Source organism: Tyto alba, unplaced genomic scaffold, assembly GCF_018691265.1.
Source record: "Tyto alba isolate M040663 unplaced genomic scaffold, T.alba_DEE_v4.0 Super-Scaffold_33, whole genome shotgun sequence".
Taxonomy (NCBI): Eukaryota; Metazoa; Chordata; class Aves; order Strigiformes; family Tytonidae; genus Tyto; species Tyto alba.
In genome coordinates this window covers 16,818,228-16,884,493 of record NW_024881308.1, presented here as the reverse complement: position 1 = coordinate 16,884,493, position 66,266 = coordinate 16,818,228, and the positions used below count along the sequence as shown (strand labels likewise).

The window sequence follows — 66,266 nt, the reverse complement described above, 5'->3', positions numbered from 1 at the left end:
CAGGAGCGTTCTGCTGGGATGGCACACAAGTTTCGGTCACAACTTTCTATCGTTCAGACATTAAATCCGACTGTCCAAAAGACAGTGGCACCTGTGTTGGACTGATGCTTTACCCAAACACTGAAAGAAAAATTCTGCTGCAATGGTCTAAAGATGTTTCCTTGCATTCTTGCAAGGATTTTGTAATCATCTCCACTTCTTTGTCCTTACAATGTGATTTTAGCAAATGTTGTTTTACCATTCTTGAGACTAGTCCAAGTAACTCAAGAGAAATTTACTGCAGATCAAAGACAAATACTCTAACTTCTGAATATTTAAGACAACAGTAACTTACTACAATTTCATACCAAAGCATTGTCCTGCCTAAAGTAAAAGTAGTGCCTCTGCACCTCAAATCTTTCGCCACGAGTGAAAGCTGATACACTTCTAAACATTTAAATACAAGAATCCCTTTGTCAGCTTTCAAAATAACTTAAAAGGAAGGAAGCTGAATTGGAGCATGAAAGAGTATTGTTTGGTGTGTAGCAAATGGCAGGGACTATACAGCCCTGTTTACAGAAAGGTGCTCAATCAATGGGCAACGCTACAATGTAAACGAATATAACGTATTTATTTCCTATGCCAATCTTAGTCCTTCAGAGGAAATGGGCAACTGCCGGACTGCAAGAGGAAGCAATAGCCCCATTAATCAGAAATTTATCAGAAAGACCTAGAAATCTGCTCAGAGCAGTTAGTTTAGGCTATAAGGATACATCACACGAGAAGAAAATTCTAGGAGCGAAATCTATCGGCAGCGTCCCATCATTTCTTTGAGGCCTGCAGTGCCTCAGTCTGCTGCAAGGACCGCGGCAAGAACCCCCGGCTGTGAAGATGGTGGAGGACCTGGGGAACACAGCCCTGCTGCCCTCCGCCCCGTCACACAGCTCCACCAGCAGCTGGTTCCCATTTGGAGGCAGAAACGTCCGCAAGGTCTCTGTGGCTTGGGCTAAAGCCCCCCCGGGGGGAGGGAGCTTGGCAGCACGGGTTATTTTTTGACCTACTGACACACCGAGGGGGTTGAAGGCAGCTCCAGGTAGACAGGGTTGCGGTAATCCAGCCCCAAGGTTAAGAAGGGACACGGCACTGTTTCAAAGTCCACAAGGAAGGTGTGACTGAGGCCTCAGCCCAGTAAAGGAAGGATGGGGCACTTCAGCCAGGTGTTCAGCTAATGGAAGAATATGAAGTATTACTTAAAAGTAATAAAAAAACAGCTTAAAGAAAAAAAAAAAATCTATTCCTGGACAAAATGTTAGTCCTCTAACAAAATACACTTTCAGAAGATTAGGCAGCAACCATCTAAGACCTCAAACCATTTATGTGGTGTGACTCAGACACTCAGAAATTAGATGTACATTCCAAAAATGTATTCAGGCATTAACAGAGCATGCAAGTTTACTAGAACACTTCTAGGACAGTGAAACACATTAGATTTCAAAGTTTAATCACTGTTTTTGTTTCTCCTCATTCCATGTACTTCTGGCAGATGCACTGGCTAATTTCCTCTGTCCAATGCTCCTTGTGTAGGAATTAACTGAACCTATACATACGATGACTTAGCAAATTTAATTTTTAAGCACAGCTGAGTATCAGTAAAGAACATGTGACTGCTCTACCTCATTCAGCCTAGCAACATCAGTTTCAGCATAGACAAAAATAATAAAAAAGAAAAATCAATCACATTATCTAAAGATAGATCAAGTTTCACAGTGGATATTTTTTGTCATGGAGCTCTAGCCTAGCACAAGCTGTATGCTGTAACAGACTGCTCAGAGAAGGGCTTTTTCAGGAAATCATAGACTATAGCTTCTAAGAATGGCACACAATGCCTATTTACGAAGGTAGGTATTATTGTCTACTGCTCTTTATACAGGAAGAGAGAGTCTGCACAGATAATTCAGATTTAAAGCAAAGTTACATACATACAGAAACTTAACCTGCCTGAAAGCTCACTCTCTGCTCAAAACCCCTAAGGAATTTGTATATGTTTTACTTTCACTGCCCCTGGAGAGGGATAATTTTGCAGTGGATCCAAGCTCTTTGACAGAAGGGACCAACACAAATAGGGACAAATATTGGGGACAGGTGTGGTCATGCAAAAGTCAGTTTAGCTTGCAGTTTTAAGGCAGAAAATCTATAGTATGAATGGTGATTACACCTAGACGAGATGATTGTCCTCAACTTGTTATAAAGGGTGAGTTCTACTTCTGCAAAATCCAAACAGAACATGTCATTTATTAATTCCTGCATTAATGCCACATTCATAATTTATATTGGGAGAGACTGCTAAAAGTAATCTAGGCAAAGCAGATCTGATGAGATCAGGTTGCCATGTCCAGTGGTCTTGAGCATTTCCAACTAACACAGTGCATCTGAAAATTTTGATTTCTCTGGTAGGGAAGTGCTTAACTAGGAAACATAACCATGAGCTTTTAGGCAATATCCCAGAGGTCACGGAGAGAAGAAGACAAAGCCTCCAGTTACGGTCTGACACACGCTGTCCAGTGCTAAGGCTTGCCTGTGCAAGGACAGAAAACAGCTCTTCTGTTTTAGCACTTGTGCTGACAGCCCTTGGGAAGACATCACCGAAGAGCACTCATGTGGTAGCTATGGCAAACCAGCACCACGCAAAATTTTTGGTGCCTGCATAGGCTTACCCTTAAAAATGTCATTTAAGTATTAACACACTGATAATTAGCTCATCTCTTACACAGCATCCTTATTAAGAACACCCCACAGGACCCTGCTCATCCCACGTAAGAAAAAAAATCACAAGAACATGGCCAAATACAGCACTGCCTGCACTACTGATAATTACTCCACGGGAGTGCCCAAGAACCCCAGTCAAGAGATAAAAACATTTGTGCTACCACCATATTAAAATTATTAAATTGGAAGGTCTATTAATTAAATGAGAACCGTTCTTAGAAGTCTGAATTATTCTAACAGTAGCCTGTTGTCTGAGCAGCACAGCAAGCTAGCCTTTTTGTGCCTAAAGTTCAATAAAATGGTAAAAAGCTTCTCAATGTTCACTTTGAATTTGACTTTTAAAACATTTTAACTTAAACCACTGTTACAACACCCCTCCTTTTTAAAAAGGGATTTTATCATCCTTACAATGCACTCTAATCCCAATAGCAACCCCCATCCCCACGGAGGACTTGACTTTTTGTACAGCACCTATACCCAATTAGTATAGGAATTTCCTTCGCCCTCTGTCCTTCCAGGTGTATTCACTTAAAGCAAGTAGCAACAAAACATAGCCAAGAAAGCTGTGCAAATTAGTCTGAGAAACACACATACTTAGCCTCTAGTAAAATTCACCTCTTTTTTAGTCACGAATAACTGAGATATTGGAATCTTTTTTGTTTCTTTTTCCCCTCCTTTTAAATGGAAATGTTTTTGGCTCGGAGCTGCACTCAAGCAGTTACTCAGAACCTTAAAAATACGTTCAACCAGTATGACTCAGCACACAGACAGACTCCCAGTGAGCTGGAAGCCAGGAGCTTCCCAGAAGACTGGTGTCCCAAGGAACCTGCAAGGGCTATCCAAGTGATGACCTTTGTGGATAAGGTTTGGAGTATAAATAATGCATCCAAGAACACGAGCACCACCTGACACTGGCCTGCCTGTGGATTGCTGCTAACAGCACAACTCTCCCCCAGCGTGAGCGGTGTACTGCTGGGCAGTTCCAAGTCCAGCCAGAGCAGAGTGAGCAGTGAACTACGTTCAACACCACATAGTTATTACCAACGACCCACCTGAACTCAGGTTCAGTTAGCAGAGGGCAGTCCCAAAGGAGTAAGATAGGCTCCAAATTGCATCAAACTCAAAGAGCCAATAAAATATTTCTGTCACTCTGTGAGTTCTACATACTGTCCCAGACAACCTCATCTTCCTCTCAAGGAGAAAGCGAGATGCAGGTTGCTCAAGCAGCTCTAGAGACTTTCCTCTCACTTCTGCTTTCCCCATGTAAGCTCATTACCAGCAGTGATTGTGCTAGACGAAGACTGTGAACAGGCTAAGACTCACAGCAGCCGGTTCATTTTGAAAAAAGAAAAGCTCCCTGTCAGCTGAGAAGAGCAGAATTACAGTAAGTAGCCTGGAATCAAAAGGTTATTCCTTTCTTTTATCCACGATTGCAAGTGAGACGTTACCTTTCACAGTAAATGGCTCAAACCCAAACTCTGAAATCATGAGTGTTTAATGTGCTTTATTAGTGAAAGGAAGCATTACAATCATCAGATAAAACTGATTATGATTCTCTTCACAAAGCCCATTTATCCCTCACCTGTAAGCCTCCCAGGGAAGGAGCACTTGCTTCTTTAGAGAATATCTAGTATTGGATAGACACCACTGAAATTAAAAGATCAAGACATGCTTAAATACTACGGTACAGCCTGCTAGCAGCCAACATTAACCAAATCCCAGCTTACCTTTAAAAGAAGAAGTAATAGTAACCAACTTTATCAAAAATATGTTCTGTCTCACAAAAGAAATCTGATTTGCGTTATTTTCATGATGCTGGAACTACAGCAGTATGAGTATGGAACAGATGACCTCCAGAAGTCTCTTGCAACCTATATTTTTCTATGATTTTATAGCTGAAATAGAAACAAACCTGGATTAACAAAACTGACATTTTTCATCCTTTCCTGAAGACCATTTACCTACTAAAGGGACAACATCAATACAAAAGCTGATTTTAAAATCTAATTGAGTGAAACAAAAAAGCTTAGGTTTGAAATCAAACTTTTCTCTTGCTGATTTTTGGAACAGCACAGCCTGCTCTCACTACATTTTTCCACCAAAATTATTTTCCAGATTTCTTTTAAATAGCTGGTTGTGTCCAGCTCTGGAGAAATAACAAATCATGATATATAACAACCTTAACATTCTCTTAAAAAAAAACCAAAACCAAAACCAAAACAAAAAACAAAAACAAAAAAAACCCCCACAAACAACCAGAAACAGTTGTGATTAATTCAAAACAAGACACAACCAGTCACTAGGGAAAACAGTTGACAGGTTTAGCTAAACTGGAAGAAACATCTTGGAGTAATTCTGTACTAGCAACGTCCTAAAATTGAGACTAGTTCTTCCTTCATCAGCTTCACTGATTCCTCCCCTGAATTCCTCGCAGTCGCTGCCAATGAAGAAGTCATCCCTTGCTATGAGTATCACAATCCATATGGAAGTTACAGGACAGACCATGAAACGGTTTTACTGTAACTCTGTATTTTATAACCTCCACAGTCTTGGGGAAAACGTAACTCTCCCACTTTGTAAGTGTGGAAAGCAGCATCTACCAGGTGGGATGTTCTCCAGGTTGTCCTGGCAGTACCACTGGTGCCCACATGTTCTCCTAGCAGAGGTTCTGTCAGTCTTTATTTTTGTTCAGACCGGTAATAGCTACATTTTAGTGGAGCTTACATAGACCCTCTACAGGTCTCCAGCACCTCAGGCCTAGCTGGACAACTGTCATCTGCAAAGCTTCAGTGTTGGCAACAGCATGTGTACCCTGGGCAGAACAGCCAGGATTTTCTCCAGCAGCTGGAAGCTGCCAGTGACAGGAACACTCCTCACCCCATCTCCTAAGGGATTTTATACAAAACAGTCAGGCAACTTCAAAAGCTCTTCTCTTCCCACTTCTCCCCAAAAATCACGGACTCTCCTTCATACTTTCAGAGCTAAGCTACTCCACAGCACACAGAGCAAAGGGAAAGCTTTTCCTAACACAAAAACTCAAAGACTCAGCTTGGATGAGGCCGTGTAGCCGCAGTGGGCAGTGACACCAGCAAGACACCCAAGCCCAGCCGCCGAGTGCAGGCCCCGCTGCTTTCCCACGCTTGCGGATTCTCCTGAGCTTCCCACAAATCACAGCGGACATCCTTACTGACAGTCTCGAAGACTCCTGACACCATCATCAAACAAAAATGGCTATAAACGTAACCAGGAATTGCCAAGCTAGCCTGTCCGTACACACACACACAAAAACAGAAATTGGTGACAATACTCTTTGCCGGCACCTTCTCCTTGCCCTGACAGTCCAGGCTGAGCAGGAAGCACAGAAAAGGCAGTGGGGCTTTTTTGGAGGCACATCTCTTTACATCTGACCTAAAGCCAAAGCAGGAGCACTAAAGCTCCTACAACTGGAGCTTTGGACAGTATTTTCCAAGAAATTAATTACCAAAACTACCATTTCCGAGATCCTGGCAACACCACATAACTCTTCCTGAAGGCTCATGAAGGGGAATGTTTCAGCACCACAACAGGCTCTTCACAGCTGACATCAGGTCAACTGGCAGCATCCTCTGGAAAGTTCTACCTTCCTAATTACTGCTTAGTGACACAGTTGTTTTCCTCATTAATTAGTACACCCTGAGTACTGACAGGTCAATCGTTCTGCTGATTTGACTCCTATGGTTCACATACAGAGAGTGATTTAGCTAGAATTCAGACAACTGAACTGTACCTGCCACCTGTAAAAGTTGTATGTTTTTAATTGATCTCGTCATGGAATTCCTAGAGGCAGGAACAGTCACCAGAGCAAACAGATAAACCCGTGTACATTGCATGTAACTATTTCTTCAGGAAATCCCTGTGATCAGCTGTTCCCCTCAAGCAAGCAACGCACTGCAAACCATCTTCACCATTCAGCTGGCATCCAGAAAGCTCAGCAAGAGACCTGCCAGAAAGTATAAGTTCTAACGTAATTCTCTAAAAATTCATCATTATTAGCACAAGACAAACCTAGTTACAACCGTTCTGAAAGTCAAATGGAAAAAAACAGCTATTAAACTCCAGAAATCAGCACTTATTATGCACTGGGTACCCTAACACACAGCGAGTGCTGGGTTTACACAGCTACAGCCAGACGGGCAGCTCTCCCAGACATTGCAGGTGATGTAAATGCAATGATTAAGATTTTAATATTTCACACAAGTGCTCTGGAGATTAACTGAAGCCTGGTGACCACAGCATTCATCACTCAGGGTAACCCACCCACCCCACTGTGGGCCATGTGCAAGGACGAGTTTGTCCATCTCCACAGGATCTTTCTTCACACCCTGCAATCACCCAGTAAAGCCACTGCACAGCATTAAGTCATGACTTAGTATGAGTATACATATATATGCCTGATAAGATGAATATGTTGGACATATGCCTGGATGCCACACATTATAAACATCTAAACTTGTAACTCTATTTGTAAACTCAGTTGAAATAAATCTGGATGCTGCACAACTTCCTCAGTGAGCATAAAGCTCTCCTTTTCCTTCTGGAGTACAGTCAAAGCGCTGCTTAATCTGCAGAAGGCAAGACTGGAATTTAACTGCACACAGGTAACAGAAATCTGTGACAAAACCTGTAAGAGAAGGAACATCACAGGAGGCCTTTCTTTTCTACACTGGAAATTTATTTGTCGTGCACAACCATGCTCATCCATTTTCAGAACACTAAAAATAAAGATTTACTGACAACTCATGCACACGTGTGCAAAGATGGGCTGAGAAACTGCCTTCTCTGAGGGCTTTGGCAAGAACATGGGAGAGGCACCATTTCATCTCCCTGGACACGCAGCAGGACTTCGGGGACACCTCTTCACAACATGGTGAGACCTCTCCCACCCAGCAAAAGCAAGTTCTGGCACGCAATTCTGTGTCAACACTGCAGAACACGCTGGACTCTCCCTACACTTAGCTTGATTAAAAAGATTACTCTACCCTTTGGTTGTTCCAGAAGGTGCAAGGGCAGAGGCCACCTTCTCTGCAAAAACGGACTGAATAACTTCATTTTTTTTAGGCCTGCTGTTAACACTCGTAGACACAGTATCCAACTGGCAACCTGCAGCTAAATTCCACCTTGGCCCCAAATTATTTTCTGTTTCCATCTAGTACACATTTTATTCACCATTCACTTCAAGTAAATTGCCGTAATATAATCCAGCCATTAGATTAAGCAGCTGGACAGCCTGCTTTAGAAAGTGTCTTCCTGCAAATGGTGATATTCCTTAAAAAAATAGGAATCAGTCATAAGAAGGACATAACCTAATTCTCAGAAATAAACTCTGTAGAAAATTTAAATTATTGAAATTGTAACCTTCCAAATGTGAGTCTGTGGTGGTATTGTCTCGAGTCCACAACTCCTAGGCTTCCCCTCTGCTCTTCAGCTTCCCAAAGCAGCAGCATGAAATGGATAATAAAATCATTTGTTTGAATAAAATTGTCCAGAACAGTCTGAACAAAGGAGCATGTACGACTCATGTCAGGCTCACTTTGCTGCTCCTCTACTGCTGATGCCTGAGCAACAGAAGATATCCATGAAACATTGACCCTATGACCACATCAACAATCCCATTTCTTATCAATCTTTCCTACTGACAGATAGGTTTGGCACCTTGATGGCAAGCGGGGTCCAAAAACCAGCTTGTAAATACACTCTGCTTTCAGCAACAGCACTAACACCAGATCAGAAAGCTGCAGTCTCCTCTTCAAAGCAGTTTTTTCTAGCTTCAGAGGAAAACTCTTTTTCTCCAGTTAGGTTCTGTAAATTCCAGGAAAGTCAGCTCTTGGAAGCTCCTGGAAGGAGATATCCAAACTCAGAAAAATTATCCAAGAGTTGTCTTGCAATCAATGCCAGATAATGTTTGTAGCCAGACTGAGTCACAGCAGTCCTTCCTGAACTTAAAATCTGTGGAGTTTATTCTCTCAAGACCTTTATGGGACAATAAAATCTAAAATGGCATCAATCTCGTGCAGATAATTTATAAAACAGATACCTTAATGTAAGCAATTCAATAATGGAGGAACAGTGGAAGTGACAGGTCTGGTAACCCAGAAATAAATCCCTGCCTCTTCAGAAATGTGACATGAAATTAATCACACCACCACAATGTCACCCATTTGCTTCCCCTGTCTTCCTTTCCCTTATTCCTCAGGGGACAGGAGGAAAGACGAAAAGAGAAAATTAGTTCTGTAAGGAGAAAATGCAGAGAAAGAATTCAAGCGGAAGGTATAAGGACACCCGCCATTTAAAATTGGGAAAAGTTACGTCCCCGTCCCTTTTATCACAGTAGAAACACAGTTTCTTTCTCTACAACTCCATAAATCTATAACCAGCTTTTGGCATCCAATATTCCCAAGATTCTTAACTCAAACCCATTTCATGTCTATGCACCTAACCTCCACTACCTGACAATGCCCCAATCTCAAACACTACAGTCTTTCTGTGTCTCACCTTCAGGAAACACTATTTTCCCCAGTAATCCCCACCCACTGGTTTGCATCTTCATTCTCATGTTTCATCAGCTTTTTTTCAAGTAAACAAGTACCATTAACTGCCCCTGCTAAAAACTAAACTCTGCTTAGTGTCATGAAACATTCCATGATCCAGTTTCCTCCGCATTTGCTAGAGCCTACTGCCAATTTTACTACCCCTCTTCCAAAGAGCCACATTCCAAACAGAACCCATGTGCCCTGTCAAACCCTGAGAACCTGTTCTGAATCCCCCGCTTGGAAGTCTCTGCTTTCTCCTCCAGCATCCCACTCTCTCACCACATTTTTCCATACTTTGTGCCTTATACCCACCACAGCACGTTACCTGGCTGCTCTGCTATATTAGCTTTCCCTCCTCTGCTACAGCCAAGGCCGAGACGATGTTACCTTCCTTGTTCCAGGGTTGATGTTACCTTCCTCAACCCCGTTTCAACTCCTCGTGGGCAGCAGCCAACGCGGCAAGCTCCCTGGTCTGAGCTGAAGGACGTGTACACTGAACTCTCTGCTTCCGCCCACACTGGGAACTAGAAGACAGTGAGGTTTCACCAGCAATGCATAAATAATAGAAACCATATTACCAGGTAACAGAGAAAGGTGAAAAAAAAACCAAACCAAAACAAAAGGAAATCTCTCTCCATTGCCAAGATGAAAGGGAAGGATCACTGCCTATCACCAAAGATCTACATACTTCACGCTCAGGCAAAGGTCTGGACTTTTACAGTAAGCCCTTCTCTGTCAGGAGGCATCCCAAGAGCCAGACTTCCAGCTTCAAGACACAGGTGGGTCTTCTCCTGAGGGCGGAGAGCAGACTGCCTTGCACATGGCATCAGACACTCTTCTGCCCATAGGAGCCACATCCTATTCCAGTTTTCTTTTTCCAGTTGCAGACACAGAGTGTGTGTCCACAGTGGACATACCGCTGCCGGTGTGTTTTACCCAGGCACGGCATTGTGCTGTAGGAACCGGAGCATTACTGGAGCTTTAGGACTAGTTAAGGAGCCGACCAAGCTTCACACTTTCCACAAATCCTGCCTAAAGTCTTTCCAAACATGGTCTCCCCTCTCCTAGCACAAGCTTCGCCCTTTTCTACATGATGCTAACATGAACAATGCACAGGATGAGCAACTTCTCTGTAGCTGTGTTACACCCGGAATCCGCGCTGGCAGTCCCATCCAACACACAGGTCAACTGGCAATACAGTGTGAACACCAACTTCAAGTCTGAGCATTCTGAGCAACTACTATGTTTTTGAAAAGAGAGAGCCTTCAAAGACCAAACTCAATTGCTACCTGCCCCCAAGCAGAAACGCTGCTGTCTTTGTGTGCTCCTCTCTAAAAAGATGATGTTGCACAGACGCGGAATGAGCTCCTCTTCCCAAACTGTGCCCGGAGCACGCTGCCGACAGAGCTTACACGAGCCAGGCGAGCACACAGCGCAGCCACCTCCAAAGAGATGTGAGCAGCACCCAGTTTCACAGCCTGGCACCCGTGGTCAGTGCGAGAGCAGCTCTGAGACCCCAAACAGGTGGCAAGTTTGAAAAGCACAACACCCCGCGCCACTGCAGACCTCTCTCTCGGGTACTGAGGCTCACCCCAGGCGCAGAGGACACCACCACTGAACAACACAGGCTCGGGATCCATAAATTTAGCTTGCAGAAGTGAGGTACATGCCCTCCTGAGTCTCTGCACAGATCAACCACTGCTGTCAGCAGAAAATATACCGATGACTGAGTGTTCATAATCCAAACTTTATTGGTTGTACCTAAAGCCCTTAGTAAGAAAGAATAAAGTAATCTGACAAACAACACACATGGGGTTTCATAATCTTATCTGCCCTTTCGTTTACAAAGCATATTTTACCAACAGCCACACAGCCTGTTGCCCCAAGGCACAATTAACTAAATTACAGCAGGGGTGAGACTGACCACCGCTGCTTTCAGAAGAGAAGAGTGACTGGTGTGGAAATCTGTGAAAACCACCTTCCCCTCCACCCGGTAAGGACCAGAGCAGAGTCCCTGCACAGCTGGGGGTGGGAGCAAGAAGAAACAGGCCTCTCCTTGCCCCCTATCCTCCCCCCTCCCCAACATCCCACTGCTTTTTGGGGCAGAGCAAAAAGGCAAAAGAGAGCCTTTTAGGTAAATAACAGCTACACCGCCTGAAAGTGCGAACTGGGCGAGCTGAGGGGGAGGGGAAGGCTACCCTCCTGTGGGGCCCTGCCCTTCCTGTGCGGCCGGGGGGCAGCGGGCGGCTCCGTGGCCGAGCCTAGGCCAGGCTGAAGGCAGCCGAGGCGGCCCCCCCCGCAGCGCCCTGCCCTGCTCCCCCTCCCCGGGGTGGGGGGGGGGCACGGAGGCTTCCCTCCGCGGGCGAGAAGCGGCGGGCCTTGCCCTCACCGCCGCGCAGGGGCCTTCCCGTTCCTCCCCGCACGCCCGTTTTCCCTTCAGCGTCACCGGGCCGAGACCCCCCCCCCCCCCCCCGCTGCGGCCCAGCTCCTCTGAGGGGCGACCCCGGCCCCTCATCCCACACCGTGAGGGGCGGGGAACGGAGAAGCGGGGGGGGGGGGGGGGGGTGCGGCGCGCAGGACACACAGCGGCGCCTCCCTCCCGTCGACCCCTCCGCCCGCCCCCCGCCACGGGGCCCCGGGAGAGGCGCCGGTAGCCGCCGCGGCCCGCCGGTACCTGCCGCGGCCGCCCGCTCGCCGCCCGCCCGCCGGCCGCACACAGACAATATGGCGGAGGCACAAGGCTCGGCCGCCAGCCGCAGGGACCAGAGCGAGGCGCGCCGGAAGCGGAAATCCCGCAGCCCGCTGGCGCGGAGCGCACCGCGGCGGCTGGACGCGCATGCGCGGAAGGGGGGGGGGAGAGAAGGTAAAGCGCGCCGCAAAGCACTATGGGGGCTGTAGTCCGCGGCCGTGGCGGCGCCGGGAAGCCCCAGGAGTGAGGAGGTTCGGGTTTTCTCCGTGTCCCCGGTACCGGTCGCCCGTCTGAGGCGAGGCGGTGGAATCGTAAACCCGGTGCGGCCCGCCCGTGTCGGACCCCCCCCCCCCCCGCGGCCGCGGCGGGGGTGGCCGCCCGGTGATGCGCTCCCGGTGCCGCTCCCGGTGCCCCGAGGAGCCGCCGCCGGCCGCCCCTCCCCGGGGCCGTACGCGGGACCTGCCGCCAGGTGGCAACGGCGGCCCACGGAGACGAGCCGGGCCCGCACACACCCCCCCCACCTCTTCAAGCCCAGCCCGGGCCTGCCGGTCCTCCGGGGCCCAGCAGCCCCGGGGCACCCGCACCGGGGGGTCCCCGCGCCGTGGGGGTGCGGGGGCTGCGGCTGGGTGGGTGGATGGGGCTTCCCCCCCCCCCCCCCCCCCCGAAAATTAACAGCGCTGGGCCCGAAGCTGGGCTGATCCCTGACCCCGCTGACCTTTGCTCACTGCCTTTCACGTTTTTAGCCCCGATTTCCTCTTGCGCAGCCGGGGGAAATTCGCTTCCCACCCCCCCCACCCCCCCACCCCCCCACCGAGGGTTGGTTAAAACACAAACACATCATCCGCCAACCCCTCTATGGCAGCGGCGGGGAGACCCCCGGGGAGGAGAAAACGCACCCAGGCACAGCCCGACCCCTCCGCCGCGGCCGCTGGAACGGCACGGAGCCCCCCCCCCAGCTCCCAGAGCAGGGCAGGATTGTTCCCTCAGCTCCACGCAGGGCTGGCTGGGGACACGCAGCTCTGGGTCGGTCCCTGCCACCGCAGCCGAGCTCTCCCCGGAGCTTCGAGCCAGCCCCGGGGTGGGGTGGGGGGGATTGGGGTTTGCGCTGAGCCATTCCCCACCCTCCCCCAACCATGCCCCCCCTGCCCTTCAGCCCGTGGGTGCGTGGCAAAAGCAAACAGGAGCCCCCCAAGCCTCATGGAAAGCTGAGCACGGCCGCGCTTCCCTCCCGGTGTGGGAGTCTTCCCCCTCGGGAGGCTGCTGGCCCAAATCTCACAGCCCCTCACCCCGGGTCACTCCCATTAGGTAAAGGAGCAGCTCGTCTTGGCGGGGGTATCTCCCTCTCGCGCTTTCCTTGTATTGTACAGGCCTGGGTCATCGAGGAAATCTTACAGGTCCTTCTGCTGCCGAGTGGTCACGGGGGAAGCCCGGCCCCCTTCCCCCCATTGTCAGCGGCCGGGCCGTATCCCCGCTCCGAGCCCCGGCCCCTAAAAATAGCTCTTTGTCAGGCGATTGTTCCGACACCTTCGCGACGGCATTGACGTGGGCCGGAGCGGGAGAGTGGTGGGGTAGGTGGAGGGGAAGGGCTGGAGGTCCCCCCTGGGACCGCTCCGAGTATTCGCCGCTGATAACGGCTCCTGTTTGGGGAGGGGAAATGGGCTCCCGGCGCACGGCTGCGTGCCGAAGACCTTCCCGTGCTGCTGCCCACTCCTGCCTGCTGGTCACCTCTCCCCGACCTGTCCCAGCCCTTCGGACCCCCCACTCTGGGATCCCTAAATGGGGGGAGGCTTCTGCCCAGGGCATACAGGCAGATGAAGCCCTCCCAAACCCCCCAGTTCAGACCCAGTTCACCCCCCAACCAGCACCCTGGAGCTCCCCATGTGCCCCCTCGCCCTGCTCTCCCCAGTGGGGCCAGTGCAGGCTGGGGTCTGCCCCGGGGGGGCAGCGGGGTTGCCGGTGGCTGGGAAGGCAGCCCGGCCCCCTGCCATTTTTTGGAGGGGTTAAACGCAGCCCTGCAAAGCTGTGCTGTGGCAGCACAAGGTTCAGCCCCCCCTTCCCCAGTGCTTGATCCCAAATAGCTCCTGTGACCTGTGGTGCCCACAGCCCCCTGTACCCTCACAGAGGGTCCCCTCTCACCATGCAGCCCTGGCGTGGCCCCACACAGGGGGATACACCCCGGGGAGAGCCCCCTCACTTGTCACCCCCTGCCACCCTGACCGCTCTCAGCTAGAGGTCACCATCCCCCCCGGGGGCCTTCCCCTGCTCGGCCACCCCAGCTGCAGAAACAGGACTTTATTTCCCATCAGTGTGAGCAGGTCTGGATTAAAATAAACTCCTGGCCCAGATCCCTTTTCTGGAGGCGCAGGAGATGCCGTGTTTGCCGTGAGCGCTGCCCGCAGCCCTGCTGAGCGCCCAAGCCTCGACCCTCCAGGCTGTGGGGACATGCCTGATCCCTGCCCAGCCCCTGGGGACATCTCCCTCTCCCAGCCGTGCCCGGGGACACTGGCTCTCGGGGACCTTGGCCCTGCTCAGCAGCCAACCCCAGGCCAAGCTGAGCCCCCCGGGGCCACCGGCCATGGGGCAGGGCACAGGGCCAGCCCCTCTCTGATTACCCCCAGCGCTTTTTCCTTTTTCTTCCTTAATTTACTGAGTGCTAAATCCAAATATTACAACTTCCCCTCCGTGCCGCTAGTTACGCAGGCAGCCCCCGGCCGGGCATTGTCTTATTGTTTGCAGAGGGAAGCTCCAGCGGGAGATTAACCTGGCGTTCACCCCACGCTGCAGCTTCACACCCTGTCCCTGCCGGTAGGGCCCACGTCCCCCGGGACCGCGGCCGGAGTGGGGTCCCGGCAGGGTGGGCAGCTCTGAGGGGTCCAGCGCACGGGGGGGACACGGCGGGATGGTGGCAAGGTGTTGGGGGGCTTGGCAGCCCTGCGCCCCTGGGACGTGTGGGACATCGGGGCGCTCTGGCTGCGTGTCCCTTGAGGGTGCTGGCGAGGAGCTGGGGGCTGTCCTGGGGGTCTGAAGCAGACCTTTTGCCCCGTTCCTTCCCCAGGGACCCCGGCAGCGTGCTGGCGGGGTCACTGCGGTCTGTGTCTGCCGGTATGGGGAGGCAGGGACTGTGTGGCACCCCAGCGTGGGGGCCATTTCACTGACCCATGGTCTGCCTGTCCCATCCCATCGCATCCCATCCCATCCCATCCCAGTGTGACCATCACTGACCCCCAGTCTGCTGATCCCATCCCACCCCATTCCATCCCACCCCATTTCATCCCATCCCATCCCATCCCATCCCATCCCATCCATCCCATCCCATCCCATCCCACCCCATCCCATCTCATCCCATCCCATTCCATCCCATCCCATTCCATCCCATCCCATCCCATCCCATCCCATTCCATCCCATCCCATCCCATCCCATCCATCCCATCCCATCCCATCCCACCCCATCCCATCCCATCCCACCCCATCCCATCCCCATCCCATCCCATTCCATCCCATCCCATCCCATCCCATCCCCATCCCATCCCATCCCATCCCATCCCATCCCATCCCATCCATCCCATCCCATCCCACCCCATCCCACCCCATCCCATCCCAGTGTGTCCATCCCACCATGGTTCATGGTGTGTCCATCCCGTTGCCACCCCTGGCAGCTCATCCCTCCCCAGTCCTTCCCCCTGCCCTGCTCTGGGTACCAGAGCGCTGTCCCCGTGTCCCCTGTCCCCCTGTCCCTTGTCCCCCCCCGCTGCCATCTAGACCCTGGAAGTCTCTTCACAGCTCTTTGTCCCCAGGTCCGACCCGCGACGCTCGGCCGATTCCTGCGGTCGCTGCAAGAGGGAGGATTCCCCGGGCAGCCAGCGGCGGAGCTTTGCCGCGGTGCCGGTGCAGGACACGTTGGGGTCTTTGTCCCACACCTCTGCCCCGGGAGGAGCCCACGAGGGGCCAGGTGGCACCCAAAGGTGTTGGGGAGGGCTGGGTCCCAGGGCTGAAACTTGCCCCTGTGTCTCACATCCCCGGCTGGCTGCGCGCGCTTGGCTGGCACAGGTTCAGGCTCAAACTCAGGCTCAAGCACAAACTCGGGCTCAGGCTCAGGCTCAAACACAGGCTCAAGCTTGGACTTGGGCTCAGGCTCAGACACAGGCTGAGGCACAGACTTGGGCTCAGGCTCAGGCTTGGGTTTAAACACAGGCTCAGGCACAGACTTGGATTCGGGCTTGGGCACAGACTTGGGCTCAGGCTCAAACACAGGCTCAGACACAGACTCAGGCTCAATCTCGGGCTCAGGCTCAGGCTCGGGCTCAGACCTGGGCTCAGACACAGACTCACGCTCAGGCTTGGGCTCAGATTTGGGCTCAGGCGCAGGCTCGGGCTCAGACACAGACTCAGGCACAGACTAGGGCTCAGATTTCGGCTCAGGCTCAGTCACAGGCTCAGACACAGACTCTGGCTCAATCTTGGGCTCAGGCTCAGGCTCGGGCTCAGACCTGGGCTCAGACACAGACTCACGCTCAGGCTTGGGCTCAGATTTGGGCTCAGGCTCAGGCTCGGGCTCAGACACAGACTCAGGCACAGACTAGGGCTCAGATTTCGGCTCAGGCTCAGTCACAGGCTCAGACCCAGGCTCAGGCTCAGGCTCAGACCCAGGCTCAGGCTCAGCCACAGCTTGACCCCGCAGCCCCGTCCGGGGGCCGTGCCTCAGGGGAGCCCTGCTGCCCACCAACCGCAGGCTCCGCCGGGGCAGCTCCATCCTCCCACGCCCCCGTGCCCAGTTGGACCCTCCCGGGTCCCCCGGAGGCCACGAGTCCCTTTCCACCGGCCCTGATGCTGTGGGGGCTGTGGGGTCCAGGGCCCCCCATCACCAGGGAGTGATCCCTGCCCAGCCGGACCCAGCCTCAGCCGTCCCACCATCTCGGCACTGCCGGGTGCAGCCCTGCTGCATTCCAGCCTCGCTGGCCCAGCAAGGTTAAACTGCAGAGAGGCTGAAATATTTGGGAGGGGAATGGAGCAGGGAAAGGGGAAAAAAAAAAAAAAAAAATCTATAAAAAGAAAGTTTAAAAACACAAGTTAAAGAAAAAAATACCAGGCGCGGAGTGCAGCTGCGGTTCTGGTTCCAGTTCCCAGGTGATGTCAGGCCTGGAGCCTCTCCAGCCCCGGCCCCTCGGAGACAGTCTTTGTGGGTTCAGCACTGAGTGTTTTTCCTTCCTGAGACTCGGGGACACCTTCCTGTCTCAGAGAAAGCGGCCAAGAGCCTTTCCAAGGGTGTCCGAGCGCAGGAAGGGGAGAGGATGGGAGGGGAGCGCGGGAGAGGCGGCGCAGCTGGGCTCGGCGCGGGGCCGCGGCGGCCGGCGGCATCCGTGGGCCATTAGCCACGGTGGCCACGATGCTCGCCCTGCGTGGGGCGAGGGCCACCCGGCTCCCCCCCCAGCCCCGCAGCCTCCGGAGCCTCTGAGTCACCGTTTTCCTCTCGCGGTGCTGGGAGGGGCTGGAATGTAACCGGGACCCGCAGGGCTTGGCACCGGGATGTGCCGGGACCCGTGGGCTTGGCTCTGGAGACGTGCGGGGACCCGTGGTCCCAGTGCTGGGACACGCTGGGATCAGCAACCTCAGCACTGGGACATGCTGGAATCCGCAGCCCCAGCACCGGGACTTACTGGGTGCGGAGCTCCTGTGCTGAGAAATACTGGGACCCATGACTGTTGTGTTGGCTGGGGCCCCAGTCCCTGGTGCTGGGACATGCTGGGACCCATGGCCCCAACACTGGAATATGCTGGATTCCACAGCCTCAGCACTGGGACATACTGGAATCCATGGCCTTTACTTTGGAGTTGCTGGGACCCTAATCCCTGGCACCGGGACAGACTGGGTGCGCAGCTCTTGCGCTGGGACTCGCTGGGACCCGTGGCCTTTTTTATTGGAGTTTGCTGGGGCTCTAGTCGCTGGCACTGCGACCCACTGGGACGCTGGTGCTCAGCCCTGGGACGCACTGGGACCCACGCCAGTGTTGTGGCCCGTCAGTGCTCAGTGCCCTCAGTGCTGGGACCTGCTGCTCCCCCAGCGCTGGGACCACCAGCCCTCGCTGCCCCCCCCGGGGGGCTCGGTTCCCTTTCGAGCTTCAAGGGCTCGGTCCCCTTTCATGTGTGGGTTGGGCTGTTTGCAGAGCGCAGCCCCCCTGTTTTCCACCCCACCCCCCCCTCCTCCTTGCCCCCCGATAAACCCGGGGGCAGGGATTCTGTGTCCTGGGCTGTTTGGAGAATCTCACGGCTGTTTATTGGGGTCTGGGACACATTAGCCACGCTGAGAACAAACCTCTCCCACCCACCCCGGTCCCTGCCTGGGACCAGCTCTCACAGCTGCGCCACGCTGTCAGCAAAATAAATCAAACCCTGGGGGGGGGGGGGGGGAGGGAGCCTGAGGCAGGCTCGTCTTGGCTGAGCGGGGGGGCCGAAAGGTGCTGGTGGGTCCCTCCTTCGCCCCCTCCCCAGGGCAGGCTGGGGGGACACTCCTAAGGGACACCCCCCCGGGGTGTTCTCCCTGTTCCTTGCTGGTTCCAGCACCCTGGCGAGACTGGGATGGGTCCAGCCCTGCAGCTCTCTTGGGGGGGGGGGGGGGCCACCCCAGTTGCCCCATCTGCAGCTGCTTCTGCTCCGTGGGACGTGCTGGTCCCTGGGAGCCGCCGGCCCCGGCGTGGCACCTTTCCCAGGCTTGGTGCTCCCCGGCGCCCAGCCCGGCCTGAGCAGGCTCCCAGGAAGGGGGGGGGGGGGGTGTCCAGCCTGGGAACCCCCCGTGTCCCCACTTGACCCCACGCAGGTGATGCTGCCTGCAGCTCCACCGTGCACAGCGCTGGTGGGACGATCACGGCGACGGTGGCAGTTGTGATGTACCGGGCGGAAGGGAAGGAGCAAAACCAGCGACGACAACCCCGGACCCATCACGGTGGGGGCTCCCGCAGCCCTTACGGGGCCAAAGCCATCGGCAGGGCCTGGGGGACGCGGGGACAGCGTGTGCCCGGGGGTCTCACCCCACATGGATCCCACCGGGTACACCCGTGGGACCCCACCGTCCGCCACAGGCAAGCGCCGGCCCATCAGAAAAATAAAGTTTATTTTCCAAGCGGCTGCACGTGCGCAACCAGCGCCCGCGGGGCTGCGACGTCCCCGGAGCGCCTCGACGCCGGCCGCACACGGGCCCCTTTCCAGTCCAGCCCCGGGGCGCGGGGACCCCCCTCCCCGGCCCTGCCCCGCGCCGGGCAGCCTCGGCCGTGGGAGCATCCTCCCGCCCCGCTGCCGGCTCCGGGGCCGGTGTCGGTGCGGTCCCAGCCCGTGTCCCCCCCCCGGGTTCGGCCGCGGGCATCTCCCTCCCTCCCCGCTCCGGTCTCTGGGGCTGGCATGCGCGGGCTCCGGCCGGCTCTGCCGCTGTCTCAGGCGGGTGCTGCCGGACCCCGGCTCATCTCCGCGAAACTCGCAGCGGGGTCACCCCCCGCACCTTCAGGCAGTTGCCCCCAAGGTCCCTCCGGCCGCCCTGCGGATAGAGAAGGGGAGAGCTATAGGCACCTGGCGGTGGGGGGGGTGTGATGTCCCGCTCGGGGGGGAGCCCCGCTTCTGCCCACCGCCACCCCGTGCTGGCTCTGCGCGGAGGATTCACCCCGGTGCCGCGGTCCTGGGGCGTCTCGGTGCTGGTCGGGATGGACAGACAGACGGATGGGGCTGTGCCTGGCGAGCGGCTGGGTAGGCGGCTGTGGGGGTGGCTGCTGTGGGGTGTCACCCGTGGCCCCATCACTGTACGGGGACTCTGCCCCCATGGCTGCTCAGTGCCACCATGCTCAGACCCACGGACAGGGCTGGCATGGCCCCGGGACAGACCCACGGCCCTGGACAGACCCCCAGCCCTGGACAGACCCACGGAACCAGGACAGACCCCCAGCCCTGGACAGACCCACGGACCCAGGACAGACCCCCAGGCTTGGACAGACCCCCGGACCCAGGACAGACCCCCAGCCCTGGACAGACCCCCAGCCCTGGACAGACCCCCGGACCCAGGACAGACCCCCAGCCCCACTGGGGATGAGGAGGCTCAGCCTCACCTCCCAGCCCAACTTCAACCCAGTACCACCCAGTATAACCCAACACAGACCAGCACGGCCCAGGTCTGGCCCAGAACAGCCCAGCATGGCTCAGCAGAGCCCAGTTCTAGCCCAGCCCAGTTCCAGCCCAGCCCAACCCATTTCCAACCTAGCACAGCCCAGCCCATTTCCAGCCCGGCCCAGCCTATTTCCAGCCCAGTACAGCCCAGTACAGCCCAGTACAGCCCCCTTCCAGCCCAGCCCCAGGGCCAGCAGGTGGGTCCCAGCCCAGCTCCTGCCATTCCCCCCAGGGTGCTCCCAGCCCTGGTGCCTCTGTGGGGGTCCCCCGGGGGGTCCAAGGCCATGCCAGCCCCCCAGCCCAAGGACACAGCCGGGGCTGGAGGGTCCCAACTGGGGGTGGCTCTGGCAAGGACCGGGGCTGGGGGTCCCCCGGGGCGGGTGCTGGGGAGGCTGCAGAGTCCGGCTGGCAATGGGGGACACACACATGGGACGGGGACAGGGGGAGCAATTAAAAATGGAGCAGCAGAAACCAAAAGAGCCCTGAGGGCTGGAGTGTCCCCCATGGCCACACTGCTCGGGGTCGCATATGGGATGGCCTGGGCGGGAGGGGGGGGGGTTGTCTCGTGGGGATGGTGGGGGGTCCGGCAGCCCCTGCCCACGGGGTGCCCATGGGGCGGGGAAGCTGCCAGCCCCTCAGCCTGCATCCTGCACGGCCCATCCCGGGGCAGGGGCACCCAGGACCCTGGCGTGGGCAGCGGGATGGGCTTATCACGGGAAAGGTGCCCCCCCTGAGCTGTAGGGTGCTGGGGAGGGGGGTGGGTGTCAGGCAGGCAGGGCAGAGCAGGGGTGCCCAGCTCAGCGCCCCCCCCCCCCCCCCAAGTTGGGAGTTGTGCCAGGACCACCAGCAGACCCTGAGCGGGGCCAGAGGATGGGGAGCCCTGCCTGGCCCCCCACATATGGGGTGTCTGCTGTGCCTTGGCTGTCTCCATCATGGCAGGGCGCTGCCTGGGGCAGACCCCCGGGGGGGGGACAGGATTGGGGACAGGGACGAGCTCTGAATTCCACCCCTGGGGCAGCCAAGTGCCCCCCCCCCCACGCCCCCTCCCCCCGGCACTGGGGTGACTGTTTAACCCCCCGGAGACCTCCCAGCCCGGATGGACGTGGGGGAGCAGCCCGGCCCTCTGACGCGAGCGGGAGCTGTGGGCGTGCGGCTACGAGCAGGATTTGGCCGGGAGCAGCCAAAACCTCCGGCGGGGGCTGGAGCCAGAGCCTGAGCTTCTCCCAGAGCCGTGCCGAGCCGCCTGCCCCGCTCAGCCCAGGGCTGTCCCCCATCCCGCGGGGGGGACCCACTGAGCCTCCCTCCTCCCGGGGACCCCCGTCCCAGCGCCCCGCTCACCCCTTTCCGCTGGTTGCTGAGGCAGAAGGTGCAGATGCTGCGGGGCTGCTTGCTGTCCAGGTCGCCCTTGGCACCGTAGATGGCACTGAAGCAGGGCTGCCCGTCCTCGCAGCCCTCGCCCAGCAGCAGCACGTTGGCCAGGTGGGAGATGTAGCTGGAGGCCAGGCGGAGGGTCTCGATCTTGGACAGCTTCCGATCCACCGGCTCGGTGGGGATGAGGGTCCGCAGGGCGGTGAAGGCCGTGTTGACGCTTTGGGTCCGGTCCCTCTCCCGCGCGTTGGCCGCCTGCCTCTGCTTCACCATCACCATCGGCCCCGGTTTCCGCGGCAGCTTGCGGCGAGCCTCGGCGCCCTCGCAGCACCCGAACGACTGGTCCGACGTGTCGCTCTCGCTCCGGTTCTCCTCGTCCTCCGAGAGGATGCTGAGGTCGGGGTACAGCACGCGGGCGGCCACGGGGCGCAGCATGGTGAAGGCCATGGCGGGGTGCCCGCCCGCGCCCCCAGCCCCGCTGCGGGGGGACCCCCCGGGTTGCGGGGAGCCTTCCCCCACCGGCACGGCTGCGACGGGCCGGCTCCGGATGCTTTCCCGCTGCTGCTCCGCTCCAGCGGCCGAGCGGGGCTGGGATGAGTGTCTGCGGGGGGGAATCGGGATTTATACAGCCGGGGAGGGGCTGGCGCCGGAGCCCACCCCCAGCCGGCCCCCCGAGCTGCCGGCCAGCGGCCAGCATCCTCGCCCCAGCCCGCGGGAGCCAGCGCTGGCTCCGGCCACCGGCCTGGCCCTGCTCCGGCACGCTGGCCTGGCCTCAGGCACCTTGCACCCGGGGCCGGGCTCCAGGTCGTGCCCGTTGGTGGTATCGGATCCCGGCGGTGCCGCAGCCAGGGCCGGGGTCACCACGCAGCGAGCTGCTGCTCCCTGTGTGCCACAGCTCCAGCGCCCGCACGGTGCCCGTGGGCAGGCAGCGTGTCCCCAGTTGTCCCCAGTTGTTGTCCCCAGCCAGCCTTGGGTCCTGCGCGGGGTGCGGGAGCTGGGATGGGACAGGTACCGGGGGACTGGTGTCACTGGTGTGATCCCCGGGGTGTTTATCGGACGGGGGGGGAATGCCAGTGGGGGGACAGGCTGCTGCTGACACCCCGCCGTGCCCCACTGGGACAGGGTCTGTGCTCGGGAGGATGCCTGGGGAGGGCAGGCAGCCCCGGGGGGATGCTCTGCACCCCTCGCCCCTCTGTCCCCAGGGCCTGGCACCCCTCCTGCCCCCCCGCGGGAGGGGATTGGGGGGGGACACGCTCAGGGCAGCCAGGAGCGTTTCCTCCCACCCGGGAGGAAGGTGTGCGCCGGCAGTGGAAACACGGAATCTTTTCCTGCGAGGGGAGAGATGAGCTGGCAGCAGCGGGAGCTGCCGGTGTTCCAGGGGGGGCTGCAGGTGCCCCCCTCAGCCTGCGCTCAGCTCTTGGTCCTTCCTGGGCACCCAATGCCACAGACGATGGCCACCCCTTGCTCCTCCTCACCGAGGAGGTTGGACGGGCCTCCCTCTGCCTTCACCCCTCCAGCTCCAAGCCCGGCACCCCCCGAGAGCAGGGAGCGGGGGGGGGACGGCCAGCTGAGCCAAGCAGGCAGGAGGTTTCCTGCCTGCCCTTCCTCCCAGACCAGCTCCTGTGCAGAGCTCAGCAGCTCGGCGATGCTCCGGGCACGGCGGGTCAAGCAGCAAAGGCAAAGGGAGGGCAGGACCCGACTCTCCGCTGATGGCCCCAGGGCTTCTGGGGACAGGGTCCGGGGGCCTGGCAGCAGCCACAGTGCTGGCCTGGGCTAGCTGCAGTCCTCATCTGGCTAGCAGCCCTGGAGCGAGGATGCTGGGGGAAATCTCCCGTTAATGAGGCAAAAAGAAGCAGCGCCGGGGCTCGCCGGGGGCTGGCATGGTGGCCATGGGGCGCAGTGGGCACGACGCAAACCCCAGAGCGAGGTGGTCAACGGGGGTAGAGCCTGGGAGGAGGGGGGGGGGTCACGGGATGGGGTGGCATCATGCCCCACTACGCCACACAAGCCCAAGCCCCACGGCTGCGGGACTGACGCTCCTGGTGCGGCTCCTGGGCTGGGGGGGGGGGGAGGGGGTCCCATTGTCCCCCCCCCTCCCCACCCCCCCGGGGGCTCTCCCAGTGTATGCCAAGGCTTGTCGATGCTGGGGCCGTGGCGGGGTGGGGGGGCTGCGCTGCCTGACGCCAGCACCGGCTCCGGTTTGCTGCCCACCCGTCCCACCAGCCATGAGCAAACGGCCCCTCTCCCCCCCCCCCCCCGCCCCCCCACGGGGTGCAGGCAGCCCCCCGCCAGCGGGACACCCCCCCACACACCTTGCCCTGTTTTCCTTCACCATTTGCCGCCTGCGCAGAGCCCGTAAATCACGGGGCGGTGGGGAATGGGCCACGCCAGGGGGTCCCGCTGGGGCTGGGGGCACCGGGTGTCCTCCCTGCCACGGGGACGTGTCCCTCGCCACCTCCACCCCCTGCCACCCCTCGCTGCCACCCCAACCCTCTCCTGGCCCTGCAAAAACCCCCCCACCTGGGTGCACCCCGGGGAGGGGGGCTGTTTCTACCCCTGCGGAGGGGCCCGGGGCAGAGCTGGGGGTAGGCAAACCCTGGGGGCGGCAGGCAGGGAGCAGGCAGGTGCCTGGATGGAGAGGGGAGCCCCTGCTCTCACCCCGGCACCCCGCTGGGCTGGGGCTGGGGGGGTCACAGCAGCCCCCCCCAGCCCTGACAGGCAGCAAGACGGATGGCAGGAGCTGTGTGTTCAGCTGCGGCCGCCCCACACATGGCCACCAGCTGACGGGGATGGGCGGGGGGGGGGGGGCACACACCCCTGGTTCAGGGCCCAGCCGAGCTGCCCTGGCGTGTTTTGGGGCAGGAGGGGGGGGCACGGCCATGTGTGGGGTGCTGGTGGCCCGTGGGGCTGTGGTGGAGGGTGGGACACGGAAAGGGGGGGGGGGGCACAGGCGGGGAAGGAGCAGCAGGCTTGGGAGATGGGTCAGTGTGGGGTGGGGGGGTTGTGTGTGTAGGGGGGGGACAGACGGAGCCAGCTTTCCCGGGCTGGGAGCCTGACACGGGAGCCACGGGAAGCAGCGAACGCTGCCGGCTGCCTGCGGATGCTGCGAGGCAGCAGCCAGGTTTTCCTGTGCTGCCCGGCAGGCGCGTGGGACAGGACGTGTGTCCCCATGCCCCGAACCCCCCCCCCCCCCCCGACACCGAGCACTTCGCATCAGGGTGCTGGGCGTCCCTGGGGTCAGGGTGCTGGGCACCTCGAGGGCTGGGTCCTACCTCTGCTGGTGGGGAGCTGCCTCCTGACCCCCGCTCCGGGGAGTGTTTATCTGCGAGGTGATACTTAAGTGTAAGAAAATAAACAGGGAGCAGATGGGCCAGGGGCCAGGGTTGCCCCCAGCCCCCTGGGGCTGCTCTGGCCCTGCTGGGAAAACACCGCTGCCGGCGAGGCAAATGGATTCCAGACCCGCGGCAACGCCGGCACATGTGGCTGCCAGGATAACGGCTCTGACCCTGCTGAGCCCCGGTGAGGCAGCGCTGGACTGCCCCATCCTGCCCCATCCATCCCTTCCATCCCACGCCATCCCATCCCATCCTGCCCCATCCCATCCATCCCATCCTGCCCCATCCCATCCATCCCATCCCACACCATCCCATCCTGCCCCATCCCATCCATCCCATCCCATCCATCTCATCCATCCCACACCATCTCATCCCATCCCATCCCATCCTGCCCCATCCCATCCATCCCATCCCACACCATCCCATCCCATCCCATCCCATCCTGCCCCATCCCATCCATCCCATCCCACACCATCCCATCCCATCCCATCCCATCCTGCCCCATCCCATCCCATCCATCCATCCCATCCCATCCCATCCCACCCCATCCCATCCCATCCCATCCCATCCCATCCTGCCCCATCCCATCCCATCCATCCCATCCCACACCATCCCATCCCATCCCATCCCATCCTGCCCCATCCCATCCCATCCCATCCCATCCCATCCCATCCTGCCCCATCGCATCCCATCCATCTCATCCCATCCCATCCCATCCTGCCCCATCCCATCCCATCCCATCCCATCCTGCCCCATCCCATCCCGCCCCATCCCATACCATCCACCCCATCCCATCCATCCTGTCCCATCCCACCCCACCAAAACCCCCAAGGGTGCTGCCTGTCCCCACTCGCCCGCAGCCCCCCCAGCAGCCCCCCAGCACAGGGGGATGTCAGGAACTGGCCCCTCTGCCAGTGGCTCCCCAATTTCGGGGCAGTTCAGGCCAATGAGGCTGTAGGTGACTTCGGGGAGCTCTGTCCCGGCCAGCTCATCTGCTTCCCACTGGGACACTGGCACGGAGACTGGGGTTGGCAAACTGGGAGCCCCTGGAGACCCCACTGTGTGGGGAGGAACAGCGGGACGTGCTCAAGGGGAGCGGGTGTTGTGAAACCTTTTGGGGAGCAGGAGCATTTCCCCGTAAGAGCTTCCTGCCTGACCCCCCCCGGGGTCGGGGCCGCGGCAGGGTGTCCCGGTGGGTCCCTGGGGCAGTTTGGGGAGCCCCAGGCCCCCTCCACCCGCTGCCGGGCTGTACCTGTGGGCCGGTGCCGCTGGTCTGGAAGGCATTACACGCCTGTCGCACGGGGAAGTCTGTCCCAGTTCCGGAGCTGGGACCACCACCCCCCCCCCAACGCCTCGCCCCCCAGCCCGGGCTGGGGGGGGAGCCCACAAAGCGCCTTTGTTCCTGCCCTGGAACGAATGGATTGGAGGCAGCCGGGATCGGCTGTCAGCCGGCGACACCGGAGACCCTGTGGGTCAGGCAGAGGGAAGGGGGACAGGTGGAGGGACGGACGGACAGACGGACGGATGAAGCCGATGGAGAGATTGCCAGCTCTGGTTAGACCCACTCCTGTGCCAGCCGGGGGGGTTGTGGCACCAGCAGCACCAACTGGGGACCAGCTCACGCCGCCCACACCGTGCCAGACCCAGGGATGTGCCGGTCAGCCCCAGAGATTCCCACAGGGCCCCTTGGACACAGGGGCCGGTCCTGGCTCCCAGTGGGTGCCACCAAGCCCTGGGTGGGGGGATGGGGGGTGTCCCAGGGCACCCGCCGGGCTGGCAGGGATGTCCTATCTCTGCTTGCAGGGGATGGGAAGTTGGAAGAGCGGATCCTGCAGCGGGTCTCCTCACTGGAAGAAGCCCCTGGGCGGGATACAGGGAGAGGGGGGGTTGCAGGATCCAGGTAGCCTCGGTTCATCCCCACTCGTGGGGTCCCAGCTCCCTTTTTAAGGCCCACCGGGGTGAGGGGGGTGAGCAGAGCCCGCGAGAGGTGCCCAGCACTGGGGGCACAGCCCAGGGCCTGGGCAAAAACCAGTCCCCACCATGGCAGCACCCATTTGAGGGTACCCTGGCGATGTCCCACGCTGCTGCAGGAGCTGCCACCTCCTCCCTTTCCCCCCCCATCCTCCCCGCCACCCCCCCCCCCCCCAGCTCTCTAACAAGAGGAAACTTTTTAGCACGCCACAATTCTTCGGCGAAATTTATGGCCCATCAGGGAGCCGCGGGCCAGGGCTGCTCTCTCCGTGAACGCTTGCAGGGCTTCCTCCCGGCGGAGAGCCGCTTTGATGCGGCACATGCAGCTCTGCCGCGCCGGAGCCTCCGGAGGCGAGGGAAGGGGCCGGAGGGAGGCTGTGGCACAGCACCCCCCAGCCCACCCTGCCCTTCCTCCCCAGCAGCTCCTGCGGAAACCCTGGCAGCCAGGGTTTTTTTCACAAAGCGTGCCCCGTCCGGTGGGCAGCACTGCCAGCTCCCTCCGTGCACGCTGCCCCGCAGAGCTGCTGCCCCCGGGGGGGGCCGTGCCCTCCTCCCAGACCCTCTCCCCAGTCCCGTTTCTGCTCCGGGAGGACAGGATCCATCCGGGGAGGAGCGTGGCTGAGGGGGCAGAGCGAGGGCAGAAGTGTCCGGCCGCGGTTCCTGTCCCAGTCCTGCTGCTGACTCACAGCGTGGTGGGGTGAGTCAGTGGCCTTTCCCCTCCCTGGACCGAGGCTCCTGGCTCAGAGGGATGCCGAGATGCCTGGGGGGATGCTTGGGGTGTTTTTTTTTTTTTGTTCCAGCCTGCACAGGGGGTGAAGACGTAGCGCTTGCAGGGGTGACACCATCCCAGCACAGCGGGACGGAGCTGACCCTGAATTCAGCTGCACGCCAGCGTGGTCTGGCAGAGCGTCCGTGCCAGCTCAGCATCCAAACTGAATATGGCATCTGTCCCCTCACGGAGCATCCGTCCCCCAACACGGCATCTGTCCCCTCATGGAGCATCCATCCCCTGGCACAGCAGCCGTCCCTGTCCCACGTGCCTGCAGCCACCGCTCTCGCAGATGCCAAGCCTCCACGCCGTGCTGTGCTGTGCCATACCGTGCCACGCCGTGCTGCAGATCCACTCCCACCCCCAGCACCAGGCCCCAGAGCCGCAGGGGTTTCATTCATCACCTTTATTCCAGGTGCAGCAGAGGGTGTGTGTCCCCCCCCCCCGCCCCATTCCAGAGGCATCCCCACAGAGAAGGGGCCTGTGGGATGTGTCCGAGGATGGGGCAGGTGGTTTCGGGGCCAGCACAGCCCAGTGTCCTCCCAGTCTGGGAGCCTGGAGTCGCTGGGGGAGGCCTGGAGACTGGCCGTGCCTGGTTTGGCTGTGCCTCCTCCTGGTATGGCTTTGTCTCAATTCAGTTGTGTCCCGGTTTGCCTGCAATCCCTTCCTGGTTCGGCCATGACCTGGCCCAGTTCCAGCGTGTCCCGGTTCAGCCGGTCCCGGTTCAGCCGTTCCCATTTGAGCCCTGTCCCGGTTTATTCTGTCCCATCCCAGTTCAGCCATTCCTGGTTGAGCCCTGTCCCCGTTCAGCCCATCTCATCCTGTCCCGGTTCATCCCATCCTGGTTCATCCTATCCCAGTTCATCCCATCCTGGTTCAGCTCATCCCATCCCGGTTCATCCCATCCCACTTCAGTCCATGCCATCCTGGTTCAGCCTGTTCCATCCCAGTTCAACCTGTCCCAGTTCAGCCTGTCCCGGTTCATCTCGTCCCATCCCATCCCATCTCATCCCCATCCCATCCCAGTCCATCCCATCCCATCCCATCCCATCCCATCCCATCCCATCCCATCCCACCCCATCCCATCCATCCCATCCCATCCCATTTCATCCCCATCCCATCCCATCCCATCCCATCCCAACCCATCTCATCCCCATCCCATCCCATCCCCATCACATCTCATCCCATCCCATCCCAGTCCATCCCATCCCATCCCATCCCATCTCATCCCATTCGAGTCCATCCCATCCCATCCCATCCCATCCCATCCCATCCCATCCCATCCCCATCCCATCCCATCCCATCCCATCCCAGTCCATCCCATCCCATCCCATCCCATCCCATCCCATCCCATCCCATCCCAGTCCATCCCATCCCATCCCATCCCATCCCATCCCAGTCCATCCCAGTCCATCCCATCCCATCCCATCCCATCCATCCCATCCCATCTCATCCCCATCCCATCCCATCCCCATCACATCCCATCCCATCCCATTTCATCCCCATCCCACCCCATCCCACCCCATCCCACCCCGGTTCCCGCGGCCGCTCGGGGCGGCTCAGCGCGGCACAATAGCGCCACCTGCCGGTCCCGCCGTGCCTCCCGGTGCCCCCGAGCCCACCGCGGCGGCGGGGGCGGCGCGGGGAGAGCCCAGACCCGCAGGGACCCCGGGAGAGACCCCCCCCCCCCGCCCGGGGCCGGGGGACCCCCGACCCCATTCCCACCGGAGGCTGACGGCACCCCCGCATCAGGCTCGGCTCAACCCACGGGCGCCAAGGGGGCCGAGGGGCGCCAGGGCGGGGGTCGGGGGGCTCCGGGGGTGCAGGGCTAGCGCAGGGGGGGCGTGGAGGAGCCCAGGTAGGTGCGGAGGTCGCTGAGGGTGGACGGGATGATCTTGGCGGGGATGGTGTCCCGGTTGAGCGCCCTGTGGGCGGCGAAGCGGTGGCAGCCCCCGAAGGAGTAGAAATAATCCCCGCCCTGGGTGCCCTTGATCCAGAGCACGTCGATGGGGGGGACCCGCTCGGGATCCTCCTGCCAAGGGAGAGACACCCCCCCCTACCATCATGAGAGCAACGCACCCCCCCCAGCACCCCTCCATCGCCCGTGCCGGGGCCTCGGGGCTGCGAGTTTCCCTGGGGTTGGCACGGGTGGGTGCTGGGGAAGGTAGGGTGGGGTGGGGTGGGTGGCTGTCCCCCTAACACCTCGGGGTCCCCGCACCCACCTGCAGGGTCTGCACCAGGCTCTGCACCTTGCCCGGCTCCAGCTCCGCGGGGATGGGCCGGATGAGGACGCGCATGGGCACGTTGTGCACGGCCGCGATGTGCTGCGTGTGGATGCTCCGGTCCCCGGCCTCGGCCATGGCTCCTGCTGCTGCTGCTGCTCCTGCTGCTCCTGCTCCTGCTCCTGCTCCTGCTGCTCCTGCTATTGCTGGGACCCGGCCTTGTCCTTCCTCCTGCCCGCCCGGCCGAGCTCGCCGCTCCGCCCCGAGCAGCGCAGCACCCAGCCGGGCCCCTCTGCTTCCTCCCGGCCCGGCCATCGCCATCGTCACCGCCACCGCCCCGCTGTTTTGCAGAGTCACAGTGAAGGGGCAGGACAGGCTGCCGGGACTGGTGCCAGCGCCGGCTGGCCTGCTGCCCGCTCCTCTCCGTCCCGGTGAGGCTGTGGGCCGGGGGCTGCCCTGTGCTCCCCGTCCGAGGGGGACACCCCTCGGCACGCAGCGCCTGAGACCCCCCTGGGGCTGCTCAGTGCGTGTGGGGGTCCCTATCCTGCCCCCCACCCCCAACCTGGGGCTGCCCCAGGGTCTTTGCTCCCTCCTGGCCATGCTGGGACATTATGGACCTGCCTGTGGCTTCTCAGCTGGGAATTGGGATGTGTCCCTGCCTGCCTGGCCATGCCAGGACCGCGTCCCCACCACAGAGCCCCCTCCTTTCTGCGCTGACACCCCGGGGGTCCTCGGAGAGGGAGAGGCAGCGTGAAACAGCCCCGGAGCTGAGCAGCGAAGCGCGGATGCTCTGCAGCCGAGCAGATACCGCAGCACTCCAGCCCCGAATTTTTCTAGGTCATTTCTCCAGAAAGAGAGAACTGGGTCTCCCGCCCCACCGGCTGCCGCAGCCGGGGTGGGCTGGCTCCGCAGCGGGGCCGTGATGCCGGCAGACGGCTGCTCCCGGGCCCCTCACCCCAGTTCCCGGGGGGCACAGAGGGTCCCCAGCCCCAACACTGGCCTTGGAAACACGCTGGCGTGACAGGGCACGCTGGCTGCCTCGTGATGGGGCTGGTGACGATGACGGTTGGGGACGAGTTTGTGAGGCTCCGGGATGAGCTTTTTGCAGGAGGAATCCGGTGATGGCTTTACCGGTGAATTATTGCCTGCGGGGCAGCACCGATGTCACCGGGAGCACGGGGCTCAGCGAGGGCTTTGCTGATGAGCTGGAGGCCAAAAAATAATTTGCCCTCCCGCTTTGGCACCCATCTGTGGGGAAGGCAGGGAGCGAGAGGGGTGGGGGGCAGAGCGGGGGGCTCTGCCGGGTTGTTCCCACCGCCCCCGATCTCTGCCTGCGCAGGAGGGAGTGGATGCGAACAAAATCAAATCCACTCACTGAATTCTTCCCATCCGGCACGACCGAGCCCCGGGGGTGAGGCTGGGGGGTGCGTGAACCTCCCCCCCACCACCACCCCCCCCCCCGGGGCTGCCCGCCGGGCTCTCTGCCCCGTTGCCGGGATTTCACACGGCGCTTTACTTCCAGGTCAACGCTCCGCCGTTGCTCGCAGCCTCCCCGGCGCTTTCGCGGGCAGGGTGGCATTACCGACCCGCCGCTCGCCGCGGCAGGGGGTTGTCTGGCTGCTGCCGGGGCTGGTGAGGCAAAACAAGGGCGGGTGCATCGGCCGCCCCGCTCCCGGCCGGCTGCCGCGGCATCTCCACCCCTTGGTTTGGGGCAGACGTTTTCTCCGGGGTGCTCCTGCCCTTGGGTGCGGGCACAGGGCACCACGAGCCGGGCCGCTCGCGTGTCACCGCCTGTAAAAATCCCCCGAGACACACGGTTAGTGGCAGAAATCCCTTTTATATCCCTGAATTGCGTTACAAGTAATACTGCGGGCGGCCGGTTCTCAGTAGACTTGTCTTACTGGGGGCTGGCGAGTACAAAACCTGGCAGAAAAAAATCTATCATGCACGGAAAATTATTGCTGTAGTATCTGCTATTTACAGTATAGACAGGGGCAGAGGCGCGGCGTTCTGTGCCTGCCCGGCCGAGGGACGCGGTGCTGCCGCGGCAAGGCGCCGGCGTCGCCGGGGAAGCCTGGACTGCTGCGTACTCGCCGGTGGGGTGCCTGCGTGGCCGGGGCGATGCTCTTCCCCTGCGTGGGGTGCGGGTGCCACCGTGCCCCGGCAGCGAGGACCGTGACGGGGACGTCCCCGGGAGGCGTCGAGCCCGCGAGCCGCCGCAACGCGGGCGCCGAGGCGGTGGGAGGAAGACGACGGTGGCAGGGAGGAAGACGGTACAGGAAGACGGTGTGGGGGGTACGCGAGGGCGGCCCCGTGGGGTGCCGGGCTGAACCCCCGAGGTGTCGGGGACCGGCACGGGGTGATGGGGCCGTGGCAGCTCGCGGCCCGAGGTAGGAAGCGGAGGCGCGGGTCGGGCCCCGCTCCGGGATGCTGCACGCGCGGCGCTCGCTCCGGGGCCGGCGCGGGGATGCTCCGCCGGGAGGTTGCATAGAATGGCTGGTTTGTCCCCGCCGGGCTGGCGCGGGGCAGGGAGCAGAGCAGGAGCCTGCGGCAGCGAGGAAGACGAAGAAGAAGGGCTTTGCCTTTGAGGGAGGCTTGCGGGGGGCACGGAGCCCGGGCTGCTGGGCCAGCTCGTGCCCTCCTGCCTCTGTGCCCGCTCTCGGGGTCCTGTCCCCCGTCCGTGTCACCGCGGCTGTGTCCTGGGCACGGCGGCTCCTGCTGCAGCTCTGCCACCTCCTGCAAGCCAGCGCTGGCACGGCCCTGCCAGTCTTGGCAAATAAATAGTGAAAAGCATAAGTTATAAATAATATAAATAGGAACATTTAAATAAACTCACCCAAACTTTACGGCTACACTGACCCCCCTCCTCCTGAGCGCAGGCGGGGGGTGATGGCGAGGGGGCTGGGAGCCAGCCGGGGAGGGGGCTGGGCAGAGGCTGGGGGTGTGGGGGGGGCAGCTGGGGGTTTGGGTGCTGCCCCAGGGCTGGGTCTCCAGCCCAGCTTCCAGCCTGGCCGTTCGCACGGCGAGGGGGGCTGCACCTGCCCGGGGGGGGGCTGTCCCCCAGCCCATCACCGTGGCGGGGGCCAGTCGTGCCTGGTCAAGCCGGGAGCTGGCAGGGGCCGTGTCCTGTGGGTCTCTGCTGGGAGCCCCTCGCTCGTCCCCTGACTCCGGGGCTGCAGAGCCACAGTGCCAGGGTGAGCACTGTGCCACGGGGCTGTGTCCCATGGGACCGTGCCGGGCAGGGGGGCATCAGGGTGCCCCAGAGCCCGGGGGGCCAGCTGCAGGGACCCCAACCTCCGCCGGGGACTGACACCCCTTCCCTCCCGTCAGCCGCACCATCCGGTAGTCCCGCTGAGCCGCCAGTAGCACCAGCCCGTGGTCCCATCAGTGTTAGGGTCAAGGTGAGGTTTTGCTCCTGGGGGGAGCAGAAAAGTGTCTTTTCTCCCCTGGGATCCCCCAGGAGGAGAAGCAGCAGCTCTAAATAAATAATAGTAATAAATAAATAAATAGAGGTGAAAGTCACGAGCTGGGGGAGGAAAGTCCTGGGTTTGGAAGAGGTCCCCAGGCGAGACCCCCGCAGAGAGACCTGCCTGGCTGCGGGGGGGCTCGGGGACCCACGGGCGAGGAGCCGGGTCCCGCTGCGGGCCCGGCCGGATCCAGCCCTTCCCAGGGAGTGCTGGGGCACCCTCCTCCCGGGTGGGGAGTGAGTCTGCGGGGATGTGTCCTCCAGCCACGGCACAGCCACAAAACCGGCCGGCTGCAGCTGCAGGAGTGCCGGAGCGGGGACCGGGACTGAGATGGGGATGGGGATGAGGATGGGGATGGGATGGGGATGCACCACAGGGGGCTGGGGGGTGGAAGTGGGGGGGCTAGTTCCCTATTGCACAGCTGTGTTCGGAGCCCTTGAAGCAGGCGGACTCGTAGTGCTTGTTGAGGTACGACTTGAGGGCGAAGGTCTTCTCGCACTGCTTGCACTTGTAGTGCTTGAAGGCGGAGTGGGTCTGCATGTGGGCGCGCAGGTTGGAGCGGTCGGCGAAGGCTTTGCCGCAGTGGGAGCAGCCGAAGGGCTTCTCCCCGGTGTGCGAGCGCATGTGGCCCTGCAGCAGCCACGGCCGGCTGAAGGCTTTGCCGCACACGTCGCACTTGTGCTTGAGGTTGTGGGTGAGGACGTGCATGGCCAGGGCGGGCATGGAGACGTAAGCCTTGCCGCACGTCGGGCATTTCCTCGCCATCTTGCTGTCCAGGCTGCGGTGGGTCTGCTTGTGCCGGCTGAGGTTGGAGGAGGTGGCGTAGGTCTTGCCACACTCGGGGCAGGAGTGACGGTGGCTGCCACGACGCTGGCTCTCGCTGCGCCGGCGCGACCGCCCGTCCGTGATGAAGAAGGCGTCCATGGAGTAGCTGTCCGTCACTGCCGCCTCCCCGTTGAAGTAGCGGGCGGAAAAGCTGGACTGGGGGCTCTCGGGGTCGCTGTACTCCTCATGGCCGGGCGCATAGGCTGGGTCCGGCGGCGGCGGCGGCAGACCTTGCTTCTTGTCGGTGTCGTAGCCGGCGGGTGCCAGGCAGTGCTGGAGGTACCCTGCGGGGACGACACAGCGGGGTCACCGTCCCTCCGGGCCAGCCCCGCTGGGGACGGGGCGAAGCCACAAGCCAAAAAAGCCCATCGAGGGTGCAGAACCAGGGCTGGCCCCCCTGCACGGGTGCCTGTCTTGTGGGGCCGCCCCCGAGCACCGGAGCTGCCTCATCTGCACTGGGGCCGAGCGTGCCCCGGCTCCTGACCGCATCTGCCGGCAGGATGGGTCCAATCCCATGGGGATGCCCTGGGTGGGAACCGGGGACGGGGCTGCGGGACGTCCAGCTGCGCTGCCCCGGCTGCAGGCAGCCCCCGGGGGCCATTAGCCGCCAGGCAGCTGTCGGTGCTGGGAGCTTCATTGTTCACCGGGGCAGGCGCCGGTAATGAGCTCTGCTCCAACCACCTCCTCGCCTCTCGAAACCGGGGGGCAGCCGGGGCGAGGGGGAAGAGGCTGCCCTGGGTTTCCCTTCCCCAGTGAAGGGGCTGGGAAATGCCCCCCTGCCTCCCCTCCCCGTCTCCCACAGGGGCTTTTCCCCGGGGATGGGGCAGCACCTGGAGGTCAGCGGCACCGGGCCCCTGGGATCCGGCTGAGGAGAGGGACCCACAGCCCCCCAGGTGCAGAGAAGAGCTCGGGTGCCACTCCAGCAGTGTCACCCCCGTGTGACATTGGTGCAGGTCTGCTCATGGCCCGGCCCTGGGTAGGGGGCTCCTGTGACCCGTGGCAGGGTGGGGGCTGCGTGGGCATCCCCGTCCCTCCGTGCTGGCACATGAAGGTCACCGCGGGAGGAGCAGCGCAGCCCACCCTGCCGGGCCAGCCACCCTGTGGGACACGGTCCCACCCCGTGTCCCCCCAAACTGGTCCCGGTGGTCTCCTGCCTCGTGCCCACTGGCCCTTGCCAGCTGCTTCAGGGGACACGGCCCTGCTGGTGGGTGTCCAGGGTCGGTGCACGGCCAGGTTCACCCGTGGACACCCCACCCCAGCTGCGGCCGAGCATCCCCTAAATCCAGGTCCCCCCCTTCCCTTGCCCATGGGACCCCCTGCCCAGGGCGGGTGGCTGCTGCCGTTTGTCCTATGTGGGCTGGGGGGTGCCTGCGGTGGGGAGGGGGCTGCGTGGTGGGGACAGAGCTCAGCGCCCCCCCCCCCCCCCCCCGTGCTGTGCTGACAGCGCGGTCGAGCGGGCTGTGCAGAAAGCGCTCTGCTCAGCAATTTCTCACGCTGCCTCGGAGCATGCAGCAAGGTTATTTCCAGGAGAGCAGCGTCGGCAGCTTCTGCCCAGCTGCAGCACATCCCTCCCCCACCCGCTCTTGGCTCCTGATGGGGAGAGGGGGGAGCAGAGGACCCCCCCCCCCCCCCCCGCCATGGCCAGACGGGCCTCACACCCCTGCCCCCAGCAGAGAAAGCCCACCAAAAGCTGGGGAGCAAAGAGCAGTAGAAAAGGGGGTGGGGGACGGACACACGGACAAGCAACGCAGCGGTCGGGCAATGTTGGCTGGTGCGTGGCTGGATCAGGCCCGTTCCCGCACCCAGCTCGGCCTCCCAGTCCCCGAGCAGCCAGGACCCACCAGCCCATTCCCCCACCCCCCCCACCCCCGACCCCCTTTTCCAGGGCAGGTCCCTGGGCCGCCCCGTCGGGGGTCTCTGCCGAGCCCGGGTGACTCCCCGAGTCCACCCCAGTGTCCCCTGGCAGGACGGGGCTCCAGGGACCCCGGCCACCCCCCAGCCCAGCTCTGCGCAGCGTTCCCAGCATTGCGGGGCGGGGGGGGGGGGGGGGAGGGAGGGGGAGGAGGGAATGCTCCCCAGCATCTCCTCTGCCTGCTGCCAGTGTCCCGAGGAGGAGACGGCCCCCCCGCTGTGCTCCGGGGGGGGGGGGGGTGGGCCTGGGGGCACCGCTGCGAACAATGAAACCCGCAGGCACGGCGAGGCTCCCACTCCCCCCGCCCGCCCCTGCAGCCCGCCTGCTTCGTGACATCCCCCCCCCCCCAAAAAAAAAAAAAAAAAAAAAAAAAGACAAGTTGTCCTGGGAAGGAACCGGCCTTGCTGCACCCCGGGCACGGGGGCCGGCCGGGACAGCGTGGGCTGCCCACGGGGGCTGCCGCTGTCACGCAGGGGATGTTTCCCCCAAGGACCAACTTCAGCAGCAGCCGCTGGCCCCGGAAAGGGGGACAAGGCCAGGAGGGACGACCCCCCCCCCACAACCCACCCCCCCGCACGACACCACCAGGCTGCGGGACACAACGCTGGGGACCCCCCCCTCCCCAGTCCTGCCCCACGTCCCCCCCGTGTGTCCCCCCCCCCTTCCCTCGGTGCCCCCCCGGGCGCACACACAATAGCGGGGTGTGTGTTGGGGGGGGGGGGGGCGGCCCGCACTCACCATCGCCGGCGGCGGGGCCGGGCAGCGCGTAGGGGGGTTCCAGGGGGGCGTAGGGGGGCGGGGGGGCCCCGGCAGCCGGGAAAGCCTCCGCCTTCAGCTTCTTCACCAGGAAGGAGCGGGGCATGGCGGGGCCGGGCCGGCGGCCTCAGCACTGGACAGCTCCGGTACCGGCACCGGCACCGGCACCGGCCCCGGCACCGGCCCCCCCCCCCCCGCCCCGCCCCGGCCCCGCGCTGCGACCGGCGCTCCGGCCCCGGTGTGCGGGCGGCGAGGAGCGGGGAGCCGAGTGCGAGGGGCGGGGAGGCAGGCAGGCAGGCAGGGCGGCGAGGAGGAGGAGGAGGAGGAGGAGGGGAGGAGGAGGAGGAGGAGGAGGAGGAGGAGGAGGAGGAGGAGGAGGAGGAGGAGGAGGGGAGGAAGGCAGGCGGCGGGGAAGGCGGGGGGGGGGGGAAGGGGGAGGGGGCCGCTCCGCCCGGCCGCGCCCAGAGCCCCCCCCCAAGCCGGCAGCGTGGGGCACCCCAGGCATCACGGCACTGTGGGGTCCCCGGTCCCTCCCCCCGGGTTCTTTCCCCCCCCGCGGTCACGGACAATGGGGACACGCGGGGACGGGGGGGGGGTGTGTGTGTGTGGAGGGGTGGGACACACCGCTGCCTCCCACCGCCTTTGTCTCCCTGCCGCCAGCCCCCAGGGCCTGCGAAGGACGGGGCTGTGGGGCGGGGGTCCCCATCCCTGTCCCTGTGTCTGTCCCCATCCCTGTCCCTTGTCTCCATCCCTGTCCCTGTTTCTTGCCCCTTGCTCCTGTCCCTGTCCTCGCTCCCCTGTCCCCATTCCTGTCCATCCTCCCTGTCCTCATCTCTGTCCCCCATCCATTTCCACTGACCCCTTTCCCTTTCCCTCATCCCTTCCCCTGTCCCTTGTTCTCTGTCCCCAGCCCTGTTCCCTCCTCCGTGCCTTCATCCCTGTCCCACCTCTGTCCTGTCCCCACCCCTGCCCGCTGCCCCTTTCCCCCCTCCCCATTCCCCTTCCCTCTCCCTTTTCCCACCTTGTCTCCCTTTCCCTCGTCCCCATCCCCATCCCTGTCCCCGGGGAAGCGCCGTGACCTTCGCAGCCCACAACAATAGCCGGGCTCGTGGCGGTGCATTGTTCCCTGCCAGAGCCCCCGCTCCCCCGCCTCCCCGCGCTCCGCTGCCGCCCTCCCCGGAGCAGGATGAGGCCCCGGTCCCGCAGGCGGTTGGGAGCCCCGGGCTGGGTCTCACTGGGGCCGAGCTGGCCAGGGGCTGGCGGGTGACACGGGGACCTGGCTGGCAGCGGGCCCTGCTCTCCCCGAGCCCTTGCGCTATGCTGAGAGCGTTGCAGCGCTTAATTAAGGACAGTCCCTCGTCTGTCACCGCAGGCAGAGCGCTGGCACGGCCGGCGCAGGGCAGCCCTGGGCACCCCCGGCCTCGGGAGGCACCAGCCCCTTTGGTGTGGCATCAGGCCTGGGGGGCAAAAGCATCCCCACCCCCCGTGGCCAGCACCCCCCGCCTGCTCGCTCGCAGCCGTCTCTGCTCCCCCAGTCACGGCTGGAGCCAGGGCTGGGGCCACCCCTGCATCGCATCGGGGCAGTGTGCCCCCGCTCACTGCTCTGTGTGCCCCCCCATGGCCCAGGGCACCCCACAGCACCCCACAGCACCCCACAGAACCCTACAGCACCCCACAGAATGCTACAGCATCCCACAGCACCCCACAGTACCCCACAGCACCCCACAGCACCCTGCAGCACCCCACAGAATGCTACAGCATCCCACAGCACCCCACAGCACCCCATAGTACCCCACAGCACCCCACAGCACCCTGCAGCACCCCACAGAATGCTACAGCATCCCACAGCACCCCACAGCATCCCACAGTACCCCACAGCACCCTGCAGCACCCCACAGAATGCTACAGCATCCCACAGCACCCTACAGCCTTGAGAAACCCCATAGCTCACAGCATCCTCTATCCCACGGGATCCCACATCCCACAGGATCCCGGAGCCTCAAAGCACCCCACATCCCACGGGATCCCACAGGAACCCAGAGCCTTAAAACACCCCACATCCCACAGGTTCCCACATCATCCCTCATCCCACAGGATCCCAGAGCCTAAAGCACCCCACATCCCACAGGATCCCACAGGATCCCACATCCCACAGCATCCCGGAGCCCTTAAAGCCACCCCGCATCGCACAGCACCCCACATCCCCCAGCCCCCTAGACCCCAGGGCACCCTCCAGCCCCCACCTCACCAGGCCTGGGGCTCCTGGGGCTGCACCCCAACACGGGTTGGGGTCTTTCCCCCCCCCCCCCCCCCCCGCACCCCCCCTCAGCCAGGGCTCGCCAGCAGCGACACGGATCCCATCTGGCCCCGCAGTGCCGCCCTGATATCGGGGGCTCTGCCAAGTTCAAGGTCACCTCTCCCACAGGGCCACAGCCCCATGGGAGGGGGGGGGGACGGACGACGGGAACCGTTTTCTGCCACGTCCCCCCCCGCCCTTGCCGGGCTCCCGGCCTCGGCTCCCTGATATATTTCTCGGCGCGTGTGCCGTTCCCCCCTCGAAGGCAGGTTTGCGGAACGGGCGATTACTTACGCCCTAGTTGGGCCGGGCCTGCCCGGGGATTTTTGTCTCTCTCCAGGCTGTGGTGTAATAAGGGAGGTAATTAAGTGTAAAAGACAGGGGGAGGGAGGGCTGGGAGGGGGGGGGGTAGGAACCCGGCTCCTTTCAGAGGCAGGGGACTGAGATAATATATGTTAATAACCTGCAATCAGTCCTGCCGAGCTGTGCTAATATTGCTGACTGCAGCGGCTGGGCCCCCCCCCGCTTTCCAAACTCCCCCCCCCCCCCCGCCCAAACCTGCCCCCGCCGCGCTGGGGAGGGAGGGGGAGAGCCAAAAGAAAGGCTCAGCCTTTTTCCTCGGCTGCGGCCGGGTTTGTGCCTTCCTGAGCAGCTGTATGGAAATAATTCCCGTTGGAGGCGATTGTTTCCCTGGCGAGAGGGAGGGGGGGCTGCGGGGGTGAGGGTATTTGGGGGGGGTCCCAAGCGCAGGAGCATCCCCCCTCAGCATCCCCGCTTCAGCTCCCGGTCTCCCCGCAAGGACCGTGGGATGCTGAGATGGGATGAGCCAAACCACCCCACAGTGTCGTGTGTCATCCCCCCCGCGCCCCCCCCCCCCCCCAATTCCTGCCCTGCGACCCCCCCGGGGGCCTGATCCTGGACACACGCTGCTGTGGGGTCAGCCTGGAGCTGCTGGGGGGCTGCCCAGTGGTGTTGGGGAGGGGGGGGGGCGGGGAACAGAGCCCACTGCCCTCACTCCTGCCTCTACCGCGGGACCCCCGCCAGCGCCACCGGTTTTGGGGGGGGGGGGAGTTGGGGAAGGGGGGGGGGGCTGCCAGGCATTAGCTATTCCAACCGCGTCCTTCCCGGAGGCGGCCGGGCCGCAGCCGGAGCCCCAAAGTGGCTCCGATCGTGGCTTTGAGGGAGGACAAGGCGCGGGGCTGGCGCTGGGAGCAGATTGCCAGACAAAGGGCCCGGGACAAAGGCCCGGCTGCCTCGTGCCCCGGGGAAGGGGCGCAGGCGCGTGCGGGGTGGGGGTGCCAGCCCGGCTTGGGGGCACCCACTGCCCCCCAACTCCCCCCCTCCATCCCCCTTGCCCACCACGTCCCGGTGCCTCGCCCTGGCCGGCGGGGCCGGGGCACGGTTGGGTACGGGGTGGCACGGCCCTGGCACCGGTGCCATGGGCGCGGGGGGCTGCTTTGAGGCCCCTCTCCGGCTCTGCACCCCCAGCGCTGCTCATCTCGGGGTGCAGCGGGGCTGAGGGGGGGTGCAGCGGGGCACAGGGCTGCGGGGAGGGAACAGAAAGCGTGGACGGGGCCACAGCAGAGGATGGCAAATGCCGGGCAGGTCCCCCCATGCCTCAGTTTCCCCGGCTGCTATTGGGGACCTTGTGACACCCCCCCGGCCCCTCTCCCCACGGCACAGCCCTGCCCAAGCTCTTTGTCCCCCATCCCTGCAGCGTCCCGGGGCGGCAGCTGGGGGGTTTTGGGGCGCAATGATAAATGGCACCAGACCCCCCCCCCCCCCCAGGGGAAGGGATGAGGGACAGGACGTGGCCCCAGCCAAGCGATACCCGGGTGGGGGGCACGGTCAGAGGCAGCCCCTCCCTGCTCGCTGGCATGGCGGGGTGGGGGGACATGGGCAGCAGGGAGCCAAGGGCTGAGCAAACACCTTCTATTGCTTCGAACATGACAGGGACACCCCGTCCCCAGGCTGGGGACAAAACCACGGGGCTGCACCTGCCTGGGGTCCCAGTAGAGCCCGGCGGGGAGATGTGCCCGCAGCCCCCCGCCGTCTCCCTCCCCCCCCCCGGTCCCAGCGCTGCTTCCCGGCCCTCGCCGGTTTTTGGGGGTGCGTGCTGGCAAGGGGGGCTGTCCGCGGGTGCCCGCCCCGCTCACGCTGGGCACTGCAGGCTGCAGTAGTCGGCGGATTTGAAGAAGCCGTAGACGTTGACGAGGGGGAACATGAGCAGGGCCCCGAGGAGGGAGCCCAGCTGCTCCGCCGCCCCGTACCACACCAGCGCGCTGCGGCTGCGGCTCCGCAGGATCACCCCGGCCATCACCTTCACGTAGGAGAGCGTCCCGGTGAAGAGCACCCAGGAGAGGACCTGGCAGCGCAGGGAAGGGGGGTAGAGCGGTCAGCAGGGACAGGAGGGGTTCCCCACTGCGGGGATGGGGGGGACATCGGGGCGAGGGCAGAGCTGGGGGGTGTCCTTAAACCTCCCTGGGCGAGAGGGACCCCTGTGACTTACGATGGTGACGTCGCCCCACTGGGACTGCTGGAGGAGCGGGCAGGGACTCATCACCGCGATGGCCATGTTGTAGGCACCAAAGCCTGTCCCCGCCGTGGTGAGGGTGCCCAGCAGGGCCAGGGACCTGCAAGGGACATGGGAGTGACGCCGGGGAACGCTGCCAGCACGGCCCCGGTGAGGGGCACAGACCCACGGCACAGCCTGACCGCCTCCGTGCTGGCTCCATCCTCCTTTCCCGAGGTATCTCTGCTGCCACGGCACAGGAACCCCGTGGCCCCTCTCCCACCCGGCGCCTTCTCCCCTCTCCCCATAGCAAAGCCGTTCTTGGGGCAGAAGCCCCCACCCCGGGCGCAACCCCTCTACCCACCTGCCAGGCAGGAGCATGGCCACGATGCAGGCGAGGGGGTTGGCCATGGAGCTGAGCGTGGCTGCGAGGTGGTAGGCGGTGTTGCCGTAGGGCAGGCACGAGTAGGACTGCACGGAGGGCAGGACCCCGTTAGTCAGAGCGCTCACCCAAGCGATGAGGAGGTAGATGAGGATGAGCTTGGCCAAGGGGTAGGAGACCACCTCCGGCAAGATGTCCCCAGGCAGCTTGGCGTCTTTCGGGCATGGGCAACCTCCGCTCAGCTGCGAACCAGCTCCCTCGTCGGAGATCTGGTCAAATGAGCTCAGCATGATGCTGCTGGGGACCAGCTGCTGCTGGGAGAGCTCCCACACCTTGGGCTGCCTGGTGAGGAAGAAGAAGGCCAGCAAGCAGGCCAGCATCATTACAGTCATGAGGAGGAAGAAAACAAGGGTGGAAAAGTTGGCTGGGAGGTAGCGGGTCTCCAGCTGGAAGACGGTGTTCTCCACGGTCTCGTTGCCGGTGGTGACGTTGACCACATGGGTGATGTTGGCACAGCTGGAGATGCCGGAGCCCTGGCCCAGGGCGATGAGAGCGGGGATCAGGCCACTGAGCCCTTCGCCTATGAAAAAGGTGGTCAGGTACCGGGGCTGCAGCTGCATCATGAAGGGCAGGAAGGTGACGGAGGAGGTGCAGTCTACCAGGGCCAGGAAGAAGGTGAGGAGCAGGAAGGCAGTGCTGTGGGGCCTCCCAGCGATGGGGGACGTGTAGTCCCAGAGGAAGGCCAGGAGCAAGCTGGCCACGACACCCACGGACACGATCACGTAGATCACAGCCACCTCCTTCAGCAAGCCGGGCCGAAAGCGGTGCATGAGGGTGACGAAGAGCGGCCCCACGTTGGCCAGCTGGATGACGATGGTGATGTAGGAGGGCAGGTCCCACTGCTCCGGCAGCACCGTCACCAGCAGCGGCAGCTCGACCCACAGCCCGTTGATGGCCACCCAGGAGCCCGTGCCGAAGGCGCAGGCGAGGAGATGGGTGAGCAGCGCCATGGCTCGGGGCCGGGTGCCCAGCCCCGGGGGTGACGCTGCTGCGCTGCGGGGGGGAGAGGCTTTAATCAGTGGTTTGGGGGAGATCTGCCCCCTGACCCCCCCTCCCCGACCCCCAGCCCCAGCCTCCTGCATTCCCTCTCTGGACTCCCCACAACCTCACCCACCTCCCCTTTGCCCCCTGCAAGCCCTGGGGACCCCCCTTGCTCCCCACGAGCGAGGACACTGTGCCCTCCTGCACTGGGTGTGGGACCTGCTCAGCTCTGCCCGGGCACCATCCCGGAGCCCCGAGGCTTGGCACAGCCAGGCAGAGCCAGGACGGGAGCCGGCAGGGCATTGAACCTGCCCCGGCTCACGGTGCAGCCTGGCATGACACGGCACAGCCTGGCACAGCCCGGGACAGCGTGGCACGGCACAGCCAGGCACGGCACAGCCTGGCATGACACAGCACAGCCTGGCATGGCACAGCCTGCATTGGCACAGCCAGGCATGGCACAGCCTGGCACAGCACAGTCTGGCATGGCACAGCCTGGCATGACACGGCACAGCCTGGCACAGCACAGCCAGGCATGGCACAGCCTGCATTGGCACAGCCTGGCACGGCACAGCCTGGCATGGCACAGCCAGGCACGGCACAGCCTGGCATGACACGGCACAGCCTGGCACAGCCCGGGACAGCGTGGCACGGCACAGCCAGGCACGGCACAGCCTGGCATGACACAGCACAGCCTGGCATGGCACAGCCTGCATTGGCACAGCCTGGCATGGCACAGCCAGGCACGGCACAGCCTGGCATGACTCGGCACTGCCTGGCACAGCTCGGGGCAGCGTGGCATGGCACAGCCAGGCACGGCACAGCCTGGCATGACACGGCACAGCCTGGCACAGCTCGGGACAGCGTGGCATGGCACAGCCTGGCACGGGGTGACGATGGCTCTCACCTGGGGGCCGCGAGGCCTTGTGCCTCCCACCGCACCCGCAGGGCCGGGCAAAGCAGCGCCCGGCCGCGTCCCGCCTGCCCCACCTGCAAACCAGCCTCGGCTCGTAGCAGCCGGCTGAGTCAGGCAGGATCCGGCCACATCCCCTGCCCGCCGCGGGCACCTGCTCCCGTCCCACGCCCGGGAACGGGGACCCCCACGTCCCCGACACCCCTTCAGCCCGGCAGAGCCGACGCCGGCTCCCCGCCGCAGCGCTGAGCCCGCCCGAGGAAACTCAAAGTCTCCCGGGGCTGAGCTCACCGGGTGCAACAACCCACCCATGGCCGCGGCCCCGCGTGGGGGGGGACGGCGGGGCGGAGCGGGAGCCGGGGAGGAAGCAGGGTCCCACTCTGCCCGGTGCCTCGGCAATCTCCCGAGTCGTGGGGGGGGGGGGGGGGTGTGGAACTCACTGCGCTTTTGGGAACCGGCAGCAGCACGCGGGAGGGAGCGAGTCCTGGCTGCCGGGGCCGTGACGTGGGGCAGCCGCGTCACCACCTCCGGATGCAGACGGGTGACGGCCTGGCCCCGCTCTGCTCCTCGTCCTGGTCCCAGCTGGCGGATTCCCCGGGGTCGGGGGGGGGGCAGCCAGGGCGGGGGGACCCCCCGCACCCTCCCGCCCCGTTGCTCGGCAGCGGGGTCCCCAAGCTGCGGTTTGGGGTGCTTGTCCTGGGTTTGGGGGGGGGGGGGGGGGGGGGGGGTGTTCCAGGAGGTCCCGGGGAGGGGACGTAGGAACTGCGGGGTTGGTCGGCTGCCGGCACGGGGTGCGATGGGATAAAAGCGATACGAAAACATAAGGAAAAGCATTGTAGTTTCTGAAGGGATGGGGGGGGGGGGGGGGGGGCACCTGCTCCCGAGGGGACCCTGTGATTAGAGGGATGAGTGCCCCCGCGGGGAAGGGCAGGGGTTGGCATCAGCATGGAGGCATGGGCAGAGGGGTCAGGGGCTCCGGACCCCCCCCCCCCCCCCACTCCTGCCTCCCCTCCCGGTGGGTCCCCCAGTTTGCACCAGCACAGCCCCCACCCCCCGGGGCAGGCATTTTTGCAGGTGCGAATGTCACCCAGTGATGGTGCCTGTCCCCGCCGGGGATCTCTGCGGGGTCACGGGCTGGGATGGGGCCCCTCGGGGACCCCCGAGTGTGGCGGCTGTCCCACCTCGGGTGCGCTGTGGGGCTCAGCACCCCTGACTCTGTCCAGTGAGATGGGACCGGGGGATCAGCTGTAAGCTGGTGGATGAGCCACTTGCGCTGACTGGGAGGTGACAGGGGTGAGGAGAGAGAAGCCGGGTCACCCCCCAGCAGCACACACCCCCCCCCCCCCCCCCCCCCATCCCATCCCATCCCAGCACCCACCGCCCCGGGATGCCTCACGGCGGCTCTTCCCCCAGCACCCACCGGGTGTCGCTGGGACAGCAGGCTGCAGCCCTGCAAAACCCTGAAAAACCCTGCAAAAACCCTGAAAAAATCCTGCAAATCCTGCCTTCACCGGTGGCCTGCCCCGCCTGTCCCTGTCCCTCGGGGGTGGGGGGCGCAACCAGACCCTGCACCTTGCCCTGCTCCGGCTCCGTCCCTGCAGCGGGGACAAGGGTGTCCCTGTGCCCTTGGGGCTGCAGGGACGGGGCTGGCTCGGCTGAGTGCCCGTGGCAGGGGACACAAACACACACACACACACACACACACACACAAACGGTTTGGGGTGCTGCCACGGTTTAACCCCAACCTGCAGCTCAGCACCCCCCCCAGCCGCTCACTCACCCCCCACCGCCCGCCCCGGTGGGGTGGGGGAGAGAATGGGAAAAGGGAGAAAACTGGTGGGTTGAGATAAAGACTGTCTGATAAGGAAAGTGAAAGCTGCGTGCAGGAGCAAAGCTAAATCAGGTATTTCTTCCGCGCTGGCCGTGGCAGGCCATGGCAGCCGGGCCCGTCGGGGGCTCAGGAAGGCAAATGCCACCACCCCCTATGTCCCCACCCCCCCTTCATTCTTCCTCCCCAGCTTGTGTTGCTGAGCAGGACATCCTATGGACGGGATATCCCTCCATCAGCGGGGTCCCATTCGTGTCCCCTGCCCGCTCCTTGTGCACCCCCAGCCCGCTCGCTGGCGGGGTGAGGAGCAGAAAATGCCTTGACGCTGTGCGCGGGCTGCTTGGAGATAGCTAAACCCCCCCCCTGGGTTATCTGCACCAAACCCAAACCAGCCCCGTACCAGCTCCTATGGAGAATATTAACTCTGTCCCAGCCAAAACCAGTACAGGTGCCCAAGGGCGACCTGAGAAGGGGGGGGAGGCAGGTCCAAAATGCTGGGAGAAACCCGGCACAGGGGGCTCGGGGTGGCTGCGGGGCAGCTGAGGTCCCCCTGCGCCCACGGGGACGGGGACGGTGCTTGTCCTGCGTTTTTAATTACGCAGCACGAAGGAGCGGTGCGGCCGGTGGTGAGCCCCCCTCCCAAGAGCGAGTGGCGGCTGGGCAGGGGTAGGGGAGCCCCTGGGGGGTGCTGGGTGCTAGGATCCCCCCCCCCCTACACCACCTTGGACCGCTTCATGCTCTTCGCCCAAAGACACTGCTGCCTGCCCTGCCTGCGCGAGATGGCCGTGCTTCCTCCACCCCCTCCCCGCGCTGCAGCTGAGCCCCCCCCGGCCCCCCTGGCCGTGTGTGTGTGTGTGTGTGTGTGTGTGTGTGTGTCCCCGCCATCCCCTCGCCCCTCCACACCCCCGGCAGATGCGAGCGAAGGCCCCGGAGGCAGATGGCAACATTTGGTAGCCGAGCGGTCCCCGGCCACTCCGGTGACCGGCCGGCTGGGAAGCCCCCTCCCCACCCAGCCAGGGCGTGCAGCGGGGCTCCCCGGGCTGAGCTCGACAAGGACCCCCCCACTTTCCTCATCTGCAGATCCCCCCCCTGCCTTCCCACCCTCCGGGCACCCCCGGCCACAAGAACCATCCCTTGATATCTGCTTTCAGCTGAGAGCGGTGGGGACCGGCTTTGTGGGCAGGGGAAGGCTGCTGCTCCATTACGGGGGGGGGGGCAAAGGGGTCCCCTGTCACCCCAAAGAGCACCGGCTACCCCAGGCGAGTGTGTGACCCCCCAGCCTTGGGGGTGGGGACCCGCTGGCAGGTCACAGCCGCCGGCCCCCCATCAGCCCCCCCCCCCTCCTCCTCGGCTTCATTTGCATCTCATTTCCATGTGAAAGGAGCAGGTCAAGTTGAAAGTTGAAAGGCTGGGGGGGGGGGGCGGGGAGCGGCCGGGCAGGGGCTGCTGCTGGAGGTGAGACCCCGACAAAAGGGCCCGGATCCCCAGGGCCCGGCGTTCGCCTGGCCACAGGCTGCAGCTGCCATCTGTGGGTCCCTGTCACCGTGTGCCGCTGCCACCGCGCAGACAAAGGCCTCGTGCCTGGCGTGTCCCCATCTGTCACCCTCCCCAGCTCCCGGTGCCGAGCTGCCGCCTGCGGAGACGTGCGGGGAGAACCCGGGGGTGTGTGTGGGGGGGGGGGGGGGGGGGGCGGGGGGGTGGGCAGCATCCTTCCCTCTCCCCGCGGGGAAGCGGGGCGCAGGGCGACGGCGGGCCCAGCGAGAGCTTCCCCATCGCGTCCCCAAATCCCTTGGGAAGGTGCCGCCACCCGGCAGAGCTGCTCTGCAGAGCCCGCAGCCGGGGAAACTGAGGCAGGAGCAGGCAGCGGCTGGCCCCAGCTCAGGGCACGTGCCTCAGGGGGTGATTCCCCCGCTGCAAAGCTGGGTGCAGCCTCGGAGGAGCAAGGGGCTGTAATTAAATGCCAGGAATTAGCACCTGACCAAACGAGGGGGTTGAGGGGTGCTCCCAGCTCCAGGGGGGTGCCCAAGACACACCAAGCCTCTGCCTCGCTGCCCCGTGGGTGCTGCCGGGCACCCGCAGCCGCCTCCACCCAGCGCTTCCAGGGAGGATTTGGCCTCTGAGCACATTTTTTGCTTGTTGGTGGCTAGATTTAGCTCCCGGGAGGTCCTCAAAGCAGCACAGGGTGGGGAAGGGGTCTAGTCCCGAGCCCTTGTGGGATGTGAGAGCAGATCCAGTACCAGCACCCGCCTCTCCCTCCGTTCCCAGACACTTTTTCCCCTGTCCTTGCCCCGTCCCCGGAGCAGCAGCAGCAGAGGTGCTGAGCCGGGTGCTGGGGGAGCGCTCCCACGGCGGGCTGCCCTCCCCAAACCCATCCCGGGATGCTCCCAGGGAGGGTGAGGCTCTGGGGCGCTGCCTGGCTCCAACGCCCCGCTCCAAAAATCCACCCGGCTGCCCAGACATGCCCGGGCAGGGGCCGGCTGCCTGCACCCTGCGCGGGCTCGGGGGGCTGGGGGGGGACACACAGCCCCTCTCCGGGCAGCATTTTTCCAGCCGAGCTCGTTGTGCAGATCCAACTTTGCTGTTGCCCAAGTGCCGGGCAGCCCTCGGGCACCCGGGTGACCTGTTTTCTGTGTGCTCCACTCGGCTTTTCTCCCTTCGCCAGCTCCTTGCCTTGCTTCCAAGAGCAAGCTGAAAAACACGAGGGCTGTGAGCGAACTCCGGGCTGCACGGCCCAAACTCCCGGCCCTTCCACGGGAGACGCCTGTCCCACGGGGTGGGCAGCCCCCAGAGCCCCCCCCCAGGGTTTGGGTTCAGGCCAGAAGGTCCACGTGGTGACCCTGCTCCGCTCTGCCACCTCCCTTCGCGCGATCGGGGTTATTTTGCTGCATTTTGGAATTGATGGCGGAGGGTTGCTGCCAGGCGCGTGGGGAAACACGCTGATTTTTCCAAATCAGAGCAGGCCCTGCCCCGCGGGGGGGCTGGGGATTTTCTCCTCGCCCCGAAGCCCTGGCAGGGCATCAGGACCCTCTGCCCGCAGCGGGCAGGGGACACGCAGAGGTTGTTTTGGCTTTGGGCGGTGCGAACACCTCCGGCCGTGCGCCTGGCCGGCACCGTGGGCTGAACCAGCACCCGCGCCGTGACGTGGCCTGGCATGGGGGAATGCCCCGTGGTTTTAATCCCATGGGAGCGCTGAGCTGCCTCGGAGGGCGTCCTCGCCCCGTGCTGACTCAGCGGGAAGCTGCCACTCCAGCGCCCTGCCAGCCGCCGTCCCGCGGGGAGAAGGGGGAGGACGTGGATGGGGAGCAGGAGGAGCGGGGACATCCGGACACCCCCCGGGACGAGTTTAGGGAGAAGCAGCGTGGCAGCCGAGCCGTGCCGAGGAGGCTCCCGCGTCATAGGGCCGATCCAGGTAGGCGGTGGAGGGGATGGAGGTGCTGTGCTGGTCCTGTGCCAGCGGCGTGGGGCTGGGTCACTCGGCGAGGGGGTGGCACAAGGCGACCCGGTGTGCCAAGCGAGCCCGGCTGGGCTGCCCACTCTGGGAGGGACAGGAGCTGGGGCCACAGCATGAGTGGGGCCGTCAGCCCCCCAGGCACTCGAATCCCCACGCTCCGGCCGGGTTTGGGGCACGGGAAAATGTCGCTGTGTTTTTGGGGGCTGTGTTGGGGGGGGGTGGGTGGGTTGGCTCAGCTTGGCTCGGCGGGGCTTGGCGCAGCCCGACTCCGTGCCAGCGCAGGCGGCTCAGCGCCGCAGGAATGTGGAGCAGCAGGTTGTGCCCTTGACGGCCAGGCCAGGGAGGGGAGCCCACGCCGGCCACGGGCGTCTGTGCTGGGGGGCCCAGTGTCCTCACCCCTGCACCCCAACAGCCATCCCCTCCGTGGCTGAGCCTCTGGCACCGAGCTGAGCGCCAGCACCCGATGTAGGGATGTGTCCTCACTTTGCTTTACCCGGGGGTGGGGTGGTATGTTTGCACCCCCGTGCCGAGCTGGGAAGCCCTCCCTGTGCCGCAGGGTATGAGGACAGTGGGGTCCGAGGGGTGCTGCGGCACAGGCACCCAGTTCTCCCCAAACCCCAGGTCTCTTGCTGGGCTGGGGGGGCTCACAGCCCAGCCCTGCTTCCCGTGGGGGGCTGTAAGCACGGCTCGGGGTGGGGGGGGGTTCCCTGCTTGTCCCTGTCCTTGCCCAGCGAGGACGTCGGTGCCTTGCTCTGTCCCCAGGTCACCCCCACGCTGGGCTCCCCGCAGAGGGGTGCAGAAAACCACCCCGGGGGAGCAGGCAGGGGGGTCTGCGCTGGTGCTGGAACTGTCCCCGTGCCTGGCCAACCCCCCTGCAGACCCTTTCCAGGTCAGAAAGCAGCGTGTGTGTGTGTGTGTGTGTGTGTGTGTGTGTGTCCCAGCCCCCAGGCAGGGGATGGGAAACCGGCGAATGCACCGGCGTGGCTGCTGCGTGGGGACCCCCCTTGGGGTACAGACCCCAACGCGGGGTGGGGTGGGGGGGAGCAGTGTGCTGGCACGCAGGGGCTTGCAGGCGGTGCAGCCGTGGCTCGGCGTGGCCGTGGCGTGGGGCTGTGGGGGCCGGGGTTGGCTCCTGCCGCCCGCGCCCGGCGCTGGGACGGGCCCCGGGTTGCACCCAGGAAGTCGTGTAGGCAGGCGAGCGGCTTGACGGGGCCGGGGCCACCGGAGGAGGGAAGGGGGCTACTGCACGCTGGCCTCTGCCGTGCCCGCCGCTGCACCCGGTGAGTGCCGGCGCTTGCTGTCACCCCCCCCCAGGGTTTGCTGTCACCCCCCCGGGCGCTGAGCAGCTCGGCAGGGCCATGGGGAGGGGAGGGGAGGTGGGGGCCGATCTGACCCCACACATCCCCCCCGCCACCCCCTGAACCCCTCTGTGTGTTGGGACCCGTCGGGCTGTGCCCACCCCCGGGGGGGCTGCAGAGGGGTGCGGGGCTGGTTTGGGCCCCCCCCCCCCCCCCCCCTCAAACCCCCGCTGTGGGCGGGCTGTTGCCGCTGCGCGACCGTTGGGGCGGGAGGCTGAGCTTGTTGGGGTTGGCGGGGGTCCAAGGACATGGGGTGCAGGGGGCCCCAGCGTGGCTCCTGGCACACCTCGGCTGGGGAAACGCAGGTGGAAACCCCCACGGGTGCTTTCCAAAGAGTTCAGGGGTGGGAGGGGGGAGCCTGGGAGCAACCCCGGAGCCTGCAAGGGGGCTGAGAGCTGAGGGAGAGGCAGGGAGTGGAGCCCCGAATTACCCAGCCTGGTGGGGTGGTGGGTGAGTGGGGCTGGTGACGTACCCCTGGGTGGGGGGGATACACCCCTGGGTGCGGGCGATGCACTCCGGAGTGTGGGTGATGCACCCCTGGATGCAGGTGTGCTCCCCTGGGAGTGGGTGATGCACCCCTGGGAGTGGGTGATGCACCCCTGTATGCAGGCGTGCACCCCTGGGAGTGGGTGATGCACCCCGGGAGTGGGCGATGCACCCCTGGGAGTGGGTGATGCACCCCTGGATGCAGGCATGCACCCCTGTAAGCAGGCGTGCACCCCTGGAAGTGGGTGATGCACCCCGGGAGTGGGCGATGCACCCCGGGAGTGGGTGATGCACCCCTGTAAGCAGGCGTGCACCCCTGGGAGTGGGTGATGCGCCCCTGGGCACAGATGATGCACCCCTGGATTGGGGGCTACCCTCCCACCCCCCCCCTTGGGAACAGGCAGAGCTGTTGGTGAGGGGCTGCCAAACCACAGCCACCCCTCTCCGCCCGCCCGCGGCCTCTCTCCCCGGGGTGCCCCTCGCCGGGGCTGGGGGTGCCCTCCCCGCCGGCCCCATTGGCCCGGGTGCGGTTTGAAGGAGGCTTGCTCCGCGGATTGGCCGGGGGGACGTTTCGGGGAGGCCGCGGTGGCGGGCGGAGGCGTGGTCCCTGCCTTCAAATAGGCGGCCCGGCACGGCCGGCGCAGACAGTGCGGCACCGCACGGCCTTTGTCTAACGGCGGGGCCGGGGGCGCGGGCAGGGACCACCACCCGCCCCCCGCCACCGCCCCTCACTCCGGCCCCTCTTCGCAGCCGACGGCACGTGAGCCCTTCCCCGTGCCGCGGTGCCGGCGCGGAGGATGCCCGTCGTCGAGGCGCTGCAAGCCGGTGATGCCGTGAAGCGGGTGACGGTGACGGCGCCTTTCACCTCGGCCATGCCCGTCCGCATCCTCCGCAAAGGCCCCGCGTATTTCCGCCGGCGCGCCGAGCCGGGTGCCGGGAAACCCAGCGCGGTGGAGAGGCTGGAGGCCGACAAGGCCAAGTACGTGAAGAGCCAGCAGGTCGCCAGCACCAAGCAGGAGCCAGTGAAGCCGCCGCTGCTCAAGCAGCCCCTCTTCACCCCGGGCGTGCGCCGGGTCGTGCTCACCCCCAGCCGAAGGGCACCCCCAGGGCCGCGCCGCGCCGAGGCTGGTGGCCCGAAGACCTCCTTGGACCTGGAGATCCTCAACAACCTCATCAACTTCTGCGACAGCCCCTTCCCCAAGGCAGAGAGCCCACTGGGGCGGGAGCGCAAGCGGCGGCCGGAGGCGCTGGCGGTGCTGGGCGATGGGGCAGAGGGTGCTGGCAAGCCGTCGCCGGAGACCCCCGCTGCCTCCAAGCCCCCCGGCAGCGTGACGGTGCGGAGGGTGGACGTCCGTCCCTGCGGGGCTCCGCGGGGCCAGGCGACCCCGGTGCCCGTGTCCCCCACCCCGGGTGGGCTACCGGCCACCCCGCCACGGAGCTCGCCCGCCCGCCCCGAAAGCGCCCGCCGGCAGCCCCTGCTGCACCGCTCCAAATCGGACCTGAGCGACCGGCTCTCGCGGGCCACCGCCGACCTGGAGCGCTTCTTCAACTACTGCGGCCTCGACCCCGAGGAGGTGCAGGACATGGGCGCCGAGCGCTTCGCCCGCGCCAGCTCCGACATCGTGTCCCTCAAGTTTCACAGCGTGAGCACGGCCAGCTCGGAGGGCGGCCGCTCGCCGCCCAGCGCCGCCACGCCGGAGGGGCGGCCGGCCGAGCGCGTCCCGTACGGCATCTCCGTCATCGAGCGCAACGCCCGCGTCATCAAGTGGCTCTACGGGCTGCGCCAAGCCCGGGAGCCCCAGCAAGTCTCTGACGTGTAGCGGTGCGGCGGCGGGGACGGGTTGTGGGCCACGCCGGACGGGGAGGGAGTGGGGACGGGACCCTCGAGCGCAGCCCCTTTCTTGCTTCCCTGCTCCCCGTGCCGCAGCGGCGCTGGCACAGCCCCAGTGAGGTGGCCAGGCATCCTTCCCGCTGGTGCTGGCTCTGTCAGGCCCCCGTGCCGGCCCCGGAGAGCCAGGTCCCCGTGGGACAGTAGAGGACACGTGTCCCCAACACCCTCCCCTCACCTGCCCCCATGGGACCCCACGTCTGGTCGGCCTGCCTGCGCTTCCCGGGTGCTCCCGCCTGCCCTGCACCCATGGGTGGCGGGGGGAAGGGGCCAGATCCCCCCTGCACGGAGCAGGGATGCAGGAGCAGCCCCCCCCCCTGCAGCCTCCACCGAGGGGGCCACTCTGCCTGGGGTTGGGGGGGCTGCATCCCCGTCTTAATGCTGAAGGTCTGGGAGAAGCTGGGCGCTTCACGGGGCAAAGGGATGGGGGGGCAAACCCGGCTCCCCCACTTCAGGCAGCACAGGGCTGCGAGTGTCTGCGAGGAGTTGTGTCCCCTCCCGGGTGCCAGCGGGCACGAAGAGCCCTGGTATTTATGAAGACAACGGTCGTTGGTCTTTTCCTCATTTTTACTGTTTTTCCTGATGTTTGAACTGTAAATAGTAATAGTGATAATAACGCAGCCGGTTTCATTAAATCCCTGGGCTTTGGAGGCCGTGTGCGTTGCTGTCTCTTGAGGCGGCGGAGGTCGGGATGGGGCAGGGGCAGGCAGTGCCGAGCGGCGGGGGTGCCGGGGGGGTGCGATGGGGTGCCGTGCCGCGGCGTGCCAGCGCGGGGCCCGGCGGGCCCGGCGGAGGCGGCGGTTGGGTCCGGCAGGTCCCGGCAGAGCCCTGGCCGGCGGGATTCCCCTCTGTGCCGCAGCCAGCACCCCGCCGACCGCGCCTGCAGCCCTCCCCTGCCTCCGCATCCCGCTCCGGCAAAGCGCTGCCGAGCTTGGCCGAGCCCCGGCTCCCCCGGGACTGTGAGATGGGGGCGGTGATAGCGGAGACCTCCCAGGGGGGAGGATAAAAGTCGGTGCAGGGAGAGCTTTGAAGATGAAAAACGCCCGGGCGTTATCCCCCTCGGGCGGCCTCGCGCAGCACCATGGTCCCCCCCTTCCAGCACCGGTGAGGTCCTCCTGCTCCTTGCCGCGCGGGCAGGGAGCTGTTGGGGAAGGTGACACCAAAGCCACCAGCGCCTGCACCCAAGGGACCCCGGCTGGACACCGGCCCTGCCGCTGCCTCCCCCCGGCTGGGGCCGTGGCTGCAAATTGCTCCCCCGGTGCAGGGAGCCAACCTGCCCGGCACAGGCACCGCTCGGCAAATGCCACGTGCATGGTGGCGGTGATGGCCCAGTGACAAGGGCCAGCTGAGCACCCCAGGGCTGCAGTTTTCATTTTTGAAGGGGTCAAAGCCGCTGCCGCCCCTTCCCTCCCCAGCCAGCGCTTCCCCCCAGCTCAGCCTTGCTCCATCCAGCTCTTGGGGTCCCCAAAAAAGCCCTCACGGGGGTAAAATATTTCCCACCCCAGCCCGGCTCCTGCACTGGGCATGTCTGCTCGGAGCCACCGCCCAGGGTGCAGGATCCATCCAGCTCCCGCTGGGGTACAGGGAGGTCCGGCTGCCTGCGATGCGGTGGGCGGGGGGGGGGGACAGGGTGGGCAGGATGTGGTGGCCAGGACGCGGTGGCCAGGACACCGAGGTGGCATCTGGCCGGTGAGTCAGGCTGAGGAAACGGGCTGGGGAGGAAGCGCACACATCCTTAATGATCAAGGGACCTTAATGATAAAGTGGCACGTGGGGTGCTGGGTGCCTCCCCGAGGCACTGGACACCAGGGGGTGACAGGGACCCCAGGGACTCCCTTGGGGACAGGCTTTGCCCCCGGGGAGAGCTCTGCAGGAACTGGATCCCCACCGGCGCCTGGGACCGGCTGCGCTGCCGGATTCCTCGGCCCGGCGTGTCCAGGGCTTGGTCTAAATTTGCTCCTATTGCCAAGGAGAAGGGGGGGGGGGGGCCCAGCAGCGAGTACGGGCCGAGCAGCCTGTGTGCATGCCTGCTTGTGTGTGCACGTGTCCATGCGCACGCATGTCCATGCGCATGCATGTCCGTGTGCACGCGCAGATGCACGGACAGCAGGAGCCGTGTTCTCGGGGGGGTGGGGGTGTGTGGGTGTGGGGGGGTGTGTGTCAGAGCCTTCAGCTGACCCCATGAAAACCTTGGCACGGCAGCGTTGAGGCGACGTGTGACACCCCCACCCCCCCCCGGGAATGTCCCCCCCCTTTGCGTGTCCCTGCTGGGGACAGCAGGGTGGCCCCAGTGCTCCCTATCACCTTCCCTGGCAGCTGCTCCCCGCAGCTCCAGTTTCGGTGGGGAGACGCAGCTGAGCCCGTCTGTTATTTCGAGGAAGGAGGGGCAGTCGGATGGGGGGGAGTGGGGGGGGTCCATTGCCCTCGCACTCCCCCCCCCCCCAATGCCGGGGTCTCCCATGGGTGCCCCTTGTGCAGGCAGGAGCTGGGAGAGAGACAAAACCAGCAGCACTCCAGTCTGGGGAGCCAGGCCCAGCACCCCCGGGGTGGGGGCCGCCCCCCTGCCTGGCACGCAGCCCCCAGCCCAGGTGCAGCCGCGCCGGGGGGCCGGGGGGGACCCTGGGCCCGCAGCCGTGCCGGGATGATTGCCGCCTGCAGTGCGGCTCCCAGGCAGCCTCCCCCCACTCCCCCCCCCCCCCCCCCCGCCTTGTATTTTCCATATTTTAATTATTCCGCGCAGCCCCGCTGATGAGCATCTTCTGGAAGTGCCAACTACGTCACGTGCTTTAATCACCGTTAATTAGCGAACGCCTGGGGACGGCTTTGCAGGCAGGGCGTCGGGAGCCTCCTCGCTGCCCGTGCCAGCACCCTGCCAGTGGGTCCCACCGTCCCCACGGGGAGGACAGCGTGTCCCTGCGCCCCTCGCCCCGCTCCGGGGTTCTGGGGTTGGGCGACGGCGAAGGGTTCCCCAAGTCCTCAGCTCTGCGGGGTCTCTGCAGTCACCCACTCGGGGCGAGAGGGACCTGTTTTGGGGAGGGGTGCGTGGGTGTCAGGGAGGCAGCGGGTCCCTGGCAGATGCCACCGCTGCCACCGGTCCCCAAGGGCTTGGGTACCAGTAAGACAGGTGACCTGGGGACCCCCCGGGGGTGAGGGGTACTGGGCTGCAAGGTACCACTGGTGGTGATGGGGCTGAGGGGGACAGGGACACCTGCAGAAGGGTGACAGGGACAGGCTGTGGCTGGGTGTCACCGAGCTCTGCCCTCCCCGGGGCTCACCTGTGCACCGAGCTGCTCAGGGTCTCATGGAGACACCTGGGGTCTGTCTGTCCTGCCCTGTCCCACAGCCCTTCCTGCCCCCCCCCCCCCCCTTTTCTCCCGGTTGCCGAAGTGGGTGGAGGGGTGCCTGCCCTGAGGTTGTGGGGTGCAGGGACCCCACTCCCACTCTGCCGACTCTTGGAAAATAAATATCTCTCCATACAAAAATAAAAGCGCCTCCAGCCCAAACTGCGTCAGAACCTTGGGGGGGTGGGGGCGGCCCCCAGCTGCCCCGCACCCCGCTCTTCCCAGGCTGCTCCCCAGTGTCCCCTCAGGGTGGATTTGCCACCTCAGTGCAACCACGGGCAAGGGGGTCTCAGCCTTGTGCCCCGCTTCCCCCTCCTGCACCCCCCTTTCATCCCTCCCCTGCCCCAGATCAGACCACCCCCCCCTCCCACCTCGCCAGGACTCTTTCCCCCGCCACCTCCCACCCTCCAGCCCCATCTCAAACGCAGCCCTGTGACCCCTCAGCCCCATCCTGCCCGTCCTGGGGCTCTGCCACCCTGCCTTCACTGCCTGACCCCCCCTGCCTGCCCTCCCCCACCCCCCCCCCAGCCTGGGGACAGTCCCCCCAGTGACTCCCACCCACCCCAGGGGCTGGAAATGCCCATCCTGGTCCTGCGAGGAGCAGTGGCAGTGCTGCCACGCGTGGGGACAGTGGCTCGGGCCCACACACGCGGGAGGGGACAGCCCATGCCCCCCTGCACGGCCATGCCCGGGGACCCCCACCCTCGCCAGCTCCCCTAATCCCATGGCGAAGGCGGCAGGGTGGGGGCTCTGCAATGCCCCAAAACCCCCAGAAAAGGCAAAGCCCTCACCGTGCCTTGGAGCCTGGCTGAGGGTGCACGGAGTCCTGGGGGGGTCTTGGACCCTGCCCCCCCCCCCCCCCCCATCCTCAGGGCAAAACCCAGAGGCCCAGCAGGAGGACGGGGAGAAGCTGAGGTGGGACCGGGTGGTTTCCATGGGCTGAAGCCCTTTGCAGCGGGGAGGGGGCTCTGGTTTAAGTCAGAGCCCCCCTCGCCATCTCCGGCAGCACCAGCTCCTCACTGCCCGCGGGTCCCTCCGGCACAGCCGGGGTGCCCCCCCCTCCGCCAGGCGCAGGCTCCCGGAAGATGGGATCAACACAAGTTAAAAAAAAAAAAAAAAAAAAAAAAAAAATATATATATATATACATATAACTGGGGAGGGGGGGAAAAGCTTCCCTGCTCAGTCTCCACCAACCACCCCTTCTCCCGGACCCTTCCCGCCGTGCCGGGCTGGTACCAGTTGCGGCACGGCCCTGGTTGCCGGCGTGCTAGAAGCCGGTGGGTCGTATCAGCATGCGGGTGCCCTTCAGGGAGTAGCTGGGCCCCTGGAAATGGTGCCAGCGGATGCCGTTGAGCTTGCGGATGTTGTGCCGCGCCGGGTAGTAGATGCCGTTGAGGTTGGAGAGGCCGCAGGCATCGAACCACCAGCCTGCGAGGAGGGAGGGAGAGAGGGTGGCATCCCGGGTGGGCGCCCATGGGGTGCTGCGTGGGGTTTGGGGGGGGGGGGGGTGGGGGGGTTGTCCCACCTCTCTCCGCTCACCTCCCGACAGCATCTGGGCGCACTTGCAGAGGCAGTTGTCGTTGTCGGCGTCGCGGGTGCTGAAGCGGGTGCCCTGCAGCGCCATGCCGCTCTGCTGCCCGGCCGTGCCGCTGTAGTCCTGCAGCGAGAGCCTGTCGCCAGCCCCCGCCCGGCATGGCCACGGCCACCGTCAGTGCCAGGTGGCTACTGGTTGGTGGGGGTCGGGGGGTGGGGGGGGGGGGCGGTGTCACAAAGCCCCTCAGCCCTGCTCCGCAGCGGTGGGGTGGGGTGTTGAATGCCGTGGGGCGCCATGAGCTGAGGAAGGGCCGGCGTGGAGGGATGCGGGCAGAGATCCTGCAGCTCCAGCTTGGGCTGGGTCTGCTGGCTTGGAGGGCCTGTCCTGAGGGTCCCCGGGACGGGGGGGGGGGGGCGGGATGTCATGCAGAGAGGGCCCCCCCCGAGGCTCCTGGAGCCCTCTTGGCTGGGGGTCGGCGTGGTGCGTGCACGGGATGCCCAGTGCAGGGGATCTCCACCCCCCCAGCCCAGCACCGAAGCACCCAGGTCCCTGCCACCCTCCTGCCCGTGGCCAGGCCTGGGTTCCTCGCAAGCCCGGCGGCAGGAGCGCGGCATCCTTCCCCCCCCGGGCCTGGGGTGCCCAGCACCCCTGGGAGTGCCCGGTGGCCACGGCCGTGTCACCCCCACTTGCCCAAGCAGCGGGCGCTCTGGCTGCCTGCTGTCACCGCTCCCGGCTGAGATGGGAGATCCCGCTGCCCGTAACCCCGCCGGGAAATCCCAGTGTGATCCTGCACCCCTGGGGCACGGCAGCCAGCCCTCGCCCGTGGCCACCACTGCCCTCGGGGCTCGGGGACAGTGGGAGGTGGCTGGGTGACCGACCCCCCCCACCTCCCTGTGGTGCTTCTCTCCTACCTGTAAAGCTGCCGCTCGCTCCCCAGCTGGAATTTCCCGTAGTGGGCATAGACCTGGCCGCCCTCCCAGTCCCGCAGCTCGACGCGCAGGGCGTAGGGTGCCTGGCTCGTCAGGAGGTGCACGGCCTCGTTACCCAGCCAGTACTCACCCGCCGCGTCCCCAAAGCCCTGGGGAGGGGGGAGCAGCGGGGCGGGTGAATGTGGGGTGGCCCCCGGCTACTCCCCCCCTTCCCCGGGGCAGGGATGAGGGGGGGGTTGCAGACCTGTTTGTACTCCCTCCAGCTCCTCTGGAAGCTGAGGCTGCCGTTGACGCGGAGCTGGATGACGGTCCAGCCCCCCCGCTCCGTCTCCATGTCGCAGTACGCCTGCAGCGGGGAGAGCCGGGACGGGCTGCAGAGTGGGGCGACGAGGTGGGAAGTGGGGTGCCTATCCCCCCACCCCCCCCACCCCCCGGGCTGGGCAGCTCAGCATGGGTGCTAGAGCTTGCAGAAGGGCTGGCGAGCATGTGCTGTGCCCAGCGCCTGGTTTAGGGGGGGGTCTCTCCTCCCTCCGTGACCGTGGGCAGGGGCTGGGGCACAGCGCTCATGGGTGGGGATGACTTTAAAATCATTTTTTATCCTCTGTCTGACAGCCTGGGCAAGCCCTGCCTTCACCCCCCCCGCCCCCCGCACCCCTCCGAGGCACCTCACCCCCCACAGCCAGATGGGGTGGGGGGCACTGCCGCGGCGAGAGGGGGTTGGGACGTGCCAGGCGACAGCAATAACCCACCCTGGTGCGGGGTGGCACTGGTGGGCACTGGGTGGCACCGGGGCCGGGCAGCACCCCGGGGTGCTGCGGTGGGAGCCCTTTGGGGGCTGTGCTCACCTTTTTGGGCTCGCTGAGGTTGGCGATGCGGAGGGTGTAGACGCCGCTGGCGTGGATGCCGGCCCGCTGCACCTCGGCACAGTCCTGGAAAAGCTGCTCCTGCCCGGGCAGCGGGGCTGTGGCAGAGGGGATGGTGAGCCGGCAGAAACCCCGCCGCTCCCGCAGCCCTGCCTGGCTCTGTCGCTCTTCCCTTCTCCCTTTAGGATGTTTTTGTGCCCACGGATTATTTTTCTTTCTTCTGCGCCGTCTCCCCAGGGCTGGGTGAGGCGGCCGTGCTGCACCGGCGCTGCCGCCAGCCTAAGCCGGGGGATTTGCCACGGCTGGGGACGGCGTCGGGCCATGGACCCTCCCTTGGGGGCTCGGATGCGATGCAGGGCTCGTTTTTGGGGGGAAGTGACCCAAGCCTGAGCTGAGCACAGGGGCTGGCCCAGCAGCCTGGCCCCTCTCGGGAAGGGCGAGGGGCTCTCCCGCTGCCTGCGCCCTGCCCGCACTGCCCGGCTCACCTCTGCCCTGGGAGACGAGGCGCACCAGGCTCTGCACCGACTCCAGCAGCTGGACCTGCTGGCGCTGGAGCAAACTGGTGTTGGCGCTGGTGGCCAGCAGCGACTTCTCCAGCTCCTCGATGGTGCCGCTCTGCCGGCTCACCAGCCGCTGCAGCTTCTCCTTCTCCGAGCGGGCCCCCGCCAGCTCTGCCTGGTGCTTCGTCTCCATCTCCAGCACCCGCACCTCCAGGATGCTGGAAAGGGGGAGGCCGTGGTTATGGGGAGGGGGGGGGGGGCTGTGGCTGTGCTGGGTGGGGAGCGGGTGGCAGAGCGGACCCAGCCGCAGCTGCGGTGCCCCAGCGTGTCTGCGGGGACACAGCGTTGTCCCCATCCTCTGCTGCAGCCACCGAATTGCACCATGCCAGGCACCTCCGGGACGTGCTTGAGGAGACCAAACCCCAAGGGGGCTGTGCAATCCCCCAGGGACCCCAGCTAGCCCCTGGAGGTGTTCAAGCCCCCCCTCAAAGTGCAGCTGCGCTCCTGGGGTGGGAAAAACCAGCCTCCCCCCCCCGAGGTCTGGGGGCTTCAGGGTGTTCCCGGGTGGCCCCGGGTCCTACTTGTTCCTGTTCTGCAGCTTGTGGATCTCGTTCGTCTGCAGCAGCAGCTGCTTCTCCAGCTTGGTGGTAGACAGGGAGTTCTCCTGCAGCTGCATCTCGATGCGCGACGTCTGGTTCAGCACCTGCGCCGGGAGCCGAGGGGAGCATGGCCGTGAGCAGCCGGGGCCACGCCACGTCCCCGGTGTCACCGGGCTTGCTGCTCCCCGGCAAACCCCACCCTGGGCACCCCTGAGCACCCGCGTGTTCAACCACGCATCGCCGCGGGGCGGGGAAGCACCCCGCTTTTAGAAGCTGAGAAACCAAGCCACAGCCCTGGGGGTGGTGGGGCCGTGGGGACATGGGTGCTGGGCGCCCTGGCCAGCCCCCTCACCTGGGCCTCCACGTCGGTGAGCTTGCGGCTCTGCTCGGCGCTCTGGTTGAGGAGGGTGCTGCTGATCTCCAGCATGGTGGCAGTTTGGTTCTGCACCGCCGTCTGCCGCAGCTGCGCCATCTCCGGCTTCATGCTCGTCTGGATGTAGCTCTCCAGCTGCGGAGGGGGGATAGCGGGTCGTTTGGGCAGCCCGGCCGAGCCTGGCAGCGCTCGGCACGGCGCCCGGGCACATCCCTGGGACCGTTTTGGCGTGGCACGACCCATTTCAGGGCCATTTGAAGCTTCTTGGGAGGACAAAGGGATCTCCCTGCCGAGGTTCCCAGCCTGCGGGACCAGGCACGGGCTGGTGTGTGCCCGGATCTGCTGGCAAACCGGGGCTGCTGCCCGCCTGGGGTGGCCTGAGCCATGGGAATGGCCGGCATCGGCATCGGTGCTGGCGTTGGCATCGGCTGCCAGCCCCCAGCCCCAGCGTTCCCAGGGTTGGGGCTGTGGAAGCTGAGGGGGGAGGGTGTCACCACCAGCCAGGGAAGGTGGGTGTCCGTGTTCCCCCCCCCCCCCCCGCCCCGGTGTTGCCCCACCACGGGAAAGCACTCGGGGCTGGGAAGAAGCCGGCTGTGCACACAGCTGAGATGTCGCTTCCGCTTTCCCAGCCCGCGGGGGGAGCTGCCTTTCCCAAAGGCTTTGCTATTTCTGGCGGCCCCACCATGAGGTTCCCATTCGGCCTTTCCCCCGGGGCGAAGGCCTCGGCGGGGGGGGGGGGGGGGGGGGGGGGGGGGGGCCCGGTCCCTCGGCGGGGGCCGTGGGGAGCGGAAGGGGCCACGCTGCCGCCCACGCTGGGAAAGCAGCCCCGCACCGGGCAGCCCCCAAGAGCAGGAGGGGATGGGATGTTGGGGGGGGGGGGGTGTGCTGCCCAGCTCCCTCCACCCCACAGATCCCCCCCCGTCCCCACACCGCCCGCATCCTGCTGCCCTGGTGCAGACAGAGCCCCGCATCCCCCCGAGCATCCCGTGGGGTTGTGGTCCAGGAGAGACCGGCCGGGGTGGGTGGGTGCTTTCGGGCGGGCAGGCAGCGGGGCTGGGATGCTCGGCACGGGAGCGGGGCCGGCAGCGGGCCAGGGCACAGGGCTCCGCTCTGCACTTGTTTGCACATGATGAAATCTCGCTGGCAGCAGCCGGGCCCGTTCCCTCCTCCCCAGACCCGGCGCAGCGGCGAAACCAGCACCCCGCCGGCAGCACCCACGGAGGGCAGGAGGGTCCCAGGGGCTGGGCACCCCAGCTGGCGTTGCCTGCACCCCGCTTCTCCAGGGATTTTCCCTCACGGGAACGTGCTCGCAGGGAGGAAGCAGGGAAAGGTCGGAGAGCCGCGTCTGGAAAACATTTCCCCAAGCTGAGTGATTGCTGGAGAGTTTCCCTTTAACCACGTCGTTAATCTTGTTGCTTCACAGGGTTCGAAGAGGCCTTTTCTCCCTCTCAATCTTGCTGCTTTTTTTTTTTTTTTTTTTTCTTCTTCTTTTAAATAAACATATCTCTGAGCCCAAGGGCAGTACATACCCATGGAAAAGGTCAGGCTGGCACAGGGAGGTTGGAGCCCAGCCGGAGAAATAGCCCCAGCTCCTGGCCCTGGCAGGTCACTGGGACCAGCTGGGGCTAGAGGGGGGCACAGTGTCCCCAGCCTCGGGTGGCACAGGGGACCCAAGTGGGACAGTCTCTGTGCAGAGAGCTGGGAAGCTGGGCTCGCCCTCCTTTCGCCCCACAGGTGCCGAGGCTTGCCTGGGCTCAGGGGGGGGGGTCCCACCAGCCTCGGGTCCTCCCCAGGAAGGGCAGAGCAGCTGGGGGGGGACACACCGTGGTGATGTGGGTCACCCCAAAATGCTGCCTGGGAGCAGGAGGGATCCCGGCCACGCCGCCGTCCCGGTGCCAGCCACCCATTGCCCGTATTTGGATGATCCTGTGACGCCTTCTTGCAGTCACATCCTGCCCCCGTCCCTGTCCCCATCCTGCCCCAGTATTTCTAAGCATCCTAAAAGCACTGGCTGGGGGGCAAGGTCAGAAGTGGGGAGAAAGCCCCCCACTCACTGCCTGCGCCCCGTGCCAGGGTGAGCAGCACTGGCCCCTGTGCTGTGGGTGCCCCAGAGCTGCCACCCTGCCACTGCCCCACTGGGGACCCCATCCCACCCCGAGCCCCCCCGCGCCCCAGACCTGGAGGCACCATCAGTTGTTTGTGTTTGAACTAAAATTAATTCCTCCTGAGACAGGAACAGTCGACGGGACGGCAAGCAGAAGCCACGTGTCCACGTGGGCTGGGTCCTCACCATGTCCCTGTCCCTCCCGGCCATGGGGGGCTGCACCCCACTGCCTCGGGTGGGGTTTTGGGGGGATACTGGGGCTGGGGGGAGCCTTGCTGGATGCTGGGGGTGCCTGTTGATTCTGGCAGGCCCCCCTCCAGCCCTCAGCACCCGGCAGGGCTCCCCGGGCCAGGGCAGAGCAGACGGGGATGCGACGTTGTTTACAATCTGTCCCTGAACCCGATGCCTCCTTTGAGCCCTGGTTTGTTTTTTCAGGCCTGGAGTCCGACCAAAACAATCCTCCCTGGGCAGCTCTGGTTAAATTAGGAAAGCCGAGGAACAAGAGAAAAAAAATAGCTGTAAGCTGCCTCTAAATGGAGAGGGCTGTGCTGCGGGGTGGGATGGGGTGGGATACTGGCTGCTCAGTGCCCCACTGCCCCGTGCTCCCTTGGGGCTGTGGTGTGGGGCATCGCTGCCCACAGCTGCCCAGATGTGCTGTGGCTGCCTGCTCTGGGACAGGGCCTCGCGCCCCTGTGTTGGGACCCCCAGAACCCCGCTTTGCTCAGCCATGCCCGAAGGCTGCCCTTGACCTGAGAGAAGCTCAGAGCTGGTCTGGGCACCCCAGGGCATAGGGACCCCGAGGCAGGGACCCCAGGGTGCAGGGACTCCAGCACAGAGGGACCCCAAGGGCATAGGGACCCCAAGGCAGGGACCCCAGGGTGCAGGGACCCCAGGGTGCAGGGACTCCAGGGTGCTGTGACTCCAGGGTGCTGGGACCCCAGGGTGCTGGGACCCCAGGGTGCTGGGACTCCAGGGTGCAGGGACCCCAGGGTGCTGGGACTCCAGGATGCTGGGACCCCAGGGTGCTGGGACTCCAGGGTGCAGGGACCCCAGGGTGCTGGGACCCCAGGGTGCTGGGACTCCAGGGTACTGGGACCCCAGGGTGCTGGGACTCCAGGGTGCTGGGACCCCAGGGTGCAGGGAGCCCAGGGCTGTGCATGCTCAGCAGACCCAGGATATCCCTCAGGGATGGAGATTCACTGGTGGCTGGCTCTGCTTGTCCCTCTGCGACACCTCGGGCTGGCTTTCAGCAGAGCCGTGGCTCAGCGTTTTCCCAGCTTTTGAGGAATTTGTCATCTAGGATGGCTGAGGGGGACAGGGGACAGCCCTACACATCCCTGCCACCCGCCCTTGTCCCCCACGGCCAGGAGAGGCTCCCCGAGCAGCGTGGCTGGCACCGGCCACCCCCAGGACCTCTGCTCGGTGTGTTTGGGGCTCGGCACGCACCGTCTCGCAGCGCTGCTGAGCCGGGGCCATCACCCAGGAAATCGGGGTGCAGAGGCACTCAGGTCCTGCTGCACCCCGGTGGGACACTGCCGGGACGTGGATGGGGCTGTGCTGGCGCTGCCGCTCGGCTGGAGGGTCCGTGACAGCCGGGGACAAGCCTCTCACCCTCTTATCAGCACAGGTGCCCAGGGTGCTGGGACCTCACTGGGGTGCGGTTTATGGCCCCCCCGGGGAGGTGTCCCCCAGGATGAGCTGGTTGGGGGGCTATTCCTGGGTCTGATGGAAGTGTGTGGGGGGGCACCAGTGCTTGCGAGCCCTTGGGAAGGAAACGCTGCTTTCTGCCTCAGGCAGCAGGGACGGGGTGAGCTGGGGTGGGGGGCACCACTGTGGGCACACATGGAGCACCCCACTGCCCCCCAGCTTGCAACCCCACGCCCCCCCCAGTGTGTTTCAGTGCCACCTGGGGGTCCCACTCAAAGCCTCACCAAGCGCCGTCAGCTTTTGCAAAGCCCCGAAGAGGGAAAACGATGAAGCTGGAGAGGTTTTGGTGGCCATTAGGTCCCTCGCTCCGCCGCTTGCCAAAACCCTCCCCAAGAGCTTCCCAGCAGGGCCACATCCTGACCCAGAACGGGGAGCGCTGAGCCCCAGGGGAGCCACAGCAAGGGTGGCGGGGGGTGCAGGGGGACACAGCCCCAGCGACGAGCGCCGGTGACCTGCAGCACCCACCGCCTGCAGCACCCACCCCCTCCGAGGAGACAGCACCCGGTGCAAACGGGCCAGGATGAGGCCCAGGTTGCAAATCTGCAGGAGAGATGCCAGCGCGGCCGCAGCGCCGCTGCTTGGGCAGGCATGAACCCCCCCCCCCCAAAACCCCCCCAGCACACCCACAGGGAGCGGGGGCAGGCAGCCGGTATGGGGTCGCTGCGCACTCGGGTGCTGGAGGCAGACCCCTGCCCGTCCCCCTGTCCCTCCCCTCCGTCCCCCCCCCCCCCCAACTCCATCCCCCCTGCACCCTACCTTCAGCAGCCACCGGGTGCTGTTCTCCAGGATCCTCTCGAGGTGCTGCAGGCGCTGGGCGGCCCCGTGGCCGGCGTGCGAGGTGCCGAGCGGCGAGTCCCGCTGCAACAGCGCGTTGGCGGGACCGGGGGCGACGACGGGGGCAAGGGGGGCAACGGGAGGGCAGGGCGGCGGGTCGGCCTCGGGCAGCACGAAGGTGTAACTGCAGTGGCCGTGCTGCACCCGGTGGTAACGGCGGCGGCCGCCCGCATCCAGCGCCCGGCGCTGGGCTCCGGCCACGCACAGCACCGTGGTGGCACAGCTCAGGGCCACGAGGCCGAGGCCGAGCACCCACATGGCGCTGGGGAGGGGGAGGCGGAGGGGGGTCCCCACGGTGCAGGGGTGGGAGCGGGGTTGCGGCGGCTGGGGGGGACGCGCCGGTGCTTCCCGCCGCTCTTTGGGTCAGTGGGCGCTCGCCGTTGAGTCGAAAAGCTGCAATTTCGGCATTTCCTCCCTCTGAGCCGGCTCCGGCCGCCCCGGCCTTTTATCACCAAGCGGTTGCAGCCCTCGCAGGGGGGAGAGGGGAAAAGAAAAAAAAAAAAAAAAAAAAAAAAAAAAAAGAAAAACAAAGGAAAAAATCTGTTTAAAAACAATAC

At 64.2% G+C, this 66,266-nt stretch overlaps 7 protein-coding genes across 10 annotated transcripts in view; 1 reads left to right on the top strand and 6 right to left on the bottom strand.

The window, feature by feature from the left end:
• Positions 1–12,109, bottom strand: part of CSNK2A1 (casein kinase 2 alpha 1) — a 24,549-nt gene extending 12,440 nt beyond the window's left edge. Inside the window, exon 1 of one of the 2 annotated variants that reach the window (XM_042800898.1) lies at positions 11,989–12,109. The gene's annotated coding sequence lies outside the window, so the exon portion shown is untranslated. Of the gene's footprint in view, positions 1–4,472; positions 4,567–11,988 lie in introns of those variants that run through there. The other variant, XM_032983840.2, reaches the window with a different exon arrangement.
• Positions 12,110–19,090: 6,981 nt separating this feature from the next.
• On the bottom strand, positions 19,091–22,091 carry TCF15 (transcription factor 15). The gene is made up of 2 exons (XM_042801085.1): positions 21,483–22,091; positions 19,091–19,524 (listed from the first exon to the last, which is right to left on the bottom strand). The coding sequence occupies exons 1-2, from the start codon at positions 21,957–21,959 to the stop codon at positions 19,450–19,452; spliced, it is 552 nt and encodes a 183-aa protein (XP_042657019.1). The 5' UTR covers positions 21,960–22,091; the 3' UTR covers positions 19,091–19,449.
• A 7,014-nt stretch (positions 22,092–29,105) lies between these two features.
• SRXN1 (sulfiredoxin 1) lies at positions 29,106–30,382 on the bottom strand. The gene is made up of 2 exons (XM_042801067.1): positions 29,810–30,382; positions 29,106–29,619 (listed from the first exon to the last, which is right to left on the bottom strand). The coding sequence occupies exons 1-2, from the start codon at positions 30,128–30,130 to the stop codon at positions 29,416–29,418; spliced, it is 525 nt and encodes a 174-aa protein (XP_042657001.1). The 5' UTR covers positions 30,131–30,382; the 3' UTR covers positions 29,106–29,415.
• Positions 30,383–31,626: 1,244 nt separating this feature from the next.
• SCRT2 (scratch family transcriptional repressor 2) lies at positions 31,627–37,066 on the bottom strand. Its single transcript, XM_042801227.1, has 2 exons — positions 36,752–37,066; positions 31,627–34,385 (listed from the first exon to the last, which is right to left on the bottom strand). Exons 1-2 carry the CDS (start codon positions 36,873–36,875, stop codon positions 33,679–33,681), a joined length of 831 nt encoding a protein of 276 aa, XP_042657161.1. The 5' UTR covers positions 36,876–37,066; the 3' UTR covers positions 31,627–33,678.
• A 3,917-nt stretch (positions 37,067–40,983) lies between these two features.
• On the bottom strand, positions 40,984–44,449 carry SLC52A3 (solute carrier family 52 member 3). Its single transcript, XM_042801226.1, has 4 exons — positions 44,354–44,449; positions 41,942–43,012; positions 41,575–41,698; positions 40,984–41,430 (listed from the first exon to the last, which is right to left on the bottom strand). The coding sequence occupies exons 2-4, from the start codon at positions 42,967–42,969 to the stop codon at positions 41,218–41,220; spliced, it is 1,365 nt and encodes a 454-aa protein (XP_042657160.1). The 5' UTR covers positions 42,970–43,012; positions 44,354–44,449; the 3' UTR covers positions 40,984–41,217.
• Positions 44,450–48,482: 4,033 nt separating this feature from the next.
• Positions 48,483–53,577, top strand: FAM110A (family with sequence similarity 110 member A). Of its 2 annotated transcripts, none has more exons than XM_042800783.1 (2): positions 48,483–49,150; positions 51,787–53,577. In XM_042800783.1, the coding sequence occupies exon 2, from the start codon at positions 51,834–51,836 to the stop codon at positions 52,854–52,856; it is 1,023 nt and encodes a 340-aa protein (XP_042656717.1). In that variant the 5' UTR covers positions 48,483–49,150; positions 51,787–51,833; the 3' UTR covers positions 52,857–53,577. The 2 variants fall into 2 exon arrangements, with proteins under 2 accessions (XP_042656717.1, XP_042656718.1); XM_042800784.1 differs by lacking the exon at positions 48,483–49,150 and adding an exon at positions 50,260–50,472.
• Positions 53,578–57,423: 3,846 nt separating this feature from the next.
• On the bottom strand, positions 57,424–66,054 carry ANGPT4 (angiopoietin 4). Of its 2 annotated transcripts, none has more exons than XM_042800782.1 (9): positions 65,632–66,054; positions 61,044–61,199; positions 60,674–60,795; positions 60,078–60,310; positions 59,575–59,690; positions 58,974–59,075; positions 58,712–58,878; positions 57,806–57,936; positions 57,424–57,694 (listed from the first exon to the last, which is right to left on the bottom strand). In XM_042800782.1, exons 1-9 carry the CDS (start codon positions 65,965–65,967, stop codon positions 57,534–57,536), a joined length of 1,524 nt encoding a protein of 507 aa, XP_042656716.1. In that variant the 5' UTR covers positions 65,968–66,054; the 3' UTR covers positions 57,424–57,533. The 2 variants fall into 2 exon arrangements, with proteins under 2 accessions (XP_042656716.1, XP_042656715.1); XM_042800781.1 differs by having other exon boundaries at positions 58,712–58,812; positions 65,632–66,045.
• Positions 66,055–66,266: the final 212 nt, after the last annotated feature.

Coding starts and splice junctions, on each gene's coding strand:
- ANGPT4 (XM_042800782.1), bottom strand. CDS start 65,967: ATGTGGGTGCTCGGCCTCGGCCTCGTGGCCCTGAGCTGTGCCACCACG. Junction 59,691..60,077: donor CCTCGTCTCCCAGGGCAGAG/GTGAGCCGGGCA, acceptor CCTCTGCCACAG/CCCCGCTGCCCGGGCAGGAG. Junction 58,879..58,973: donor GCTGGAGGGAGTACAAACAG/GTCTGCAACCCC, acceptor CCCCCTCCCCAG/GGCTTTGGGGACGCGGCGGG.
- SCRT2 (XM_042801227.1), bottom strand. CDS start 36,875: ATGCCCCGCTCCTTCCTGGTGAAGAAGCTGAAGGCGGAGGCTTTCCCG. Junction 34,386..36,751: donor CGGCCCCGCCGCCGGCGATG/GTGAGTGCGGGC, acceptor TCGTCCCCGCAG/GGTACCTCCAGCACTGCCTG.
- SRXN1 (XM_042801067.1), bottom strand. CDS start 30,130: ATGGCGATGGCCGGGCCGGGAGGAAGCAGAGGGGCCCGGCTGGGTGCT. Junction 29,620..29,809: donor GCCTGGTGCAGACCCTGCAG/GTGGGTGCGGGG, acceptor CTCCCTTGGCAG/GAGGATCCCGAGCGGGTCCC.
- TCF15 (XM_042801085.1), bottom strand. CDS start 21,959: ATGGCCTTCACCATGCTGCGCCCCGTGGCCGCCCGCGTGCTGTACCCC. Junction 19,525..21,482: donor TCAGCAACCAGCGGAAAGGG/GTGAGCGGGGCG, acceptor CTCTATCCGCAG/GGCGGCCGGAGGGACCTTGG.
- FAM110A (XM_042800783.1), top strand. CDS start 51,834: ATGCCCGTCGTCGAGGCGCTGCAAGCCGGTGATGCCGTGAAGCGGGTG.
- SLC52A3 (XM_042801226.1), bottom strand. CDS start 42,969: ATGGCGCTGCTCACCCATCTCCTCGCCTGCGCCTTCGGCACGGGCTCC. Junction 41,699..41,941: donor GCCATGCTCCTGCCTGGCAG/GTGGGTAGAGGG, acceptor TGTCCCTTGCAG/GTCCCTGGCCCTGCTGGGCA. Junction 41,431..41,574: donor AGTGGGGCGACGTCACCATC/GTAAGTCACAGG, acceptor CTGCGCTGCCAG/GTCCTCTCCTGGGTGCTCTT.